At 37.1% G+C, this 72,089-nt stretch overlaps 1 long non-coding RNA gene across 1 annotated transcript; it reads right to left on the bottom strand.

The window, feature by feature from the left end:
* Positions 1-27,761: 27,761 nt before the first annotated feature.
* On the bottom strand, positions 27,762-59,973 carry LOC122794747. The gene is made up of 3 exons (XR_006363685.1): positions 59,840-59,973; positions 29,669-29,844; positions 27,762-27,994 (listed from the first exon to the last, which is right to left on the bottom strand). It is a non-coding gene; the product is annotated as an uncharacterized LOC122794747 (long non-coding RNA).
* Positions 59,974-72,089: the final 12,116 nt, after the last annotated feature.

Raw genomic sequence — 72,089 nt, 5'->3', positions numbered from 1 at the left:
CACACACTTTAAACAAATAGATTGGTTTGTGCACTGGTAACCGACATGCACATGTTACAAATCTGGGGGAAAAAAATGCAGTTCCACCTTGGGTTAAATTGTGTCACAATAATATAATTAGTGTATGCATGTTCTGGATTAGAACCCAGGGCCATCTGTACTCCAGTCTAACACCGTGCACATGTCCCCACATGTGGTGTAGAGGTGTGAATGAAGAAAACTGCATAATAATACATTTTTACATTGCTGAGCAATGGTGCACAATGCATAGCATTGTGCAAATGTGTGTAATTGGTAAATATGAGAATTTTATATATATATATATATATATATATATATATATATATATATATATATATATATATATATATATATATATATATATATTAGAATACAGCTGCTCATTAACTGACTCTGTGGCTTAATGGATTAATGCATCATTGCAGAGGTCCAATGATACTGGGTTCGAAATAGAGTAGCGGCATAACTTTTACAAATGTGTACTATGTTTTATATATATTCCCTTATCCTACTGCTGCTTAGTATTGCTCAGCAATGATGATCATCGAGCACCATCACACAATGATTCTTTAAGGAAAAGAAAGGGGAATGATAGGACAGTGGTGAAATGGGGAGCAAGCAGGGAGGAAACAAAGTGACAAGAAGGTAAGAATGTGCAGGAAGGGTATAGGGAAGAACCATAGCTATCCATGTCTTCAACAATAAACACTGGGCATATTTTAAGATATATTTGGACTATCACCTCCAGAAAAAGGGGTGACAACAACATAATTGCATTGTGAAGCCAATTGGACCAAATTAAGTGTGTCAAGTAGACACACCTGTGACATGGAGACCAATGTATGGGGTGATATTTTTTCTTTAGCGACAACTGTCTTTTTTTTTTTTAAAGGCGAGAGTGGAATGTTGGTGGAGGAACATAGGCAAGCCTGGGGCAGGTAAGCTGGGAAGGTGAGGAAGCATTTGAATGGTTGCTCAGGTTGATGCCTTGGCCTACAGCCTGTCTGCCATACAAGTATGGACAGCATGTTCTCCATCCAGCATAGGTGTGTGCACACAGTCTGGTGCACAATCCTGTGCACCACATCTGGCAACTCTGCATGGGTGATGCAAGCACCCTCCCCACCTCTGCTCCTAGGAGGAACACACGCCTGGATCTACCTGAATGTCCAGGTAGGGCATGGGCAGTGGGGGGGTGTCACCAGATGGCAGCCCAGAAGTGCTGGGCCTTGATGCTGCAGCCAGTGGAATGAGTGTAGGTGGATCACCAGGAACCAGCCTACCCTGCTGTGCTCTAGTGTTAACATAAAGAAAAAAACATGACCAAAATGAAAACAGCATTAAAAAAAAGAAATAATAATATTATAATAATAAGACATAAATCATAATAAAAATAATTAATACAGAAATAACAAAAAGAAGATATGGGTGTGATGAGAGAGAAAAAAGGAGAACACTAGCAACTTCACACATTGTACTACAAGATTTCAAAAATAACTTTATTGTCTTCTGATACAGTCTACTATAAACAATTACAACTGCTAATAAATCCTTGTATTACTTAGACTAAATGTACAGTGCTTACACATGGCAGCAGGCCAGGTGTAGACGTCTGCACTTGAAATGCTATAATGATCATTACTTAACAGTACTATATTTCTATTGATGTAAAGTTGACACAGTAGTGTAATCTGTTGATTGTTATATTTGAGGAGTGTGGTATTACAAGCCACAAGCAGGGTCTACTGTAATACTGTACTTTTGCTTTTGAATACAACATAATGCAAACTTGCTTTCATTTTATACTTTATAGACTCATGGGCACTAACTGGGAATGTGCAACTGTTGCTTTGTGTTTCCTTGTGTTGCAGCTGTAGAAAAAAGGAAAAGAAAAAGCAATTATGAATACCAGTATTAATTTTAGCATTTTCAGGTAATACATGTAAATCATAAATACACATCACTGGGGTATTCCCCACCTGGCAATCCCTGATCCACTGATCAAGGGTATCCCTCTTTCTCCTATAGAGGCCATCATAGTAGTGATGACACTGTTCACCAGTGTGGGGAATACCAGTTGCAGTGGTAAGTGCTCTTGCCAAACTATCCTAGCTTCTGCTTTGTATTAGGTGCCAGTATAGTCCTCCTGCAACAGGCGTGGGCCATGATCCCTAACCAGAAGCCCAATAACAACCTTGGACACCTGGACACCCCAGCACTGTGCTATAAAACGCACTCTTTCACCTGCTCCAGCCATTGCTGCACAAGTCAAACCTCAATGTATAAAGTGCAATTCCCAGTATTTCCCCTGTAAATACTATGGTTTCCCACCGTTTGTGCTTACTGAGAGTGCATGCTGCGTACAGTTTGATACATTTGAAAATGGTGCACAACACTTACCATCACACAAACAACAAAGTACATATAGTACATATCAATAAAAACAACCTGATATTTGTGCAATGCTAAGTGCTGTGCCCCTTTTTCAATAACTGGCAAAAAACATCACCAAGACACTTCCACAGTCATTCCCTTGCATTACCAGGTTATTTGGATATGCTGCAATTTCAAACCATCATATTGAAAAAGTATACAGTCTCTAGATTAGAACCCAGGACCATCTGTACTTTAATCCAAAACTTAACTCATGTCACCATGAGGATAGTGAGATCACCTGCATTGTTTTACTAGGTGTTATGCCTTCCAATATATCAGAGTAGTGCAGCTTTACTTAGTAGGTTTGTGCATCACACAGCACTGTACAGCCATATTTAGTGAAAGCATCCTCTTTTTATTTTTAGATGTCTGGGTCATGTCTGCTACCTAGGTGGTCCCACTGCACAAACCTGATAAGAATCTGCAAGGCCAAGGCACAATGTGCAAACATGCGGGATGCATAAAAAAATAAACATAAAAGGACACAAGATGGGATAAGATTTGTGGAGTTCAGATAGTCATTCATGATGGCTGGAATGACTGCATATTCTTCTGGTGGTGTATGATGTGAGCAGACCATTGAGGCTTACACGAGGCTTACACAGATTCATTATTCATGCTGTTCTACAAAGTTTCATGGCCAGTGCTACCGGTATGTGCCTCACAACCTTACTTAGGCATGATGAACATCATGAATATGCAGTACAATCTACTGATGACACTTCATGGACATCTATACAGATACACTCTGTGTAGGCTCTGCATATAGTTTATTGAATCCAGGGGTTAATCTTTTCAGATTTAGACATTCTAAGTGGCCAGTCCCCTGATCCTATCAAAGTAAGTCACACATTAAGCATTTCTGCTGTTTTTTGACAGCCCGGTTTACAGATCTGTGTGACTGCCTGCATCTCAAGCATCACCTCATATTCCTGCTCACCTATCTTTTCCATCTGCCCTGTGACTAGTATTTCTTATTTACCCTATGCATTCATGCACACACACATGCACTGTATGTGTATATATATATATATATGGTTCTACCTGACTTCGTCGACAGCGCAGAAGACCGACAGCGGAATTCGGAGCTCCAGAAGATCGAAAACGAAGAAGACCGACGCGAATCGCGAGTGGCAGAACATCGACAATGCAGAAGACCGACACGACGGATGACAACACCAACGCCGAGGATGCCGACATGGGGAAAGGCTGTGTGAGTATGCGGTAGTGACGGACGTTAGGTCTTGAGCAGGTAAGTGTGGAGATTGACGGTCTGTGGGGATAGGGGTGGGTTAAGTGAGTTAGGGTTAGGGAGCGATAGGGGTGGGTTAAGTGAGTTAGGGTTAGGGGGCGATAGGGGTGGGTTAAGTGAGTTAGGGTTAGGGAGCGATAGGGGTGGGTTAAGTGAGTTAGGGTTAGGGAGCGATAGGGGCGGGTTAAGTGAGTTAGGGTTAGGGAGCGGGTAGGTAAGTGTGCGATAGTGACGGACCTTAGGGTTAGGGTAAGGTTTAGTGTGGGCTTGTAAGGATTTTGGTGTGCTTGTGTTGTGTGTGTGGTTTGTGGAATGGGGATGTGTTTTGTTTTTAATAATTGTTATTGTGGTGTGTGCAGTGTATGGGGTTTCGTGTTTGTGTACCGTCGGTTATTTCGTTGTCGGTTATGTGTGGTTTCGTGTTTATGGACTGTCGAATATGTGGTGTCGGTGATGTGGTTGTCGGTGTTGTGTGGTTTCGGCTATGTCAGGTAGAACCATATATATATATATATATATATATATATATGTAGATGTAGCTATAGATATAAATATATAAAAACTCATATAAAGATCGACAACAAATATCTAAACTTAGAAATATCTAAAAACAAAATGTTGACAAAATTGAAGTTATATAAAGGAAGGATTTATGCACTTTCCCCACAGTTGTGCAACCTTGAAAAGGTACATATAATCAGCAGGGGGGTGGGGAGTATGCAGGGAGACTTGTCTCACTGCATAATCATTGATTTTGAATGTGGATAGATTTTGTCAGTATTTTGTGTTTAGATATTTTTATGTTTAGATATTTTTGTCGATAATTTGAGTTTATATACATCTGAGTTTACATAATTTTCAGTAGACCCTTGTATAAATATATACAGACACACACACACATACACACACACATGCACAAATTCTATATGCACACATGCACTCACTAGTTCATAGATGGATAGATACATACATTTATTAGCATATGTTTACTGGGAGCAAATCTTACAAGATGTCATTTAATACAATATAATATAATACAATACAAAACAAAACTCCAGACATTAACTATCACATAAAAATACAATTAGTATATAAAGAAAGAAAAAAAAAAATAAAAGATAGATCCTGAAAATCGTTATATTCCACAGAGTTACACTTAAGCTTACTAATGACAATGATAATGTTAAGAACTTCCATAAAGGTAATAGGAAGGTAAAGCAGAATGTGAAGGGCATTGCTACTAGATAGCAGACTGTTTGGTAAGATTGTATAGGTGTGTGTGTGTGTGTGTGTGTGTGTGTGTGTGTGTGTGTGTGTGTGTGTGTGTGTGTGTGTGTGTGTGTGCGTGTGTGCGTGTGTGCGTGTGTGCGTGTGTGTGCGTGTGTGTATGTGTGTGCGTGTGTGTGCGTGCGTGTGCGTGCGTGTGTGTGTTTATGTGTGTGCGTGTGTGTGTGTGTGTGTGTGTGTGTGTGTGTGTGTGTGTGTGTGTGTGTGTGTGTGTGTGTGCTTGAACCTATTAAAATATATGCTGCCCCATTTGCAATGCACTAATAGCCTTAAGGAGTAACAGTAAGATTTAAAAAGTTATCTGTTGCACGGCCCAGTAACTGATTCCCATGACACATCTGGTAGCTACTGCAAACCCCAGATCTTTCAGCTAAGGAGTGAAACAATTTGTTGGAAATCACAAGCATAAGTAGAACATAAGCACATGAACTATTTTCATAAATCAAAGTAGAAAACTGAATACACTTCAAAATTACATATGTTGTGAAGTTGGTAGATTGTCTCACAATTGCATTTTTTTTAGTTTACAATTTACTGAAAAGAGCAACATATGAACTACCCTTTATTGGCTAATATCATGGTAGATTATCTGAAATGTGCTTTTATGAGAGTTTTGCATCAAAATTGGCAGAACATGCAGATAAACCATAGCAGCAGGTAATTAGAAAAAGAGAGGTTTGTATTGGCAGCCAGACTGACAAACACCTACAGACTGCATGCTGTAGATAGTACAGATGGTGTCTTAGCCATGGTACTTGCAGATATGTAATAACAAAATCAAATCACATGTCTGTCAATATGCACAAAGTGCGTGAGAAATTAAAATGAACGGTGCACATGGCATGTATTCAGTACACCTTTGCATACTGAGAAGGAAGTTAATCCACTTTTCATTTCAAAACCTTTATGAATCCTGCATGGTATATCCAGTGCTTGTGATGACAGAATAAACTGTGGTAGGGTACCTAGCATGGAGACATTGTGCACCTCAGAAATGTCGAGTATGATGGTGTTGTTTTAGAAATGTCTAGGAGAAACAAATGAAGAGGGTACTCAGGTAAGGAGAGTGGGCATCCTGCAGGGATAGCAGCTTGCAGTAGAGAGGCACAGCATACTGAATATCCTGAAGTGATACAGGTCAGCTGTTGTTGGGGACATGGGGTATCTGTGGGCATGGGCATACATTCAGTCAAGTAGGGAACACAATGAAGCACATGCTGTGTGCCATTCATGTTTAGAATACACTTGACAAATGGAAGAACTGTCTGTGAAATGAAGAGGAAGGAAACAGCATTGTAACCAAGCCAATGGTCCCACCAATTTAGCAAGACCGGAATTAATACCAGTCATCCTGATTATGCTAAAAGCAAAGGTCATGGAGGTATTCTGATTTACTGCTAAGTGGACTGTCTTTCATAAAAAAGGTATTCTTTGTGAAAGTTATCTATCCTGCCAAGTCCTATTCATATTTCAGTGAACGTTTTAGTCTCTTGAGTGGGTGTTTAGGGTGCTATTAGTTTTGTAGAGATGTAAGTGTTACATAGGATTGAATCTTTTGAGATTTTGTAGACAAGACATCAATCTCCTCTCAGTAGTCAGTAGAAATGAAAAAGAGTGAGAGCATTTTAAGGCAGTCAGGGTAACTCAGGGAAAGCATGCCCTTGATTTAGTTGGTGAAAAAATGCTGCAGTCTCTTGAGCTAGGTCATACATAACATAGGTTCATAGGTGTGTACTAGGTTAATGGCCCTGGGGCCTTTACAAGCCTAGCCATAGGATTACCCTGGCATGGTGCCACTCGACCTTAGTTCCTAGGGCCTCTGTCACGTAGAGCCACTGGAGTTATCTCAGGGGTGAATTTTCTGTTTCCCATCCACTCATCAATATTTCTCTCAAAGAGGGTCAGTGAGGTGCTCTGTTTGACATGTATGGGAACTCTGTTCCATAGCATGGGCAGTCACTGGGTTATGAACCTGTCCCTCCAGCATGTTCTGTTAATTGTGGTAATGAGGTTGAGGTCTCTGGAGTGTGTGGTGTGAAGAGATTAGGATTTCTTTAGATTAGCATTTCTAACTGAGCTGGGTCAGGCATGGCTTTGTAATTCAAGCAGAAATCACCTCTAAGTAGGCGATATGAGACAGAGAATAGTTGGAGTTTTCTGAGTCTGTCCATATAGGACAAGTGTTTAAGGCCTAGGATCCTCTTTGTGAGGTACTTTTGCAGCCTCTCCAGTTGTTGCAGGTGTCTAGTGAGGTATATGCCAAATGGAGCATTGTACTCAATGATTGGCCTAATGAGGGACGAGTAGAGGGAGACAATGACCTCTTTCTTCCTGGATGAAAAACCTTTAGTAATGAGATGTGCCACACAGAAGGACTTTTTGACCACAGTGACAATGTGGTGATCAAAAGAAAGGTTGCTGTCAACCTGTGTTCCCAGATCTCTTATAACGTCTTCTGTGTTCAGTGGACTACCATCAATGTGGTAATTCATGGGAACTGGGTTATTCCCAAAGGGGATAATGACACATTTTTTGGCATTGAGCTTAAGGTGATGGTTCTGACACCAGTCGTTGGTCTCAGTGAGGCCTTTCTGTAGGATGTCAACATCACTTGGGGAGTTAATAATAGCTCCCAACTTGCAATCATCTGCAAACTTTGTCAGCCAGAGTGCCTTCATGTGAGCCTGGACAGAGAAGTAGATACCAAACAGGAGAAGACCCAAGACCAAACCCTGTGGGACTCCACTAGTAACTAGTCGGCAGTCTGACTTGGAGTCAGCTACTTTCACACTGTGGGTTCTATCTGTGAGCTAGTTTGCACACACCTAGTGATATAGGGGTTGATGCCAAGCTTAGTGAGTTTTTCTATGATACCTGAGTGGGGAATGGTATTGAAAGCCTTAGCCAGATCAAGGTAGGCTGTATGAACCACCTTGCCTTCATCCACAGCTCTGTTGACTGACTCAAAGAAGTCAACCAAGTTGAGCAGGCATGATCTTCCCTTCACAAAACCAAACTGTGTGGGATCCAGAGTTTGAAGATTCCCTATATCCTTATTTATTAAGTCCATGATGATGCATTCCATAGCTTTGCATATCAGACTCGTCAGGCTAATGGGGCGATAGTTCCCAGGGTCTGTAGTGCTCCTCCTTTGTGGAGAGATGACTGTAGCAGTGCGCCATTTGGTAGGGACAAAGCCTGAGGTGAGGCTGTGATTGAGCAGGGCACACAGGTGAGGTGCCAGTTCACACTGCAGTTCATGTAGAACACAACCAGGAATATTGTCAGGTCCTATAGAAGCTGTATTATAGGCCTTGGACAGTGCTGTTTAACCTGTGCAGCAGTAATACTGGGTGCCTGGCAATCTACTGGTATTGTGATTGGTCCTTTGGTGGGGTAAAGTTGGCACTGAATCTTTCGGCCAGTATACTGGCAATATCTGTTGGCTCGGTATAGGAGGTACCATTGTGCAGTAGCTCAGAGCAAATCTGGGTAGTGCCACACAGATCTTTACATAACTATAGATGGCCTTGTGGTTGTCTTTACTATCTGCAGCAATTCTGTTTTCATAACTGGCTTTAGAGGATTTGATGAGGGATCTCAACTTTTTGTTGAGGCTGATAATGGGAGTTTTTCCAGTCTTGGGATTTCACCTTATTCCACATCATTTTCCCCCTTCTGTTGTAGAGTTTGTTTATGACAGAGGACCAACAGATTGGCTTCCTTTTTTTGGAGAAGACCATCTTGGTTCTATTGGGTATGGCAAGATCCATGCATTTGTGTATGTGTTCGTACAGTGCACTGGAGTATGATTCTGAGGTCATGCAAATATTCTCCATTTGCATGGGTGCCGTGAAGTTTGCTACCTCTGGTTTTAGGAGCTCAAAGTTAGCTTTGAAGAAGTTTTTCATGGTGGTTACCTTTGGCGGGGGGGGGGGATTTCCAAGGCGATTAGTTTGTGGTGGGATCTAACCATGGAAGAGCTGACTATTGGTGTAGAGCAACAGTCTCCCATGTTAGTAAAGACCAGGTCAAGGATGTTGCTACCTCTAGTGGGGTAAGAATGAGCTGGTCCAAAGCACTGGAATTAATGAACTACAGTAAACATTGGGCAAGTGTACTGGTACATGAGTAGTTTACCCAGTTAATGGAGGGATAGTTGAAGTCACCTAGTAGAGTGTGTTAGGTTGGACCCTAATATTCTCCAGGGTGCTTAGGAATGTGGAGTGCATGTCTTGGGACATGGTGGGGACCTATAGTAGGCTACGACCTGAATTGCTGTCTTACCCAGTGTTAGCTGCACCTGAAGTATGTCTAATGCATTATGTTGGGCTACAAGTCTGGAGGTGTGCGGATCCTTTATGAATATGAAAAAAACACTGCCTTTGGAGCTTCAGTCCAAGTTCTGGGGCCGAAAGGTGTGTAATGAGTTATAGTCTGGTAGTGCAGGGGTGCTTTCATCTGCCTTGAACCAGGTCTCTGTTACAGTACAAATGTCGATGTTCTCCATTTTAAGGAGTGCTTCGAGCAAGTGCATTTTGAGATTTAGATTTCTAGCATTGAGCAGCATGACCCTGAAATTGCATTTGTTTGTAGCTGTTACGATGGTAATTTGGTCTTTGGAACATTGCCTAAAAAAGCACTATAGAGGTGGCAAGAGCCTTGACTAGTATCCGGAATCCCAAGGGTGATAGATGCAGGCCATCTCTGGCAAAGCATCGAGGTCTGTCAATCATGTCATCCTTGGCAGACAGATACTGGATTCTCTTAGAATGACACCAGAAACTCAGTCAATTGTTGAAATCAATCATTTTCTGCTTGTACTGTGGCATCATTCTGGGTGATGGTAGGATGCTGCTTGGGCTAGGGTAATACCCACCTGGCTACATAATCCAAGAGCTTTTTCATGTCTCTTTTCATGTTGTCCAGGGAGGTACATCTCAGGTCACTCACACCCATATGTACAATGACAGAGTCATATTTGTACCTGTTGTTGAGGGACCTGAGTGCATGCATTATGTGGTGGATCCTGGCACCTGACAGGCAGATGACTGTTACTTTCTCCTTATTCAACCTAGTGAGTGGGACATCAGTGTGCCTCACTATCAAGTCACCTATGACTAGTGTGTTGGACATGCTGGGCTTTGGCTGAGTAGAACACTGTTTAGGAGAGTTATGTGTCTCATGATTAGTGTTGTGTTGTGGTGGTCGAGTACGTTTCTGCCTTGGAGGTCTCTGCTGCTTGGGTAGATTTTTATTTAGAGCCTCCACAAAGGTGGGTGTGTGGTTTGTGTTTTTATGTGAAGGGAGTGCTGGTGTGTGTTCTGGAGGGCTATGTGTTCCATGTGGTGTGGTGCAAGTGTTGACCTTATCCTCTTGACCAGCTATTCCGGTCTTGGCTGGAGAGTGCGTGGCTTCCGATTTGGATATATAAGTGCATCTCTTGCAAGTCTGAGCATTGGAAGGTAAGAGGAAAGGGTTGTCACTGTACATGAGGCAGTTGCTACATTACCTCAGGATGCCCAAGTTCACCAGATTAATAGGAGAAAGCACAGGGAACTGACATTTAGGACATGCTTGGAGGGGTGGGCATTGATAATAAGTACTGGATCTGTTTCCTTGTAGAACGTTTAGTGCTGGTAGCACTTTTGTGTGCTACAATAATAGCTAGTATAAGTGCAGGAGAGGAGAGAACTAGTAGATCTAAGGGAAAAATTGAAGAGCAGACTCTGGCACGGCTCAGAAGCTTACAAACAGTTCTGGATACAGCAAGTCTGTATCTGGACTAGACTTGTTACAAGAAAGGCAGGAAATAAACACAAATGTGGCCTTTTAAACCAGAAAGTTGAGAGAGATGGAAAAACTGTCCAAACGGCCAATAATCTACAATTTCTGGGCCAGAAACCACTCCTGTTGTGGTAGATAGGCTATCTAGTGCTTACCACTCCCACTGATAAGCTAGAAGGCTTCCCTCCAACAGAGAAAGATTTGGGGGGGGGGGAGCTCAGAAGCTTAGAAACAGTCTTGAATACAGCAAATCTGTATCTGGACTAGACTAGTTATGGGAAAGGGGGGAAACAAGTGCAAATGTAGGCTTTTAATCTCACTAAAGGTGCATTATATTCTATTATTGGTCTGATAAGGAAGGTGTGGGGGGGTGCAATGATTTCCATAGGTCTGGATGATGTGCCCTTGCTGATTAGTCTGTCTATATAAAAGGATTTCCTAACAACACTGATCACATGGGGGTCAAGGATAATCTGATGTCAATGAAAGTGCCTACATCTTTAATGACTGAGGCAATTTTTAGGGGGTGCCACCTATATGATAGGAATAAGAGCAATGTGGTTTACAAAAGTATTCAAGGCTGCATTTTTGGCATTTATCTTGAGGTTGTGGCCCAAACACTAGCTGTTATCATGAGTTAGGCCCTCCTGGCAAATTAATTAGTCATCTAGGATATGTATAACAGCTCCAAGTTTGCAATCATCTGAAAACTTCATCAACCACAAGCCTTTGGCGTCTGCTTTAATTTCAGAAAAAAAAATATCAAACAAGAGTGGTTCCAGGAACAATCCCTGGGGGATACTGCTAGTGACCACTCTTTTAGTTGACAGTATGTTTGCAACATAAACAGACTGAGTTCTGTAAGTGAAGCAGTTGGTTGTACAGTGGATATCATAGGTATCTGAACTTAATTCGATTAACTTAGAATGATGCCTGAGTGTGGTATGCTATCAAAGGCTTTGCCCAGTTCACTGCAGCCCTCCTTACTCATGTTTTCTAACCCTAACTACCCCCTTACCCCTAACCCTAAGCCTACAGATTACATTACTGAAAACCCTTTGCCTAACAGTACCATCATTCAGACAATGCTTGATCTGGGTTTTATAGCTGTGGTTTACTGACAGTAGAAGACAAGTTGTCAGTGTTTTGTGATTCTCTCATTTTGTGTGTCTGACATTTGTGTTGTGTTTTTTTTTCACATTTGTATTTTTTTACCAGTGATGTTTTACACATATACATATATAGAGAAACACACACACACACACACACACACACACACACACACACACACACACACACACACACACACACACACACACACACACACACAGGCATGCCTGTGTGTGTGAGTGTGTGCGTATGTGTGTGTGTGTTTATGTTACTTAACACTTCATGACTACACCTGTGAACACTTTCCCGATTATGCTACATTTGCTAATATAAATCAGTGATTAATGTGCTTGCATTCATAGTAATTTATTTCATAGGTAAGGCATTACTGCGACAAATGCTATGCTTTAAAATTCAGTGCATATCCTTCTGCGGTTAGTTGAGGAGAAGCAACTACCAAATGATTGATCGATTGATTCATGTTAAAAATGTCAATAAAGAGCCTGTGCGAAGTAAACACTCCCAAAGAACAAGCCAAAAACAATGATAATAAACCAATAAGTACCAATGGGAGCGAACCACAGTAGATATATAACAAGTTCATCAAATGGCCTCAAAACTTCAGTAGTCAAAGTAATACGATGTAATCCAAAAACAAAAGACTCATTCAGTTCGAGGACCAACTTTAATAGCAGAAATACAGGTTAGCGCTTTCACCATACCAGGGATATGGATAAACTCTGTTTTACATGGGTGGGACATCTATTCCAGAGTGGTACTATCCTCTGGGATATGTTCCTGTCCCTCCACAATTCTGTTGATGTAGAAGAGGTTGAGTTCCCTGGGCTCGTGTTCCTAGTACTTTTTGACTTGTGCATGTGAAGTAGATCCATTAGGATTGGGTCAGGGGATGCCTTGTAAACTAGACATAGGTCACTTCTTAGTTGTCTGTATGAGATCAACTATAGTAACAGGTCCTTGATGCAGTTCATGTAGGTCATGTGTCCTAGGCCCAGAAATCTCTTTAGAAAGAACCTCTGAGCTCACTCCAGCTGCTGTAAATGCCAGGACAGATACATGCGAAAGGGGCATTGTACTCAATTATATTCCTAATAAAGGGCCAGGTAAAATAGGACAATGTCCTCTCTAGACCTAGATGCTATCCACTTACATATAAGCTAAGCAATATAGAGGGACTTCCTTACAACTGTAGACATCTGTTGGTCAATTGCTAGATCACTGCCTATGTACATTCCCAAGACCCTAACTACTGGATCTACTCTTAGGGGTGTACCGTCAATGTGATAGGACATAGTAATGCAGTTCTTGGCATTTAGCTTTAGTCCATGACTCTGGCACCCATTATTGGTTTGGGATAAGCCCTCCTAGAGGATTTCTAAGCCTTTGGGGGATTCATTGACTGTTCCCAGCTTGCAGTATTGCATAGACCTGGTCAATCAAAGACTTTTGACATTTGTTTGAACTTATGAGAAAAAGATGCCAAATAGGAGTGGCCCTAGCACAGTCTTGTGGAACCCCATTAGTGACATAATTGTTTGCAGAGGGATGAAGTTTCAGCTGAAGTTGTCAGACAGTAAGTCTGCTATGTCTGCAGCTTCAATATATGTGGTGCTGCTCACAATCAACTCAGCACACTGCTGTGTATTGTCCTTCAGATTGTGGACATAGTTGAAGAAGGCCTTGTGGCTGCCCTTGGCCTGAGTGGTTATTTTTTTCTCTTGTTTGGCCTTTGTTGTTTCATGATTTATAAATTGCTTATTTAATTTAATGATCAAATTCCTATCCTGCTGTGTGTTCCTATTTTTGGCAATATTTTTCTCCTTTTGTTATAAATCTTATTGATGCTGTGGTTCCACCATGGCAGTTTGTTTTTTTGGGTTTTCCCTGTGCTTACTTCTACTGGGAAAAACTACTTTAATACAGTTGTGTACATGTCAATATAGGTTAGCAGTGTACATTTCAAAATAAAGAGCAGAACATTCTGCCTTCGGTAGACAGGGTTAAAAATGACCAGATTATCACTTAGAAGAAGAACGTTTGCCCTGGAGATGTTTCTAAAAGTACAAGGGGTGGAGGAGGTCTTAGGTTTTAATATTATTTTGAAGAGGATGGCTTTATGGTTGGACCTGACAAGTAAGCAATGTTACATTGGGGTTGGAGCATACTTCAGCCATATTAGTGACTACAAGGTTATGGATGTTATTTCCTCTAGCGGGTACTCTAACTAGTTGTTCCAGGGTGATTATGTTGAAGTGTAGGAATCTCTAAGCTTGTACATTAGAGGTAGTACATGCTTCCCAGCCTACAGATGGATAGTTGAAGTCTCCCTGGAAAATGTTGATGGGTTTAATGCAAGGTTGCTTAAGTAGGTGACTCGGCATTCCTGAGTCATAGGGGATTTTGTTTTGATGATGGTGAGTTGGACATGAAGAAGCCCAAATGCATTGTGCTGCTTAACCAGCCTTGATGTGAGTCTTTCTTGGATGAAGACTGAGACACCTCTGTCTTTCTGCCTTCCTGGGTAATAGCTGGTCTAAATGTCTAGAAGGCATTGTATCTTTGCACTGCCAGAGTGCCCTCTACTGATTTAACCTGTATCTCAGTCACTACAGATATCAATGCTCTCCGGTATAAGAAGGGTTTACAGCAAGCACTGTTTTTTGTTTAATCTCCTAGCATTGATGAGTAGTACGTTTATATTTTCCTTAGTTTGTCTTGTTGCATTGATGGACTGATCTGGTTGACATTGCCCAAAAAGGGCAGTAGGGCAAAACAGTGTTTTAGCTAATATGCAAATGCCTAAAGGGGATAGGAGCAGACCATACCTGTCAAAGCAGTGCAGTCTGTTGATGATACCCAATTGGCTAATAGTTATTGTAACCCCTGTGAAAGACACCAGAAGCTAAGCCAGTTATTAAAGCCCATGATTTTCCTTATATTGAAGTATCATATTTAGAGAAGGTAAAATGCTGCTCAATGCTAGGCTCACACCTACCTGGGATGCATAATCTGAGAGCTCTATCATGTCTCTCTTCATATAATCTAGGGAGATATGTCTCAAGTCATTTATACCCACATGTACTATGACAGCGTCATAATGGTATTTGCTGTTTAAAGACCCGAATGCATGTCTGATATGGTGAATCCTGGCACCTGACAAACAACTGACCATCACATTTCCTTATTCATCCTAGTGAGTGGAACATCAGTATGTCTTACTATGGAGTCACCGATCACTAGAATATTTGCTTGTGTGGATGACTGCCTTAAAGGCTTAACATCTGAGACCATGTGGCCCTGGTTACAATATGAAGTGGCAAACCTGTTGCAGGTATGGAATGTTAACGGGAGTCCTTACCACCCCTGTGAAGTTGAGGAGGCCTTTGTGATTAGGGCAGGTTAAGCATAAGAACAGTAAAAAATGATAGACTATGTGTTTTCTGTGAGTTGTAATAAGGTGTGCTGTTGGGTGAGCTGCTGATGACCTTGTCAGTGGTGACTATGTAAGAACTTTTAGCCTCCAGTGAGATTAAATGCATATATCTCTCACATATTGTATTATGCTGGTTAAGCAGCAGGTGATCATCAGACAGCGTGAGACAATTCTTTCATTGTCTAAAGATAACCAACTCAGTTAGGTAGACCACAGAAATTTCTGAAGAGTGCTTGTCCATGGTCCATTCAGAGTGGTGAAGTTTGTTTGGTTTAGCAAGGCTTCTAGAAGAAATGTTCTTCACACTAATCACTGTCAGGTGGTGTGTTCAGTGCAGCTCTGCTCATTTTGTTGGAAAGGAGCTGAGAGAGAGTAAGCCAATCAAAAAAGCTGAAATACTTGAGCCATTGGGGCTGTGTATAACACAGGTCTTGCAGCAAATCACAGTGCTTACAGTACTGTGAGTCTAAACTCCAGGTCTATGGTCCACAGTTATGCTAGAATTTGAAGCAACTGCAACAATTTCTAGGGGATGGGGGTTGGGGTTAAGGAAATCAATAACACTGTATCAACCAGAATGAAATCACCAATACTTTTATCAACTAGAAGTAAGGGAAAGCAGTAATAAATGTAACAAATAGAACATACAGTTCATGCAATTTATGCAGACAATAAACAGAAATAAAAGTTTCCATTTATACATTAGATGTGAAGGGTTATAATTATCAAAAAAACTGCAGTATATCACAATACTGCCACTATTGTGAGTCTCACTGCAAGTATATGGCAACAGACCAGGCAGAAATTACAAATAAGGACACAAGGACATACTAAGGAAGTGATCACGGGAACCATAAGATGCCTAGCCATATACACCTTTAAGCAGACAAAAGTAAAAATTCTTGCAGCCCTTTTCAAGCACTTAATTGTGCTTCCCATCACAAATCAAACAGGCCAATAGATAACACTGGAATACATTTGCATTGCCCATCCAGTCATCAAGACTAGTCTCAAAGGTAATCAAAGTAGCACCTTGGTTGACCTGTAGTGTTAATTTATTCCATAGGACAGGAATTCTTAGAGCTGAGTATAATACACTTTTACCTGGAAGGAGACAAATTTAGCAGGAATGCAGAATAAATGGTTGTATGGGGTACAGATCCTACACTAAATCACAATATTCTCACTATTGCGAGCTGCACCACAAGTCTATGGCATCAGACAAAAACAAAAATATGAAATTAAAAGTGAAAAAAATTCTATTTTTATTCCCTTTTTGATAAAAATTGCTTTTTGGAAGTCATGGGTGATGCCAAAAATCAACACACCTCTTCTGTCAAAGCTCAGGATTTACCACTCTGTTCAGAGTCTAGATTTAAAGACCAATAGCAACTGTGATGATTTGCCTGCCACAGCTTCACTGACCCTTTAAAATACTTACAGTTTTGTTTTGTTACAGCTTAGTAATGGCAGTGACCTTCTGCTAGCACAACCAAATAAAAATATGCCCAGGATTATACATGGGCTGCTTTCAGATCTCAGAACTCAGTATAATGCAGTCTTATTTTGTGATTAAAGAATTCATATTTTTATATATCATAATGTTTTAGAATGGCAGTTAATTCACTTTTATCCATTCTGTGAAATTCCCTGTTATTGTTCCTAGTATCAGAAACCTGTATGTACAGTGCCAGCATCATTCCCCAATACAGCACTGCAATTCATGTAAAATCAAAAACATGACATACTGCAACATGTGCTATACAGTCAATATCCACCCTGGACCTGACTATATAGAGATAGATGCTTATGCAATAACTACTTTATAAAGTGTTCCTGATGGTATTCCAGAAACTTCAGTCAGAAAGTTCAAACAAAGTCAGGAAAGTTTATTAAATAAATAATAAAAGGCATAAGCGTTCACATATTCACCATAATGTTAAAAGTGTTTAAAACACTTACATGACCACCCATGTTTAAATTAGTCACATGACCTAAAGATAAAATACACTTAAAGCAACAAATGAAATTCAAAGCAACATCTTGGATTTACTGCTTTAAAAACAGACGTCAGACAATATGACTCATTTAGGTTACTTGACACACTGATGTGTACCACAATATCAATTGAAACTGTGCATATTCAGACTTGTATAACAATGTCTTCTCTTTGTGCAAATACATATATTAACTCTTAATACGGAAAATACAAAAGTGTGGTAAACTGCTAATTCCATAACAATGCTGAGATACTGTTTTTCAATATTTTTTGTGTAATATCTGAAACATGTTCAGAGATCCATTCCTTCAATGTATGATTATTTTTGCAACATAGAAGCTAGAACAAGCTGTGCTTCTCACAAGGTAAACAATGTTAGGGCTGTCACAGTTTGCATAGAATGATGCTTAAAAGTCCTACCAATAAATGGAGGGACATCACTATCAGCTCTGCTAATAAATCTACATTTGGCACTTTTGTGGGAAGGCTAAGTACCTTTCTTTGCACCAGGGAACCCTTTTAGAGTGAGTATGTGAGGGTAGCAGAATTCCCATTTCAAATTTTTCATAATCGCAACAGTGACACTATTCTCACTATTCATGCAGCTTCAGGAGAGATTATCAGGATAACATCACAGGTGACACTAATATTCCTAGTGTAAGTCAAAAGGAAATGTAGGCCTCAGTCATGCAGCTCCACCAAAACTGACATGGAAAAAACATTTTGATAGTGTCTCTGTCATCAACAATACTCTCACTAGCAACAGTAGCTGTACTATGGGTACAGCCATAAGCTAAACATTTTCAGAATATTACATCCAATTCTCTAACACAAGAGGCACCATTCATTTTTAACCTAAACTCTTCACACATCTATACGCTTAAAATGCTAAAAAAATGACTGAAATAGATAATATTTGCCATGGGATCTTTTACATCCACCAGGAGCTGATTCAAACTTCCTTGCTATGAAGTTTTATATTAGAACTAGAAGGTAGTGAAATACACTGTGACTTTTTCTCAAAGTAGATTATCTACAGTGTACAGTAGTTGTTTGTGAAGCTAATATGTACACAAAACACTCCAGTGTATGTCCTTAAACTACCACATGCCATTCAGTTATTTCATACCCCTCAATCAACCAGCCACTTTGATGACCCCCCCAAAAAATATTGATTACAGAGGAGCACACGTTGTGCAATATGGCTTTCCTGTAAGTATACCCACTACTGTCCTCATCTACACCATCACAACAGCTGAAGCTGTAACTGCATACTGTGTGCCAACAGGCAACCTGATCGGACAAGCAGTGTGAGTTAAAACATGTAGGTACAGCTGACAGCATTTGCTTTCATCTATAAATGTGAACCCACAATAGAGCTGTGCAGCATACAAGCAAGGTTCCTATATTCATCAGGTGTGTTGGCACCTGATGGTTGAAATATATAAGCATTTACAGCATCTCTGTGTAACAGTGGTCATTACAGTGAATAAAATGTTAATGCAAAATCTGACGCATCCTTGATATATTGCCAGGTTACTGCTATGAACAGGTCTGCGAGTCCCTTTTAAATGGTGCATTACAGAAGTGCTTTGGATTGTTTCTCCCACTTTCCATCACACTACTTGTATGCAAATTTTGTGCTTCCCATAAGTGCTTTAACCTTGTTAAAAACATTTAGCATTTATTGAAGCTATTCATACATGCACTAATACCACAAGGAATACAACAAGGAATACGTCAATTAACCTCCGCAGCTTACAATTAAAATGTTGCACTTACCTTAAACAGTTAGTATTGCTTTTTTTCTCACCTTCAATCAGCTTCCACAACAGTACATGCCTCTTTATTCAGTGCTGTATCCCATTCTGTAGCCTGATAAGCCTCTATCCAGCCATTGGTGTTCATATCATGCAGATCTAGCCCCATGAACTTGAATATTATGCAAATGAAGGGTCAACTCATGAAAGTCTTTGAATCACTCATTCTATGCATTGTACTTTCAAGAAGAATATTGTGTATGTTTACTTGGCATAGTGCACACAACTGAGCACCTCTGAGACATACTGACCATGAGTTGGCATCTTAATATTAAACTTAGTTTTCCTGAAGTTTTCTGTTTAAGCGTGCTAGGAATGGAGTTACTAAAGAACATTGCCTGGTTACTAGTTGAACTACATGCTGCAAATCAGATTTACTTCAAATTATCAAATACTTACTTTATTGAAACCAATTTCATCGAAGCTCAGTTCATCGACTGTCATTATATCGAACTCCCAGAAGTACAAATAGGGACCCTGGGAAAGGAACCACTCAACCACCAGGACAAAACAACAAACAGAAAAACAAAAAAACCCTCCAAGTGGGAGACTTGCACCCTCACACCACCAATGTGGGGGGTTCTGTCCCCCCACACACCCCTAACTAAATTCACCAACTCCAAGATCCCACTACCCTGGAGGAAGGACAAAGTTCACCATGGTGGCCAAGTATTTCCGTTCCCAGGGTTCCTTTTCATACCTCTGGGAGTTCGATATAATGAGAGTCGATGGAGTGAGGCTCGATGAAATGGGATTCGATAATGTAAGTATTCGATATTTTGAAGTAGACCCATAAATCATACCAGTGATTTTCCTGTTTCACACCTTCCATTCCCTTTTGCACATATTCAGAAGGGCATGGTCCATTTAAACCTTGTCATTGGTCACACTGGAATGGGAAATCAGCATGACCACGAGATGCCAGTCATGATTATCTGGTATAAGACTTGGAGTATGGCTATGGCTTCTACTGGCACTGATTCAGGCAGGGGCCCCTGGTGATATTCACAGGACAGCAACATTTTACTGTACTTTCTTCACAGAGACCAACAGGATGTATAAAGTGGATGCATAGGACTGTCTTGCCAGGGCAGTTACTAATTCTGCTGGTATTTGCTGAACTCATGAGCAGTATGAGCACAACTACAGTGACCTGTGGAAGTACCATCCATATAATCTTAAATGATGGAAAGCGGAAGTCAGAGGAAGGGTGCCTAAGTACTGTATGTATGCTTCCATTTTTGTGGTCTATCCTACAAGTATGGACTGCATGCAATTATGTATCTCTGTTCCAAGATAATAGAGAATTTCCTGCAGTACTGGATAATGTTGTCCTGATTTTCAAGGTGCAAGATTGAGTACACTTTTTTTTTATAATATACATAGAGATATAGGTATCCTTTCCTCAGTACAGTATTACTCTTGAAATAAGTCAGCCTAAAGCAATACCGATGTATTAGGCAGTTTAATTGTGGATGAAATATCTTCAACTTTTTTGTCATTGTTAATAGCCTGTCAGCAGTTAAAGTCAAATATGCCTCTGTAGTACTGTTAGTATATATACTTGTTTACTGCTGGGTGCTTTACTTTAGTAGTAGTGTTACTGGTTTAACAGGTGGCACACTTGCCTTTACCACTGAAAGATCAGAAGTCTGTGGGTTATTTTCCCACCACAGTAGCTTTGTTTTATTTTCCATGTCTGACACTGCAATTCAATATAAGGGGATTTACACTGTCCTTTGGATGCAATGTTTATCCAAGGCCGCATCTGTCTGAGATGATCATAGCTCAAGTGGAAGTACATGATCCCATGGCACTTATCTAAATGAGAAGGATAAGTTCCCATTTCTCGGACAAATTTCCCATAGTCAATAGGAACTCCAAGTATGGTCTCCAACGAAAAGAGTATACTGGCCTAATGAGACTGACCTGGTCAGCAAAAGGGGAAGGCATACATAAATATATAAAAAGTCCAAGATACCTTATGTAGTTCCTGGGGAAATACATGATTAGATATTTCCCACTTGGCAACATTACTGGGGCAATACATGACTAGATATTTCCCTCTCAGTTACATTACTGTAGTTAGTCCTACATACAACACATGGGTTCACAGGGCAATCACAAGCAGTATAGTTGGGATACAGCTGGTCATGTAATAAGGTTCAGTGTACATAGTTGTAGATATCAAGTTACATCTCTGTTCCACTGTTAATCTTAGTTGTGGTTTCTCATAATAATATTGCAGTTCTAGGTGAACTGCCATATTATCATAATTAAGTAGTGATGATTTCATTTTATTTCTGCATTTCTCTTTTACCATCCCTGCCCCCCCCACATTTGTTAGCATCCTTTCTTCAAAATAAATTAATTTGGTTGTTAGGTTGTTTCTGTTCATTTATAGCAGAACCTGCAGCAGTGCCTGTGGCTACAGTACAGACCACTGTCCCGCACAAGATAATGCAACCATAGACACCTGCAACTCAGCTTGTCAAGGCCACCTTCCAAATATCATTCTCAGGATGCTCATAGGCCCCTAGCCCTGCCCCTGATGGTGCTTCACGAAGCAGGAGTGCTCTTGTCCCCACCCCACTTATCTGCCAGGGGCAGCAATATGTCACTCAGAGGTAGTTTGCAGAGGTAGTGATAAGCTGGTGGACTGTTAACTTGATGCCGTGGTATGTAACACAATGAGGAAGGCCATTGGCCTGAAAGCATTGTGTGTTCTAATAAACAAGTTTTCTACTTATTATTACCTGCCTAGCATTTCTGACCCATGGACTTTACTTTGTTACTTGATGCCTCCCTCAGCCACCTGGACACACTCCCTTTGCTTGTTTTCATCTTTTTCATACTATCCTGTACTTCCATTTCTACCCTTTAAGTTGTTCAAAACATAGATTTAAAAAGTGCAGTGATACCTTTAAGGCTGATTTCCTGTCTTGCTGCCCATGTGCAGATGTGAATGCACTGAGTTGCATAAATATGTCATTTTCCCAAGATTCCCTTGGTGCATTGCTCAGTTACTGGCAAAGCCTGAGTAACAAAACAAAGCTAACCACAGGGAAAACAAACATTACCCACTCCCATCCATGGGTTTTTGCTATTATATAGTTGTACTACTTTTGTGTAATATTATGTAGTTGTTGATTTTTCAGCTATTTTGTGTGATTAGTCATGTCTTCTTCCAATCTGCTACAAAAATAGTTCCATACACTTGAATTTCTACTATATACTGGTTTATTTTATGAAAGTATTAAGCTAAAATGTGTCAATTACAAATAATTAGGAAAATGACAACTACACAATATTTCACAAAGATAATTAAATGTAACAAAACCTTATACAATCTATTTGAATTACTTCTGAGTTTCAGCTTTGTAATTGTTCAGTGGTAGTCAGTATTCTATGAAGTTTTGCTGTGCCCTTGTATTACATTCTGATTTCTTTCCTTCTGATAGTTCTCTGTGAGTGTCTGAGTGTGTCACTTACTGTGGAATAACTCTAGTTGCTGATTTTTACCTCATATTATTGGTTTGCCCCTCATAAGATTTGTGATTTTCTGGCAAATTTTGAGTATTTCAGTTGATAAATAACAGACTTTTGAGTTTAAGACTTCATATTTTTCATAACATGCATGTTAATGCAAAACTTGTTATTCTAACAATCTTTTGTGTGCAGTATTTTAAAATCTGACCCTGACTGCATACCTTCATCTCCTATTACTTTTGGCTTTATATACATCTGTGTATTGTGGCTGTAATTAGAAAGGGTTCCCCTTAAAGAACGTTAGGAAAAGACAGCAACATTTATTAACATTAAGCACTTTCATCCAACAGTGGTCAGGAGTTTATTTACATCATGATCACTTTTGAAGCACTTATTATTAGTAAGCTTTGCCACTGAGTTTTTCTTGACTTTTTTGCTTATTTACTTTGGATTTAAAAGTTTGCCACCAATCCTACTTTTTTTTTTTTTTTAATGTGATTTTGTTTTGGTTAATGCAATATGAAGTTGGAATAGCTGCTAAGAAATATGGGTCTACATTACTTCATCAAAGTTTTATTTCCACAAATACTTAATCATTGACCCCTTTACATCAAACATCCATTCATCGAATGTTCACATCAGTGAATGTTTTTTATAGGGATGGAAGTTTATTGGCCATCATTAGAAAGTTGCCCTTTCCCCCCACTGTAGTGCAATCTAAGAGTTGGTGTATATAAGTAACGGGGTGTGGGGGGCACAGCCACCCACACTGGTGGGTGTGGGTGGCTTAGCCCTCACCTTAGTGGGTTTGAAATAATGTAGTGTGTATCGATCGTTGGACTGGATAAGTAATCCCCTTCCCTATGAAAACTGTCTGCTGATGCAAACATTCAATGAATGGATGTTCGATGTAAAAGGTTTGAAGATTAGTCATTCGAAAAATAAAACTTCAGTGAAGCAATATAGACAGAGAAATATAGCAGTTGTGATGAAAATGTATAAAAAAAGTAAAAGTGGCAAAGCTAATGCCTTCAACAAGTCATTGTGTTGCTGTATTTTCATAGTTAGTGGCACACAGGAAACATTTTTTTTTCCATCTCAATCTCCTCCTGTTGGTAATGGTGGATTTGCAATGGGGACACTGATTACTTTTGCAATCAGTGTGCATGTTTTTGAATTTTACTGAAATTGTATGTATAATATTTTATATATGTATTTTCAAATTGTAGTTCATTGTTGATAGGACTCATCATTAAAAAGGAAGACATTGTTTTTAATACTAATTCTAGCAATGACAATAACTGATAATATATGTATTAAAATGGTTACTGTATTTCAGTAAACAAGCCTGAACTGCTTGTGAAATATTACCCATTAGGAATTATGTGCTGAAAAGTTAGCAGGACCACTGAGATAAAAAAATATTAAGATTAATATCAAATATGGTGTTTGGATTGCCCACTGCATGCATAAAATAATAATAAAAAATAAAATAAAATAAATATGAGTCCATTGATGACTCAAGGGCACAGAATGCCTAGATATAGGTGCTCGCATGCACACACACACACACACACACACACACACACACACACACACACTCACACACACGTACGTGCACACACACGTACGTGCACATTCATGCATTTATTTTTATTCCAGCTTCATCTTAGTTAAAGTCACAAGGGAAATAGTCTGTCACAGAAATTACAAGAATAAGGCAAGGAAAAGTCCTGGATGGCATGCTAATCTATGGAAGGATGCACATGTACATGCAATGCCATGCAACATGCATGCATATTATGCCTTCAGAAAGTGTAACAAACAGGATCTCCAGTGAAAGTCCCACTGAAAGAGAGAGGACTTGAATACTTCTTATGGAAGGTAGCTCAGCTGGGTACTGAACCAAATAACTAGGAGGAGGGAGGACATGAATACTCCCTATGGAAGGTAGTTCAGCTGGGTCCTGGACCAAACAACTAGGCACAAATAACTGTACCACTGTGCAGCCCACACAGATGTTCAAAGGCAGGTGTTCAAAGACATTATAGCTTTAGTACTAGTTGGTCTTCATGAGGGACTGTTAATAGAGTTAAGGCAATAAAAGTGATTTAGATACATGAAAGTGCTACATAAAGCAAATATTCATTAGTGGCATACTAGCATTTCTCTGAATAGAATACAACAGATGTGGTAGTAACTCCACTATTATTTCCCCTACCAGAACAGCTCCTTGATTTGGAAATGCCTATGCAAACTATTAAAGTATTAAAAATTGTGGCTGCAGTGATTTATATATATATATATATATATATATATATATATATATATATATATATATTTAATTTTAATAAGAGCACTATGTATTAACAATAAATCTTGCATTATATTATACCTCGGCTCACAGATACAGAAAAAAGGGTTGCCCATTGTCATATCTTTAATTTTCTCTAGCCATTGAGCAATCAGCAAATTCAGTAAGACAAAATATCAGTATTAAATATTTTTGCATAAATTATAAATCTCAATCAAACATCTAACTATTTTCATATGGTATTTGATTAACGCTAACAAATATTATTAAATTGGTAGAGTATTTAGACATAAATATATTAGATTTAATAATAAATCAAAAGCAGCTATATTAAAACATAAAGATGGCTATGTTTTGAAAAGTGCTCAGAATTACTGGTATTTTGCAATATTATCATTTTATGTTACAGCTGTATTCTTAGAGGAAACAAATAGAAAGAAGATGAACATTTGAAAATAAAGAACAGTTGGTTTAACTATTTAAACAACATAAAACCAAAAATAATCAAAATATACTGAAAAGCTATGCACAGAATGATGAAGAATTATTAAATGCATAGAGTATGAGAAAATGAATCAGTGCAAAAACAGATGGGTTTACTAGCAGTGATCTAATTAAATATCCCAAAATTTTGAAGTACTTAGCTTTTATAATGTACACTAATAAAACAAATAAGTATGCGTAACTTATACAGAATATTAATTGAATATAAGAAACATATTTGAGATGGATCTAGGACATTTCACCGAATGCACATTATACTGAAACTCATATCACTGAACATAAATCTCCAATAGCACAATTCACCAAAACACATTTCACTGAAAATGGTATATGGCCTTCTCCCCACTGTAGTGCAACCCTGGAGTTGGTATATATAGTAGGGGGGTGTGGGGGGCTCCGCCCTCCACATCGGGGGGTGGGGGGTGGAGACCCCATGTATTTCAAGTATATATCATGTTTAGATAAGAGTAATAGATTACAATTGCAAGTATGCATGTATATAGAGTAACACATTTAAAATATGTGGGGGCCTCCGCCCTCCACACACTCCCTAATATATATATACCAACTCCAGAGTTGCACTACAGTGGGGACAAAGCCATATACCATTTTCGGTAAAATGTGTTTCGGTGATTTGTACTTTCAGTGAAAAATGCAAAATCATTTAACTTTTGGTGAAATGTGCTTTCGGTGAAATGTCCTAGATCCATTTGAGATACATTTAGAAATGATTGAACTTACAGATAGTGGTAAATCTCTAATTTTGAAATGAGCTAAAAAAATATTTTAATTCCTTCTGGAAAATCTTTATTTGGTAACTCATACATAAGCATTTCATACAGCAGATATTTTGATAAAATTGCAAAAAAGTAATAATACATTCTAGAAATTCAATCTGGAAACCAAGACTGAATACATTTTTTTATCAATGTGTATCATTATTAATGAATAATTTAAATTATAGAATATATTGGACCAGCTTGTACATTTGGCTAAATTTAATAATATAGAATTTAATGCCAAAAAGCACTAAGTAATACTCATTGGCAAATCAAATAATTGTTACCCATGTACAACTGGTGATTATATTCTAGAGGAGGGAAAATTGTTGATGGTCTTTATTATTTGTTTTTATTTTATAGTAACACATGTTTTTTTTATTTATTGTGGTTAAATCTATGTCTGCAGACTTCATTTTTTAATATTTATATTTAAATAAAATTATTTGTAATATTATATCTAAATATTCTAAATATTTAATAATATTTGCTAGTGTCAATAAAATATATGAAAATAGTAAGATGCTTGATTTATATGTATAGTGTTTGCTAAGTAATTTAGTATTGATATTTTGTCTTCTTGAATTTTCTGGTTGCTCAGTGTCTAGTGCAAGTGAAAGATACAACAATGGGAACATTTGTTCTGTTGAGTATACAGGTAAAATAAATCTAAAAATATGTTCTCAAATTTAACACATTGATGTTGGTTAGTTAACCATTCCATAAGCCATCTAACAATATAACATAAACAAGATGTTAAATAAAAATAAAAAAATTCACCTTTAATCTGTTTAGACATTTGTGGATTACTGAAAAATGCAAGCAGTCTAAAGCCTGATCTAGGTCTAAATTACTCTAGGTAACAGGCTAAGATCTAAAGTTCCTGTAACAGGCCATAACAACTGATCAGATTGCTCTGGGTAGATCTCTCTTTAGTAAAACTGTGCTGCTCTGTGAATAATTGAGAGGTTGTTACTGGTTTTATACTTTAATTCAATTAAACATCTTTCAAAACATTAAGCCACAACTGATGGAAGAGTTACAGCTCCAATGTTTTTTGTATCATCCTTTCTGCCCTTTTTTGTACATTTGAGTTATATGCAAAAGCTTCTAATGTTTAGGAACAATTCCATTTACTACGTTTGTTAAATATGTTATTTAAAGTTGGTGCAATTACCTCTTAAATGTTTATTAGTAATATAACTAGAATCATGTCAGAACCCATAGACGATATCTTTTTTATTTTGTTTATTCAGAGCATTAACAACCATGCAGATAGTAAAATTAGTATGATAGCCTTGTACTAAGTATGAGTTATTTGACCTGACAAATTAATACTGTCATTGCAATCAGTAGCAAATAATTTATTGAATTAATTTGCTATAGTCTACCGATCTTGAATTTCTTTATCATTAATGTTAGTACTAGTTTGTGATATAACATTATTAAATGAATCACTATCTATACTTATAAAAAAAGATTTATTTGATGAGTCATTAACAACACAAAGTTCATAATTATTTTGACATACCGAATTTTGTATTTCAATTTCTTAATCACACTGTTAAGGATTTTGTTGTTCTTGTTTGTCGGATAATTCTTAAAAAGTTTATATTTCCTTTCTTCTCTTTCTAAATGTCTTTTCTAGATCCCTGTTCCATCACAATGGGTTCTTCTTCTCTTTTAGATATTCTGTTGATGTCACTCTGTTAGCTTATCTTCTTAGATCCTATAACCAGAATCTAAAGTATTAGAAGAAAGAAAGGTTGATCAGTTAATATCAGTGATCCCTGTTGTCAAAAATAATAATAATCTGTACAGCCAAAATTGTACTTTTTAATGGCTTATTCTTTTTTCTTTGCAAATGTTATACAATTATAGTCTGAATATCCTAATGGTGATCCGACTTTTATGTTATTAAGTATTTCAGGAGTATTAGTTACAACAAAATCAAATGTGTTGTTTCCTCTTGTTTTTTTCTGTCACCAACTGAGTCATACAATAAAATATAATTACGCTGATACATTTTTTTTGAAAAATATATTTGTAGATGCATTCTCCAATGAAATTCATAGATTATTAAACCCCCTTAACAATATAGTATTTTTGTTGTCCAAGTGCATTTCTAAGTTATGTAGATATTCCCAGTGTATTAAGCTATCCATTATATTGGTACAATAAGATAATACATTTGAATATTAGTATCACTCCTACTGTATTTAATCTATGCAATGATAGACTCTAAATCAGTCACCTGTTTTATCAATGATGATGGAATCATATTGTGTTTACAAAGTGTTACCTGACCACCTGTTATATTATTCCATAAGTATTCATATTTTGTAAAATCTTTGATATGGTAATCAGAAGTATTCCAAGATTCAACAACTACAAAGATTTTGTAATTTTCTTGAGATACTAATCCTGCAGGTTCATCAGATTTATTTTTTAGATTTAGAACATTACATAATTAACATTTCAAAGCACTATCAGGTCTACTGTGTCTAAAAAAATTACTTGAGTTTTTGCTAAAACATTTTGTGTACTCAGATATTTTCCCTGTGGTGTAAGAGTGGTCCATAAGAGTTAAGATGTAATTTGTTAGATAATAATATGTAGTCATAAATATAGTGTTCCCTCTAGTTTATTAATCTTAACTTGTAAACCAAAGAAAGTTACCTTAGACAATTGTTGAATACAAGAGCTTTAGGATGCATGCACTATCCATAACATTGAAGGAATAATTTCATATAATACCATGTCAGCTTTATAGTTCTCAGAATACTCAATGACTTCCAAAATGGAGCTCTGCATATGGTTCAGTGCTGTGCTTCTTAAATATTTTACACCTGTGTGAATTATGAACATGTCATACTTTGGTTTAACTGATGTTAGTCTATAAATCAATTTAGATGCATTCAGTAATTTCAGTCTGGGTAATATTGATAAGTAATAGCATTTTTGTGCAGTCTGTATAGATGAATAGCTGCAGGTCTCAACATAGAATTACCTAGTATTAAAATGTCTAGATTTGAGTGTCTATGTGTATATCAAGCATATCCTGTGTTTGGTCATTTGGTTAGTCATGTTTTCATCTTTTAATGTTATTAATATCGGCCAAAAATTGAGCTGATACTTAACGTTTCTAGTCCTTTTCATCAATGTAATATTTTTTATTAGTACTAAAATTCTGTTCCACTGAGTCTATACTGTTGACACTTAAAACATCATTTGAGTGTCTATTATCACTCAACACATTTACAATGTTCAGATCTGATATCTCATAATGTTTATGAGCATTATTTCCACGTGCTGTCTTTGTCTCAGGATTTTGTGTATCAGTATTAATAACTACAATTACTTTAGGATAAAGACCACTTTTTATGATTTTATCTGTAACAGCAACATCTTCTCACCTGTGGGCAGAATTAAATCACTTTCTGTCCGGTCTTCTAAATTTGTATAAATGTCAGGAAAAAGCATCTGCTGTACTTTCTTCTTCACAGAAAATAAAACTTCTCAGAAAAATATCCATTTAGACTTCAGTCCTCTCAAAGCCTAATTTCAAGAAGCAATGCAGTAAGGAGTTAAGCTGCATATCAAGAGAAATGACAATGAATACTGTTAATCCTCATTTTAAGACACTGAACAAATATCATTAGTGCCTTTCGCTCTTTGATAATCTCTAATATTTCAATCTGCCTGGTCAGCAAATGACAAAAGCTATGTTCACTAATGGTACATGTGATGCACCACTTTGTCAAATAAACACATTGTTTTATTGTGTTTACCAGGTGCAAAGTATTTGAGTAATTAGGTCACATGGCTATTCAGAGTTAGTGCCAAGATGGTAAAATATGCACAAATCACTTTAATTAAACTGCTATATGCTTGTATTTTGTAAGCTAATTTACAAATGGCTGGTCTACCTTCTTGTTCATCCGAAAGCCAACATGCATAGGAAATACAAATCTGCCACCCCCCCAAACCATTTGCCTCTCAACATAGATAGCCAATGCAAGATATATTAAGTAAGGAATATACAATGGGCAAAGCCTAGCATGTTCTAATGAACAGTAAATGACAACCCCTTTCAATATGCATTTTCCCTCGTGCTTAGTTGAATGATTGGTATAGCAGCCTCCTTCTAACTTAAGCATGCACATCTAAAGTATTATATTCTCAACACTGATAGTTATTTAAAATTCTTTTGGGATTTGACTTCACTGGGACAGATTGCCTTCCAACATCAATAAATTAATAAGAGTTAAACAGTACCTGTTTAAGTGAATTGGACAAAGGGAATCGAGAAAAGAATGAGACATTAAGATGCTACCTGGTGAATGAATGATTCTGAGTCAGCTTGTAGCAGTTTTTTGGAGAACACCAGAACAGGATTATAATACTAGCTTCCTGTTATTTGTCATTTCACAATACATCCATTATTACAGAAGTAATGGTCTGCAAGAAAGATACTCATGTTGCTTTAATAATTATTCTACAAGAATGCAATTCCTTGCTTGGTTTTTATGACATGTAACTAACATTTGTCAATGTTAAGTCCTTGCAGTGCCTAGAACCACTTCATAATTATAATATTTATTCATTTATTTATTTGACATTTGTTGACCAGGATAGTCTGACTGGGCTATAGCCCTTTTTCAGTGGAGGCCAAGGGAGAAAAGCTCCACAGTAAAGCAAAGCAAGAAAATAACATGAAAGCAGAAAATACAATAATATATATACAACAGTAGTTAAGTAAATAACCATTTCAGTAACAAGCATGAAAACTTAGTAAAAAAGACAAACTAAGTAGTATGTATGTAATATTTTTGTCACAGTTGACAAACAATATTTTTTACTTTGAGAAGGGTGAGTACATATGTATGATTGTTATTAATTTATTCTTCTGCCCGTCATGGTTTGTTACTATATCTCATATGAATGTATATACTGCAAATAAATAAACATTGCTGTTGGTATTACTATAATATTGCCAACGCTATAGACTGACCAATGTTTTATCACCTGTAGAGCAACTAATCTAATGACTGTTTGCAGATGCCTAATCCTGTCCTACGAATTCACAACAATCACTTATCTAAACCCTGCATTTAGACTTATTATGGCTAACTTACATAAGTGAGGCAACTTCATCTCTGAAAGCCATTTTAAATTTTGATTAAAGATGCTAAACATTGATTCAACAAGTCCAATGACTAACATTTGAGCTTGTCATGCAGGGGTAGCTACAAGGTATGAAAACATCAGTTAGACATTACCTCATTAAAATGATGTCTCCTTTTATAAACACCATATGTAATGATCAGGTAAGATGCAAGTATTATATATGCATGTTCCCTAATACCACTACATGGCATGTGTCTATGTGTATGTATTTGTGTGTGTGTGTGTGTGTGTGTGTGTGTGTGTGTGTGTGTGTGTGTGTGTGTGTGTGTGAGTGTGTGTGTGTGTATGTCTGTGTGTTGTCTATTTTTTTAAACTGCTAAAGATTAGTAAAATGTTAATACTGTAAAGTGGATTTTATCACCTAAAATTCCAAATTTGCTGCAGGTTAAGAGAAAAATATACATAGAAGATCAAGAATATTTGTCACACTAAAACAAGATTTTTACATGAAATAGGTGAGCAAAGTCTCTCTGTATATACTATATAGTTAAACATTAAAAGAAGTTACAAAGAAACGAAACAGACAGGAAGCTGGTTGAACAATGCTAAGCAGCATAACATCAGCTCTGCCAGAGGCAGCATGAATAAAGAAACTGAGACATAAGGGCTAGTAATTCTTACAGTTTAAGAAAATTCAGTTACTGGCTAGAAAATACACTATCTGGATACAACCAAAGAAGAAACTTTGACAGCCTGAAAGAAAATCAACTAGAAAAGGTAAAGAAAAATCATTAACTGGAAAAAAATTCTCTAGCTGTTCAGTAAAATGCAATTCGAGGTTCATCTTTGAAACAAGAGATGGCTTCTGGTAATTTACAGAAAAAATAAATCAGATGTACTTAGAGTTGATTAAAGTAAATGAAATGTTGAAGGAGTATATCAACTCAAATAGTAAAAACTTGAAAAACTGGAAAAAGCTTTAAACAGCTCTTTAGATGAACTGATAAAACTAAATATCAGAGGTCAAAATAAAGAAAAGGCTGGCTGAATATGGGACTGCTCAAAAACAGCTGTTTAAAAAAATGGTACAGTTAGAGGAAGGAACATGCAGAGAAAACCTAAAATTTTCTGCTGTACCAGAGAAACTGGAATGACCAGGCTGTATCAGTTTTCCAAAAACACAAATAAGCAACTGGGCTAGTATTCCACAGCAAGATTTGTTAATTGAAAGGTCACATTGTTTCTATATTCCAAACCTGGCTATGAGAAAATAGCAAAGACCTGTATTAGTAAAGATGTAATCATACCAGCAGAAAGAGCTCAAACTTAAAAAAAGTGTGGCAAGATGGCAAAGTATTAAAAACTGAAATGATTATTCACTGTACACCAGACAGAACAGAAACAAAATGTAACTCATCAGTCAGAGAATGTTGATAGCCAGGCATGAGATTCTAGCTGCTGTATCCAGCTGCCTTCAGAATATTTTTTCCGGAAGGATCAAAGTAATTTTTTGATGCAGAACAGGCTAAGGAAGAAATACAAAGGTCTGTCCATCAAAAAGTGAGCCATCAAACAGACGGGGACTTTGCTTCTCATCCGTCTGTTAATAAAGCCAAAAAAAAGAGAAGCCAAAAGAGAGAGACTTTGCCAGTGAAACATTTTCCAATGTTCCAAAGTAAAAGAATTGACTATAAAAATCGGGAGTACCTTGGATCTGAACTAGAGTCTTGGTTTTGGAGATGGAGATGAACAGTAAGAAGACCAGCAATACTGAAATTAGTGAATAAATGTGAGACTGTATAAAGCATCGATCATTTTTCTGAAGTATGGCTTTAGAAGAAAAAGTGGCTGAGAAAGATTGGACTTTTCTTGACTTTGTTACACTTGTGGGAAGAATGAAAGACATACACCCCATTTCATGTTATTAATGTTTAGAAAGACACTGAAAGGAGGTGTCCTGTGTGTGTGTGTGTGTGTGTGTGTGTGTGTGTGTGTGTGTGTGTGTGTGTGTGTGTGTGTGTGTGTGTGTGTGTGTGTGTGGCTTTTTTTTGAGAATTTTCATTAAAACAAAAAGTCTTGTAAAACGTAACATAGGTTCACATGGAGATGATAAGAAACAACTGTATAAGATCATCCTGCCAAACATTAGTGGGTGTATAAAACACAAAATCTCAAAATAGCCATTTAAAAAGACGACATATACAATAGTTGGGTATAAAAACTTAATATAATGGCTACACTATTATAGTATTTTGGAACACAAACAGTCTCACAGGTATTGCTAAAAAGGTAAGAGTATTGAATGATATTAAGAAATGCAGAGTGCAAATAGCAATGCTGCTGAAGACACATTTGGAAAGAAGTGAGCATGTAAATTTGATAAAGAAAGGATTTCAGTATGGAAATTTAGCAGAATATCTGGGAGAAAGGAAATGAGGACACATATACTAATTCCTAGAGGAGTTCCAATAGTGATATGAGAGGGAAAGAAAGATAATAATGGTAGATTTGTTGTAGTAAGGCCCTGCTGGCAAGGGAAGAAGATTATGCTAGTACAGGTTCATAGGGTCATAGGAGATTACTAGGCTAACAGTCTAAGAGCTCTTACAGGCCTAGCCAATATATCCTGATGTTATCCAGTATATGGCTCCTTGGATAGCATGGCTTTGTACCTATGCATAGAGTATCTTACAGATTGTCCTTATCCATAAGAGACATAGGTACTATCCCAGGTATGAATTTGAGATTCCCCATCAAATGATTTAAATTTCTTTTAAAGAGGGCCAGAGAAGGTCTCTACTTAACATGAATAGGAAGCCTGTTCCAAAGAAGAGGCAGTCTCTGGGATACATGTATGTCTGTCCAGCATGCTTTGCTTTTGTCATTGCCTAAGATTAGATCCCTAGGTTGAGTGACCCTCATGCTGTTTGGCTTGTGGATGTGTAGCAGCTCCTTCAGGGATGGATTTGTGAGTGCCTTGTAGGTGTCAGGCATAGGTCACCTCATAATAGTCAGTAGAAGACAGAGTAAAGATATAAGGCTTTTAGTCTATCCACATAGCACATGTTGCTTACACCCTGTATTTTCTTTGTGAGGAACCCCTGAGGTCACTCCAGTGGCTGTAAAATCCCAGTGAAGTACATGCCAAATAGTGCTCTGTACTCAATTATTAGTCTAATGAGCGCTGAGCACAGCGGGACTATAATTTCCTTGGATCTGGATGATATACCTTTTTACTTATAACTTGTGTTACATAGAAGGACTTCCAAACCACTGTGGACATGTGTCAGTCAAAGTTCAGGCTACTATTTATCTGTGTACCTAGATCTCTCACCTCTGAGTTTTACACTAAGAAATGTTCTATTGATGTTGCAATTTGCAGGGGTATTTGACTTCCCAAATGGTTTGATAAAGCATTTTTTCTCATTTAGTTTTAGACCATGGTTCTGGCACAAATCATTTGTCTGATCTAGACACTCCTGAAGGATATCTACATTATTAGGGGATTCAGTGCCCCCAGCTTGCAGTCATTGTCAAACTCTGTAATACAGAGGCTTTCTACATTAGCCTTGTCTTCAGATAAGTATATTCTGAAGAGGAGTGGTGGTCCCACCACTGTGCCTTGTGGTACATCACTAGTAACTGACATTTTGCTGTATCTGGATTTACCCATTTTAACCACGTGTCCTGTCCATGAGAAAATTGGTTATCCATCCAGTGATGTAGGCATTTATGCCTAGTTTTGTGAGTTTATTTAAAATACCCGAGTGGGGAATTGTGTCAAATGCATTGATCAGGTCAAGGTAGGCAGTATGTAATGTTTTACCCATGTCCGTGGCCATAGCCACTTTCTCAAAGAAATCCACCACATTCAGTAGGCATGACAAAGCCTAGTTGGGTTGGGTCCAGTGTTTGGAGGTTTCCTATGTCATTATTTATCAGGGCTATGATTATTCTTTTTATGGCCTTACATATACGAGTCTGTAATTCCCAGATCAGTAGATAGCCCCCTTTTTGCAGAGGGATGGCTGTTGCTGTCCAGCACTCTATCAAGACAAAGCCAGTCTGGAGGCTGTGGTTAAATAGAGATCGTAATGGAGCTGATAAGTCCTGATTTAAGCTGTTTAAGAGGCAACCTAGTATATCATCAGGCTCTATTGAAGCTGTGTTTTTAGCGTTAGAGAGTGCACTGGCAGCCTCTTCTTTGGTGATAATTGGTGGTAGAGTGGCGAAGGGTATTTCCTGGGGGAGAACTTGGGGTGATGAGGAGGTGAAATTTGAGCTATATTTGTTGGCCCACAGATTTACTGAGTCTTCTGGCTGAGCACTGTTGGGTGTTGCCCTTAAGATTGTGGACATAACTGAAAAATTCCCTATGATTATCCTTAGGTTTGGAAGGTATTTTTCCCAAAAAGTTTGCTTTCAGAAACTTGGCTAGTTCCCTGATTTGCTTGTACATATTTATTCTCCATCTGGAGCCTACAAAAATTGGGGAGAAATAATTAGCTTTCAGCAGGGAATATTATTTATAGGTGGGGACTGGAACTTGATTTACAACAAGAATGTAGCTGGGGGACCTAGAAGGGAGACTATAAAAAAAGAAGGTAGATTTCTGAAGAAATGTATGAAAATATTTGGAATGGAAGATGTCAGTTTAGTAGTAGGAACTCAGAGTAAATTGATGTATTATTCTACAAGGTACAATAACTGAGCTGCACTAGACAGAAATTTTATTTCCCAGGAACATGTGCATTTAATTGAAGGCTTTGGCACACATACTATAACTATTTCAGATCATATACCTATAACAAACGTTATTGTGGCTGTAATTCCTAAAGACAATAAAGACCCTCAGAGCCAGTTTCTTACAGACCCATTTCAAATTTTAAAGCATGATTATAAAGTCTTTATGTCCATAATTGCTAAAAGAATGGCAAAAGTGTTTCCAAAATTGATAGATATGGATCAATGTGTTTTGGAGAGGGGAGGCAAACATTTCACAACAGTAATAGAACAACGATCTGCAGAGAACGCTTTCAACAGATTAAGCTGGGATTTTATGTGCAGAGCAATGGAGGCATTTTCTTTCCCTGATACAATAATAAGGGAGGATATATGAAGGTCAGAGGCAAAAATTAAAGTGGGATGTTTCCTCTTTGAACAGAAGAATATGGTATTAGTGTCCTCTTTTCCCCTTGTTATTTGTATGATATTTACAGACTTTGCAAAGAAAATAAAGAGACTCAAAAATTCAGGGATATTATCGGGACGGTAATCAGGAAAATTTGGCTTTATTTGCAGACAGTGTTATGTTGTACCTGATAAAACCAGAAAAGAAAATCTCAGTGTTGTGGAACATTTGTTTTTTGCTGATATAAAAATAATTAAGACAAAACAAAGGCCATCACTGTAAACTATGTGTCCACACATGAGTTATTTCAGCAACACCCATATTTATAGGAACATAATAAAATAAAGTATTTAGGAGTATAGATTAAAAAGCATACTGTTATGGCAGCTAAGGATGAGTGAGAATAGACTAAATAAAATATAATATAAAAACTGAGAAACTGGAAGCTCTTGGTTTTAGATATGGATAGCAACATGCAAGCAGTGAAAATGTTTTTTGTCCCTTTAGTTTTATATATAAGTCAGGCATAATTTTATCAACCAGCGGACAAGTTGTAGACTGCAATTAATAAAGAGTTGAAGGATTTTATGTGGGAGGGCATAAAGGCAGGGATCCAGTGGGATAAGTTGATATTTCCTAAAGAACAAGGTGGTTTAGGATTATCTGATTTGAAGGGATATTTAGATCTACACAGTTAAGGCTCTTATACATAACACAAGCAGAAAGCTATAATTCAAAGTGGAAAGGGATGATGATGAAATGTGGGAAATTCACAATATAAGGAGAGGTAGGATTTTGGATGCAGATCCTTAAAGGAACTAGCAACAGCAATACAGAATATTATATTCATAAAGTAATAGAAAGTATCTTAAGAACTAAGCCAATACAAGAGTGAAGAAAAGAGATTCTACTGAAAGAGGTGACTGCAATTAGTGGTATAGAAAATAGGCAAGTGCTGGCTGGAATGTACTGGGGGGGGGGACTGGTAAAGGAACCAAGGTATTGGGAGCAAATACCTAGACAGGGAAAGGTAATAGAACCAGAAGCAGCCAAGAAGACATTTAGACTACAGGCTAGGGACTGTCTTCCCTGTCAGGGATTGATATCAAAGTGTAGTCAAAGAAAAAGTGATAGGGGAATTCTAAGTAAAAGACTTGCTCTGGTAGAGATTTTAGGTGAATCTAGAACAGAAGATGCTTTTAAAAAGGGATTATTAGTAAGGCATATAAAATATTGCACAATAACTATAGGAATCAATCAGAGGAGGTTAGAAAATATTGGGCAGAAAGATTAGATAAACAATGTAGGAAACAATGGTAGGGCATATGTATGGCTCCAAAATATGCAACAAAGTCTAGAAGATTAAAGATTGTTTGCATAGGTATTTTTAAACCCCAAGCAGACTCCAAAGATTTTTTCCTCAGGTAGATGCCACATGCTGGAGGTGAGATGGAGAAGAAAGAGATAAGTGGGAACATATGTTTTTGGGAGTAGAATAAATTGGTAGACTTTGAAAATTAATTACAGAGTACTCTGTCAGAAATGTTGGGGGAGCAAATGGCTATAACTAAGGACAGTATTTTTTCAGCTGGGATACAGAATCTGAATTTCCTAGACATAGGAAGGTCTTGTTAAGTTTAATTATGGAGGCTGCTAAAAAATCAGTTACTAGAAAATGGAAATTAGAGTCTAAACCAATTGTATTTGAAGTATTGATTGTCATAACAAAGATAAAAGAACTGGAAGTGGGATCTGTAGAAAAGGGAAGGAGCAAATTATATAGAAAAAAATGGAAAATGCGGGAAGAATATATACAGAATAATGTTTTGGAGGAGGAGTGAGGTTTAAGAGAAGGCAGAAGTTGATAAATTTATGTAATGTTAGATTGATAATTATACAAAAAAAAACTATGTAATGTATAAGGTTTTTAATTGTTTGCTTTCTTTTATATAAACGCATGCTTGCCTATGTCTTAAATGATAATTCAGTAAAGGTGTTAAAAAAACAATGGAAATAAAGAGAACCCCCCTCAGTACTGGAACTGCATGCACAGAATTGACTTTAGTGACTATTATCCACTCTTTTAAAGCCAACCACAATCCACTGATGCATTTCATTGTATTTATAGTACCATTAACTTAAATGGCCAACTGCAATCAATGGCCAGAATGGCGATATGACATGTCCCATATTTTCATTAGGTCATCTCTGGGCCTTCAAACCATGATCTGCGTTACCATGTTATTGCATATTTCCCTTCCAGAGTAATGTCAGATTTACACAGTTAAATCACAGCAGAGTCTGAAAATTACAACCTCTGGCAGACATGTGAGAACTGTATTTAAACTGGGACAAAATGTAAAAAAAAAATCAGTCTGTGAAACAGTTGCAGAATGCAGCCATGAAAATGTGTTAATTACATGCAAAAGTTATAACATATTTCTACTTTCATAGTCAACACATGGGGTCTATATTATAACATCGAAATCTATAAAGATTGAATCTTATAATATAGAACCCTAAACATTGAAATCCGCAAACATCGAACAGTCAGAATAGAAATTTTTTTCCCCAGGGAAAAAAAAATTGCTATTCCGAGAAACATACACACAACACAAACACATACAAAAAACAGCAATCCACACACATACACTTAAAATCCTACACCTAAACCTAAACTAAACTTTACATACACTACTAGCTATCTACTTACCTTAACCCGACCCTGACCCTAAGGTCCGTCACTATCGCACACTCACCTCACCCGCGCCCTAACCCTAACTCACCTAACCCGCCCCCAAACCCTAACCTACACACAACCGCACACTTACCTGACCCACTCCCTAACTCTAACTCACCTAACCCACCGTTAACCCTAACCTACACACAATCACACACTTACATGAACCTGACCCGTAATGCTCAAACATATTGAATGCTGAAAACAGCGAAGCCACAGCAACGGCCCACCGAATTCTTTCCCTGGGAAAGAATTCGGTGTCCTGCACCTTTACTGTTTTCAGCGTTCGACAAAACTGGTTCGATATTATGACATTCGAACTTTATAAAGTTCGATGTTATAATAGAGACCCCAACACATGATGCAGTAGCAACAGATTTTCACGTCAAGGTCAGTTTTCTTTAGCAGTGTAAAAGAACACAATGCACTGCTTATACAGACGCTCCCTTTGATTAATATTTGGCAGTTTGCAGTACTTCTTTCCTTTAATTCTAAATAAACTATGCTAACTTTCTTGGCATAAACTATTCAAACTGCTTTAGTATGGATGATATAGTACTGTAACATCAATTACCTGTATTCTGAACAACAGTTCACAGTGAATCATCTTCTTTCCTCATCTTGACAGATTGATGTGTTTCATTACATGATCCACATACTCTTTTTTTACTCAAAAATGACTTTGCCACATTAATACATTATTCCCTTATGATAGAAGCAGCCCACATGAATCTCTTGTGTTTATTTTTCTGACTAACAGGATTCACAAAGATGAATGTGTGATTGATTGCGTTTGTCAGATCATGAGAAAGGCTTTACATCTGGTAATCACATTTGATGAACAACCATGAGTTGGATTCAAGCACAATTCACACTCAGGGTAACATGCTGAAGTGAGACTGCAATACAAAAGTGGACAAAAGTGATTCAGAAAGAAGGATTGTGCATGCTGTAGATTCTTTCCTCTTTATTTTGTTAAAGTGAGCCATAGCCTCAGACAGAAGATACACTTGGCCATGTTATGCATCTATTTACATTTTTTGCTTAAAAGATTCTAAAATATAAATTAAATAAAATGAATGAATAAAGAAATAAATAAACAAACAAGACAATACAATAAATACATGCAATTATACAATTAAATTATTAATTGCAAATTTGACTGCTGCCATACCAGTGTTGTGGTTATACTTAAAATCTCACCGGTAAAGTTTTTTTTTTAAAGTAATGTGTTGCCAGCCTGCAGTCTTAACACTTTTGTGAAAGCAGGTAATGTTGATAAATATAATCTACCACATATCTTTGATTAGCTGTCTCATTACCTGTGTTGCTTGTTATTAATTTCTATGTAATAGTGCCTTTTAATTTATAAGAAGAATGGATATCAGCTGTAGCTGCTCATGTAACAAAGATTACCTGATGTATGTATTTATTTTTATTTACTTCCTGTTTGTTAGCCTGGTAAGTGAGCTGCTCAAAATAACCCTTTCAGCCAAGACCCCGGACCACAAAGCAGTAGTGCAGACATTTCAATTCAGTATCAGTTATACACTTGATAAGCTTTATGTTTGATCGAATACAGTTATACAATTTTAGAATAAAAAGCAAAGTGGGGTAGAATTGAAACCAACAAAAGCTTGGTGAGGTAAAAATTGAAGACAAAAAAAACATCTATTAATGAAATTGCACCTTAGTATAGTTGAGGACCTTACACTGACATAAGAATAAGGAGCAAACAGGTTTCACATGTACATGCTGTAAAAAAATATAAGTTAATTTCACCGTCTAGCAAAGAGATGAATGCAATGCTTGACTTCTAGTAGATTAATGACTGGACAGTTACATCTACTTTGCATGAATAGTATTCTACAGACATCTGTATGTATTTTGAATATTAATAATATCAGTAGTGTGTTTAATAATATTCCTTTGAAAAAGAGGTATGAGATAACCACATTGATAAAGCCAGGAAATACACACTTTTTAAACAGTCCAAGAGGTTCAGAAAGCTTTCCTTCTCTCAGCATAATACTGGACTAAATCTAAATCATGTATAAAAACACTCTTAAAACCATTGTAGAGGCATTAAAAACACTAAATAACTGAAGTGCTGAAAATTCAAAATGCAACACTCCAGCCTGTGAAATTCTTAGCACTTTAATTCATTTATTAGAACTTCATCAGAACTAAACTGAACAACATTTACATTTATACTCTCAGTAATACCACCAAACAACCAATAAAATTAATAGCAAAATAAACTAATTACTTATTTAAATAGTTAAATAATTAAACATTTAAAAGTCCAGCTCCATAAAACTTGTGTAAATAGCAGTTTAAAACAGTTTATTCTTCAGTAAACATTTGATATTAATAATATCATTTAAACCTGGCTTTTTATCAGCTCTTGCCATTTTAATTCTTTAATCTCTAATGCATTATTAAAATTGTCAATAAATAATATTTGATTCGCACTATCCAACACAAAAAATCTAAACTTTTTAAAGTTGTCACATTCAAACCCATGCCTGGCTAATGCATTGGTGAAGTCACCTTTTTTTTAACAGCAGCACAACGCTTATTAATTCTTTTTGAAAGTATTCCAACAGTTTTGCTAACATAATAATTCCACAGTTAGTAAAACTGGTTAAATAACCCACTCCAATACTCTTACAGCTATATCTTTGTTTGACAATAACATATATATTAAGATGTTTAAAGTAAATGTATTTATTTAACATTTGTTTACTGGGAAAGTCTGACTGGGACAGAGCCCATTTTCAGTGGAGGCCCAGGGAGAAATGTTCCAGGTGCATGTCTTTGGAATGTGGGAGGAAACCTGACCACCTGGAGGAAACCCACGCAAATGCAGGGAGGACATGCAGACTCCTCACCGAAGGCACCCCAGCCAAGAGTCAAACCAGAGGTCTCTTGCTGGGAGGTGAAAATGCTAACCACTGCACCACTGTTCCCCCACAAATACTTTGGAATTAATAAACCTGCACTGTTTACAATCTAAACACGGATAGGTTACCAATGGTGCAGGACCAACTGGACTGGTGTTATATTCACCAAACTCTATTAGGGATTTTATGTCTGACACTTTTTTTTATAAATGAATTGTGGATGATCTCCCACCACTCAAACCAGTTCACCATTCCCTAAAATAATTTTCCAATTATCATGTACTATTCTCCTTGTATCATTAGAATCAGCATAAATAGGGATGGGAAATGACAAACTTTTATCCAAACTGTTAGAATTAACTGTTTGTTCTTGGAAAACAAATTCACTAATTAGAATAGGTGAAAATTTAGTCTGACTACAGTTGATAACTTCTTTTTTAATTTCTTCCAACTTAGACCTATGATAACCTCTGTTCAAAAACATCTTTATTAAACAGGGAACCTCACTAATAAAATGTTCATCTAGACTGATCAATCTGCTTAATTTTCATGAAATGTGGATGTAGACTTTTAAAATGTAAATAATTATTAGAAAAAGTTTTCTTTCTATAAGTAGTACTAGAAAAACACTTAGATTCACCACCCATAGTAATACTCAAATCTAAAAAAATTATCATTGTTTCATCATCTATGTTAAAAGTAATAGCTTCAATACTTTGATTATTTTTTTTCAAAAATATCTAAAATTCATTCTTACTACCTATCCAAATAAAAAACAAATCATCAATATATCTCCTATACAAAGAGAAATATTTGAAAAACTCCAGTTTTGATAAAATGGTTGCTTCCCACTAAAAGAGCACTAAAATATCAAAAGCCGGGGCCATTTTGGCTCCCACGGTGACTCCAAATTTCTGTTGGTAAATACTGCTTTTGAACAGAAAAAAATTAATAGCTGGTACTGTTTTCAACAAAAGACAAATGATATTCATTTCAATAGTGCCAGAATCAGAAAATTGACTTAAAAAATTCCTAACATATTCAATACCTAAAGTCTGATCAATCGAGGTGCAAAGAGAAATAATGTCAACAACAATAAGAAGAAATTGTTCGGTACCTAAAAAGGTATAATTCCTCAATAAATCCTAGAAAACCCAAGAATCCCTCAGGAAATATTCAGTTTTACAGGTCAGTAAATTCAATAAGCCATCAAGATAAAAAGCTACTGTAAATTAACAGTTTTACTTTCCTTAGCTGAAACAATCAGCCTAAAAGGTGGATTGGTGGGATCCTTGTATATTTTTGGAATCCTAAACAAGGACTGTAATTGGGGCTGCTCAATAAACAAAAACTCAGAGGATGCTAAATATATATAACTCTGGTTTAACAAATTTAACAATAAATCATTCACCTTTTTAAAACTTCTTCTAACAAAATCTTTGCTAATCAAGTTATAATTCTGACTGTCACTAAGCAAATGAAGCATGGCCATTTTATAGGAAATGTTATCTGCGAACACCAAACCTTTGCTTTTATCAGCCTTCATAAATCTAACTTCCTTACATTTTCTTAATGAAAGAAGTGCTTCATTTTCCTTTTTACTCAAATTAAAAACTAATTTTGAGGTTTGCTGCTTACTAGTGTTCATAGGTCTTGTTCATAAATCAAATCATGCCAGATTCTTAAAATGTTCAAAGAAATGTGAACATACCTTTTGCTGTAAGGGGTTAGCCTTGCCATGGAAAAATGAGCATTCATATGTGTAGTTGGTATATATAAGATTGGAGAGTGGGCATGTTAAGCCTCATATGAGGGTGCAACTGGTCTTGACCTCTGCAACAAATACTTGAAGTTAGCTTTTCCATCATTCTGTGCTTTGAGTTTTATTTTTCAGCCAATTGGTATTCCATAGTAGAACCATGTAATGATTGATTCAGAAAGCTGAACGATATAAGCAACCTCTTGAAGAACATTTAAACTATTAATGTTTTATTAATGCACCTGTAATTGTTATAATATGTTATAATATCTAGATTATCATTGTAACATATGTGAAGTATTGCAGAATTCTTCCATGGATATTTGCAAGGATGTTTTTAATTGTGACAACCTTGGCTGAAACAATAAAATTCTTTTTCTTGTGTTTGAACATTCGTCTGTTTAATTTTTTTTTTTGTCAGTCACCCCTTTTGTTAAAGGGAGTGACAGTTTTCTTAGGTTCAGAGGGATCATGATTTGTGAGAAATTGCTGTGCACTTTTATCATAGATCATAGGATCATAGAAGGTTACTAGGCTACTGGCCATGGGGCCCTTACAAGCCTAGTTTATCCCCAACAAAACCTCAGTCAGTACCTATCACCCCTGTCAGTGAGGGCAACAGGTGGAACCCCTGGGACAAATTTGTAGTTTCCCATCCACTCATAAAGGTTGCTCTTGAAGAGGATCAGCAAGGTACTCTGTTTGATGTGTATGGGAAGTCTGTTCAAGAGATGGGGTAGCCTCATGGAGATAAACCTGTCTATCCAGCAGGTTTTGTTGATGTTGCATATTAGATTTAGGCCTTTCAAGCAGGTAATGCATGAGGAATTAGACTTATGGACATGGTCCTAGATTATCTTGTAGGCAAGACACAGATCACCTCTGAGCAATTATGTATGATACAGAGTAAAGTGATAGTGATTTGAGCTTGTCCACATAGGACAGGTGTTGGGAGGCCATGGATTCTCTTTGTAAGGTATTTCTGTGGCCTTTTCAGTTGGTGCATGTGTTTGGAGAGGTACATACCAAATGGAGAGTTACACTCTATTGGCCTAATGAGGGATGAGTAGAGAGAGAGAGATAATAATCAGTTTTATCCCTTATCCTCACTGTTGTACATGTGGAGTTTGTGTTTTTATGTGAGGGAGGATATCTGGTGTGTGGGTCACTTTTTTGTGTTTTTTAGTGAACATTTTATTTGATTGATAAAAATTATAATAAGTTACTTATCAATGTTTTACTCACTTATACACGGTGGAAGTGTTTAGAACATTCCAGCCTGCAATTTCTTTAAAATGTAAATACTGAGTAAAGTGTGAAATTTGACATGATCTTTCAATTTCACTTTAATCTTTTCTTGTCAGTAGACCAAATATTGTCCATTTCAGTTTATAAACCATTTTTTTCTGCCCAGCTCTGAGGCCTTGACTATGACCCAGATGACCTGTGTTTCAGTACAGGTTCAGATACTGGAATAGCTGGGTGTGGGAGGTGGGGGGTGAGCATAATGCTAGTTGACTCACTCAGAAGAGAAGGAGAAGGTGTTTCCAGTTTGGTCATCTGCCACCTTGCAGGTGGAGACCTGTGTGGCAACAATACCAGTCAATGCCAGGAATGTGAGCTTGGTATGCCAAGTTGATGATGATGGCTTTAACAGCTCATGCATACTCACAGGGAAAGGTGTAGCACACTCCAGGAGTGACATATGTAAATACCACCATTTTCTATGCCATGAATTAAATACACTGTTCTGGGAGTGGTGGTGTTATGTAGTTCTTTAAACAGACAGAGTCCAGGTTAGAAGAAAGACTTCACCAGTTAGGAGGGTAAAGACAGGGTTTCAGGTCGCTGGAATAAAAACGGTGCCTCTGGGCTGTATGTGGATGGGAGTACATAGGGAGGGGAACAATCTCCTCCAGTCAGCTCCTGCTTGATATGGGTTAGTCTCCACACAGTGAGACAGCAGAGGCTTAGGATCCATGAGAGGAGGCCATGTTGTTATGTCAAATGGAAAAAGAAAGGATATAGGAAAATAATATTTCTTACGGTCATAGCCTATCATAATATTATTAAACTGTACCTTACTTTCCTGCATTCTGAAGTTCCCAGTTGTTACACTTTTTATTGATTCACAGTTTTTTTTCTGTTTTATAATATATAAAACTGAGCATGATGACATAAAATTCTTGTAAGTTAAACATTTTAAATCTTATAGTTTGTAGTGAACAGTGAAAAAACATATTTTGTGTATCCAACAATCTACTAAAATCACAAAACATGATATATTTTATTGCAGCACACATGCAAAGCTAAATATCATTGTATACTGAGTAAATGATGTTTACAAGTTTTAAGACTCCTGTACAGCAAAAGCAGAGGTTTCAGATAATTTATCTTAGGTTTTACCACCACAATCCAGTAAATGTAAAACATGAACTATAAAAACTCCAAAGTAAACATTTCTGGCATACATGATGCTTCTTTTCTTAATGTGATTGTAGCTTATCCACTGAAGATGTATAGTTATGTTTGGCCTTTTGACAAATTAAGGTAAGCAGCCTGTGTGTTTAAGATGGCTAGCAATGTTTCAGCCTTTTTTGGACTACTATCTATATTTTAAATAAATCTTCTAAGTGCTCCAATTATGGTGATAAAACAAGTTTTCCATATATATTCTTCTGTTAGAGCAGACTGTCAGTGTCATACATAGACAGAAGAATGAACCATTTAGTGCAAGGTGATAACATGGTTCTTTCTGGTAATAACAACACAGTAGAATAAAATCAAGCACCACTGTAGCCCAAAAATCTAAACATTTAAAAAGTGTCAGATGCTTTAATCTGCATATCAGCAGTGAAAAAATAAAGCAGACTGTCACAATTCTTTTACCTTGCTATGCTCTTGACCAATGTAAAAATATGATTTACACATCAAGGAGAAATACATACCTAACTTTATTTTAGAAAGCCCTTATTTTAGTTAGCAAGTTTGCCTTGGTGAAAAATTGCATTTCACTTGTTTTCTTCTATACTTGTGTTTTGGAAAATTATTCTAGCAGTAATAAAATGCAACAGTCGCCTGACAGTGGCTGGGATTTAGCTACAGTTGTTACACAGCTCAGCATTAACCAGTTAGCATGCAAAGTGACATCATGTAATGCATGTCTTTTAAACTGTCAGCTGCCTTATAAAGCTGAATGTTAGTGCTGAACTACGGCTTATCTCATCTGATGTTCATGCAAAAAAATGCGCCTATTAAAGCAAAGCTATAAAAGTGGCACAAAATCCAAGTAATTAAATATTAGGAATGAATAAACAAATCTCAGGAAACAGCTTTCAACTAAAAGCTGACATGATAATCAGTGGAAGTGGATATCCTCTCTCGGAAGTAAAGGAGATACATTTTCACAGAAAGAACGGTGAGCAATTAAAACATTTTGCAACAGAGACTTAATGGGCTGTGAAACTGTTATCTTCAAGGCTGCTGTGGTGGTGTAATGTTGAAGGTGTACATTCCCAAGAAAGCATGGAGAGGGGCTATGCAAAAACCAAGACAGACAGACCATTGTCCAGGTCCCCTTCAATAAACACATCACACACTGAATGATGTTTGGTGACCTTTATTAAACTTCCATAAACATAAGTTCATTAACCAACATTATTTATTAATCACAACATGAACACAGTAGAGTTGATATTAATCACAGCATAACCATCCATGTAACTGTTAACTAGGGCAGCGTGCCTCGCTCACCCTGACCCAATAGGCAGAGTCCTTAACCCTGCTCGCTTATTTACTTATGAAGCAATGTCCCGCCACTCACTTCATTTACCACTTATTGAATTAAACATCAAACCAAATAAGCAGAGTCCTTACCTCTGCTCACTTATTTTACTTATCAAGCAGCATCCAACTGCTTGCATTCCTTTCCCAGCTCATTGAAATAAACATCCAACACCAGAGAGGAAACAGAGAGGGCAAACCTGCCCCTCTTCTCCACCCACCAGCCTGAGCAGACTGTTTCTCCTCCTGCATACTAAACTTCCAACAAAACCTTCCAGAACAAACTTAACCGTACATTAACGATTGAGGAAACATGATTCGGTGTATTCCTTCATCTCTGAACCAGGTTGGATCCTGGTCATCAACCTATAAAGCCCCATGATATAAATACCCAAAACACATAGTTGCCTAAATAGTTGAAACTGAACTGATGATCCTTCTCTAATGTAAAAGTACTACCCATACCCTTGTATAACCCCTGTAAAACAAAAATATCTTCAGTTATCCTGCTACCCCTGGTCACTTTGTAATTATTCCCAGGTCATTACCTAGCAAATGTGCCAACCAAACACTAAGTATCCAAACACCATCTGAAGCAAAGCAAGCCCAATTGCACATTATCCTACTTAGCTGCAGTGACATTTGCTACCCAACTGCTATAATAATGACCAAAGTGAGGTTTCCTATTCTAAAGATTAATATACTAATAATGCAACTACTATACCCACTATCTATAACGCAAAATGCCTAATGACCAAAATAGCATTTGCTGGCCACCGAACCACCACTTTAATGACTCCAATACCTCCATAAAGCCAATATCCCCCAGAGTGTAACACAATGAATCTCCATATCCCCAAAAACAACCCTTACAACAAACTTATCTTGTCAATAGACACAATCTGACAATTTTCCCACTATCGACTTACCCCAACCCTTCAAACATGCAAACCACCATCCAAGATTTAGTAAAGTCACATAACATTGTCACCTGTGCAAGTATACTAATCAGAGCTAACTCCACCCTTGTCCCGAAGTAGTATTTTTCTTACATCTGATAAATCACAACAAACCATGGCATACATCCACTAGTAACCCCTGAACACAATACCTTGCTTAAACCTTCAAACTCTTGCATAAATGGAAACCTGTTCTTCAAGTGTCGCCAATACACACACATACCTTGCAATGCTCTGTCAAACACTTCTCCTAGCCTTAAAAGGGGTCTGGATCACATACCTCCTTCTTAATTGCCCACCCCCTGCTGCCAAATCCAATGAAGAAAAGTATAAAACTCTCAAATCAACACTGACCACTGAGCAACCCATCTGCCTAGCCTCTCCACAGGAAAACTCAAACCCAACTACAATGCCGACAAAATCAGGCTCATCATCACATTGTCACAACTCCACATCACATGAAGACTACTGCATACTCCCCATAAACAATCCTTCAACCTGCTCTACCCTGCCCCTGACATACATCAGCTTCACTTTCCTCCACAGTACTCCCAAGCTTCACCAACTCTGACATGCCTTAATGAGCACCTAATAAAGTAGGATTACTTATGACCTCATTGCACACCACTCCAGCAGCTGGCACCATCAGCCAGTAAATTTATCACCTTTTAAATCCATGTCCTTCCAGCCATTGTCCGATGCCCACTCTGTGCTCACCCATCTGTGACCTCAACGTGTTCCACTTCAGCAGCTGGAACATCCACCCCAGCAGAATCGATTACCTTCTGAGTCTCTTCCTTCCAGCCACTGACAGATGCCCACACTGCGCTACTGTATCTTCAAAAGAAAAATTGTAAATCATCTGACCACACACAAGCAAAAACTTAATGCAAATCTTCCCCATCTTATAAAAGTTTATGTTCCTCAGAGCTTTACTAGTCCATCACACGTTCTGCATTAGAAATTTAACTGAAATCACTGCTAACTAGAAATGAATCATTATTTCGTGAAAGGTGTATCCCATAACTAAAAATATCACACTTCAACCATCCTATGAACATCCTAGCTAAAATTGTTAGTGATTCATTGGAAAGGGCTCCATCTTTCATCCATTTGTACCACATTATACGTGGCAGCATTCCTTATCATGGAGATGGAAGGAAAGACAATAATCAGGGTAAAAGAAATTAAACCATTCCATACATCTGCCAACACCACAAATTACAGAGCCTGTGACGCCATCCATGTTAAAAGTAAAGACGTTACTTAATCTAACCCCCCATAACATTAGCAAAACTTAACACAAGTTTCAGATTTAAAACGCGCACACAATAGTGGCACTTGCCACCACAGAAAAGCCACCATCTTCACTCAACCCCTCATTATAAAAACAAAAAAAACCTCCACACTTCAGAGTGACATTCCCAGTCTCCATCCAGGATTGCCACAGGGAATGCCCATGCAACCATCCCACTGGTTGAATATGCCCACCCCTCCTTGTCACCCCAAGTACTAATGGAACCTGGGTTGGCTGGGCTATAGTCAAGGCTTTAATCCTCTACACCACCAGAGTGGCAGCCTAAACCCATTGATGGTAAGTCAGTCTTAATCTGCCTATAAGAATTCATCTAAGTCCCTTACCAACTTTCACATATTTCTGGCCATAAATAGAAATCTATGGCTATTCCACATGCTATGAATTGATTTTGACCTACTTCTATGGCATAGCATGATATGGAACTTTCCTTGTCTTCGCTGCTCTCTTCAACTGTACCACAGTTCCCAGCCCCCCCCCCCAACTCTACATTTATGCTAACTCCACCCTTCACCTTTTCATCTTTATCATTGAACCCACATCTTACACAAGAAACCAACACCATATATAGCCAATCCTGTACAGCTCAAAACTGTTCTTAAACTTCTCCCATCAGCATATATAGCCAGTCCTGAACCAGCTTGTACGTTTCTTAAACCTTTCCCTCCCTCCCTCATACTCACTCCTGCTTTCTTAACACTCCTTCCTTTCAGGATGATTTTACTAACATCCTCATAGCTCTCTTCACTCCTATCTTTCCATATCCATAGCAGTACCCCAATCAAATGCAATCCACTGCCAAGACTTTGTATTCTGTATATTCAGAGCTCATGTGAATCTGCTACTCTATTGTTCACATCATTATTTTATATCACATGCTGTCCAATCTCCTAAGTCTGTCTCGCTGTAATCTATAAATCTCACTTAACATTTGCTTCTATCATCTATAGATTATTATAATGATAATCTACCTAAGCATGCTCTCTGGCTTACTTCTCCCATCTTCTTGTCTTACAGCCTATCATACTTGCTTACAACAAAGATAAACCCCACCCACAGACACACAATTTACCTACCACACAGTCAAACATTCAGTTCCCAAAATTGCACTAAACGTATATAATGTATCCCTCATTCACCTATACAAGTCTGAAATTTCCACATGTCCACCAAGCGTCTGCCATTATTTTCTGACTTCAAGTGCCAACTGTTTGGTAGAACTATGATTTATGAGAAACTAACTGCAAATATGAGTCAAAATTCTGGACATTCTGCGAAAATCTGGATATAGCCCTCCCCTATGGCCATTAATGCCGCACCATGCATGCTTGACTGACAGAACGTCTTCCCTGATGACTCACAACCTGTGAAAATACATACACTGTCTCAACCCTCCCCCAACAAAACCATAGACGTGGCAAAACTCCACTCCCACTGTAAGACCACCACCGCTGGGGGAAAAAATACCACAATTACAGCCACAAAAAAAAAAGAGGCAATGAAACTAGGGGCAATTGAAACACTGCCTTTAGCTGCATATTTTTCATTTAAATATAATTAACTTGTAGAAAACAGTAAGACATCATAAAAATATATAGCACTGTGGAAAATAAAGATAATGTGTAAAACTGTTCCAATATGTGGTGTACACAAGACACTGAAAGCTGCATGATTTTGAAATCAAACATTTTTGCAGGCTTTACTCTAGTATACCATATAAAAAAAACATGTCCGAGCCATTTATTCGTATCTTTACAAAGAGATCCGTGGAAAGCAACTTCAGTAATTGCACTTTGTGACAGCATTTGTACTCATAAGATGCTGAAATTTGTTCACTGTAATAGCATTCATTTCTAGAGTCATAACATGCAGTCTGTGAAATTTTCCCTAGCATTCTATTTGCACCATGAACCCTTAAATTTTACTGACTTGCTCTTCATTTCTTAACAAGCAGCATTTTCAAATTTGTCAGTGCCCTTGCTGTTTTTGAACTAATGCAAAAATATAATCTCTGACTAAACCTGCTCTCGTTTCTTGTAACATTGCTTCCATCCCCATGAACTCATACAGTGCCCACTCAGCTTCTTTTTTTTTAATACTGCATTCTACAAGCTCCCACATATGCTTGGTTCATCAGAATCAAGTCTTTATCACCCAGACAATTGGATGATATCAAATATCTGAAGTAATATCTAAACTTGTCACCCAGGCAATTGGATGATATCAAATATCTGAAGTAATATCTAAACTCCCCAAACCAGAGAACCACCGGCTGCATTAGCACAAATCTTTCAACAGCCCTGACTGAAAAGTAAATGCCTGTAACCACTGTCTTCTCGATCTTGCACAATTTGCAGCCAACCCACCAAACACTTGCATGGCTGACCACACACCAACCAGAACCCCATGAAAACAGACCAAGGCATGAGGCTCTCATAACCCAAATTTCTGTCAGCTATGTAAGCTAAATGTTGGCCAGTCCCCTTTAACTCTGACTATATTGTTATGATATTCCTCATATTCACCAAACCAAACATAACAAAGTGTTTTAAAGGACACATATGCCATAAAAACATTTCCTTCCCCAGAATGCATTTCTCTATTAACGTAATAATCCCCATATTACAAAATATTTTAAAAATAAGACAAACAATTTCTTCCTGACTGTGCCATTTATGTCCTAGCCATCTTCTACACTGCACACCATGCTGTAGTCCAATGAAATCTCATGAATCGTTCTTTAGGAATTTGTCCGCCCTTCCCCCATGCTTACATCATTTTGCTTATCAGATTTGAAAGCTTCTGAATAGGAAAAATGCAGATAGCGAGAACATTCTCCTTTCTATTATTCCAAACCTACTGGGGTTATAAAACGATTCAAGTTAAGGATTCACACCTTATTTACTGTATACTATAATTTACATCTGCATTTTACCATTCCCTTGGCAGAAAACATAATACAATGGGTGGCTGAAGAGTTCCTTGAACAGGACCTGAAACTCACAAAACTGTAATTTAAAAAAAAGATTTGTTATGCTGGTCATTTCTTTACAGTCCACTAAACCTTTTTTACACAATCTGCATCACATACATAGGAAATAAATATGTAAGACTTACTACAAAATCATTTACTGACTCATTTATCGTGGGTTCTCAGAGTTAACAATATTTCCCACCACTTCTATACTAAATGCATGGAAATATTGTCTAACAGAGATACTAAGGCAAAGTAATATCATCAGTTTTAGCCACACGGTACATTATGAGATAGAAGTAGATTTCTAAGAAAACAAAATCACTTTGGGATGTATTCATGATTAGATAAAAAAAATAAAATTAACAGTAAGTAGTTAATTTGTTGCTGAAAAGTTTAGATTGTGCAGAATTTCAGCAAGATAAAAAAAATTTTTTTCAGTTTCTGTCAGTAGTGACCCCTTAAGGATTTTTAAACAACAACTATGTGTATCAGATATCTTGGGTTGGGTTGGCAAAGGATAATCTGGTGAATCATTCATAGCCATTTAAAGCACATTAAATAACACCATTGATAAATTCATCTCATTAGGTATATATCAAATGAAAAAATCTGAAAAAGCAAATGTTTGACAAACAAAATCAAGATATTAATAAACTAAAAGAAAAGAACATGAAAAGCCTAAGGTCAGCTATACCATAAAAACTCATTAAAGTAATCAGAAAAAGCAAAGCTTCATTTAAGTGTTACCATCACTATGGTTGACAGTTATAAGGTTTTCTACAGCTATATCTGAAAAATGATGAGAAGAAACAAGAATGCCATGCATAAAAAGAAAATTATATCATCATAACAGAGCCAGTAGATATAGAAGGCCCACTAGTATACACACACGCACACACACACACACACACACACACACACACACACACACGCACACACACGCACAGACATGCACACACACGTACACACACACACATCATAACAAAGCCAATAGATATAGAAGGCCCACTAGTATATACATACACACACACACACACACACACACACACACACACACACACACACACACACACACACACACACACACACACACATACACACACACATGCACACACACTCACACACACACACACACACACACACACACACACACACACACACACACACACACACACGCACACACACACACACACACACATGCATACCCATACATATACAGAGTGAGAGTGCACATTTCAGGCCGCAGTGGGAACCCCATCCACTCTTCTGGCTTGCAATGTGATCTCATCTAAAATTACATCAACAATTTTCACATCTGTTCAGGAATGCAGTTTCCATGGATCCAGATAAGATATCAGGAAACATAATTAGTGCAATCAGATGTATTACACTGCAAACTGATATGCAAATTCTTAACAGAAAATTAGAACCTGGCTTCATCCCTAATATCAGGGTACAGATTATTGTGATCCCCATCCATGAGGGGGTTTCTTCCTCAAAGCTAGTCATTGCAAACAAATCAGTCTCACAAGCATATTGTGCAAGACAAACATACTAAACTTACTTCTTCATGAACTAATCCATTATAGCTTTCAAAAAGTTAGATCCTCTATACCTAAGGTCATGTGTAGTTTTTAACAGTGTGATCATCACTCTGGATGAATGTTGATCATTCCATGCAGTTTACCTCAAGCTGGGTAAAGTTTTCAGCACTATACTCCATGAGGAAATCTTACATGAACTCGGGGATCTGAAGGTAAGTGAAGACATAATTGGCTGCATGGTAATAGAAAACATATGAGAACAAGATGTCATCAGAGCAGTTATTAAGGACTTTGTCCAGGATCTGCTTCTTTTAGGCATCTTTTTCTCAGTTGTTAAAACTGACTTCAGTGTCTAGCTCAACAAGTATGGAAATGCTTACAAATTTAGGAGCATTGTCTTTAACCCTGCTGATATCACCCCCTTTTAAGCAATGCATAACTTTATGCATTAATGGTGTGGTAGAAAAACCTTGCCTTCAATGTCAAAAATGCAACATTCTGCCATTTGACAAAGAATGCCACCAGGTTAATATGATACTGATAGACGATAACCTAAAGCTGGCAAAATAGTAAAGGACCTTGAAGTCTGTTTAGATGATGGCCTTGTGTCCAATACCTATCCTTCTTAGGATATATTAAACCCAGGTTTTATCTGCTTGAGCTTTTGGTAGCTCAGGATGAAAAAGATCCCAGAGCATTTATCAAAAACAGTAGGAATACTTTATTCTTACATACAAATTCACATAAATAAATAAATACAGTTTTATGCTTACCGATATACAAAAAAAGAATAGCTTGTCTCAAATTTTAAGACTCATTTAATGTAGCATTTTTATCTTTCGTCATCTCTTTATTTTATCCAAAAAAATCACATAATTCCAATCGTTAAAAAAAAATAAATAAATCACCACATCTGCCTTTCCATATAAACCACATGTTTGTAAAGAATATTTTATCATTGTTACAAAATGTTATATTTTGCAAGCCATTTATCCCACAAAATGAAATTAATGGTTATGGAGTAAATAAAGCAAATACATTTTTAGTATAACTGGCCAAACTGGTTCAACCTCACACATTTTAGAAACCACACTACAAAAATTATATACTCTCACCTCCCTTCATTTGAATAACATGGACCCCTTCACTGGTAATTCATTTAACAATAAACATCAAAGAAAATATTGACATAAATCCTGTAAAATTTTTTCGGACTTAGTGTTAACTAAGTGAACTTCCTGTTCCAGTACTTTCCATGCAGAAATATCATAGCATTCATTCCTAGTCCTTTCATACCACTTTTTTCTTTCTGCTGGTATTTTATGTTTAATTTCCATGTCAAAACTATACCCTAATAGCCTATAAGTACTTTTAATGAAAAATGTTTTTCCAGTTTTCTAATATTTCAGGTTTGTTAAAGAACGGAGGTCCAGCCAAACTGTCTGTACAGTTTTAAAAAGTAGTGTAAATATAGAAAAGTTGAATACTCTGTGTGGTTTATCAAGCCTAAGGGACCATTTTCCTTTAAATTGTTAAATATTCCACTATTTACTGCATTTAATTTGGAGCCCCAAAGTACATCAAACAAAGATTTTTAAAAGGTCTGTCTATATCCATGGAGAATATCTATACACAAACTTTCCCTAACAACAATGAATTAGTGAAATATGTTTTTCCTTAATACTATACTACATGGTTTCCATAAATGTATTTGTTACTTTCAAACTATCTGGGAATTTCCATTTTTATCTTCTGATGAAGTCTGACACTTAATAAGAAAAAAGTACTCAACTATTTTACCTTTTTGTTGAATTTTTATTAAAATGTGTTTGGATATCTTTACTGGACAACAAGACTGTACATTTCTATTGTTCTGCTTTTCAAATTACCTAAGATGTTTGTTTACGACCTATGTTTAACAATTTTTTCCCATAAGGTTAATATCTTTGTCTGTGAATAATATATACTACCTGACATCCCTGTCTCTCCTAGTATATTGTTCTTTTCCTAATTAATGTTTAGTATAACAGATCTCAAATTCATTTTTCAGTTATTTAATAGTGTTTACCACCCTACTTTTCTCATTTCAGCTATTACTGACAACTCACCTCCATAAGATAAAATTAAGTGCACATAGAGACGTAGCATATACTCCAACTGAGCGTGCTCCAATGCAATTATATTTGCACTAACTACCACAATCATACTTATAGCAAGCAGTATGGCATTCATAGAGTATCTTGTGTTATCCCTTTATGCTGCATTACTTTCTCACCTATTTATTAACACTTTTACAACAGATGTTTGCTATCCAGACTTCAGAAAAGCTATACTCTTGCTGCTAATTCTGTATGCGTGTAAATCCCCAACATTGAGGCAGATATTATTCATGACTTTTTCAACATCAGTGGCCACTACTCTACCTTATGTGTGATTTTAATAAAATACATTTTTACTTCCTTTATAATGATTTACCTTTCATTTGATAGTCTCCATTTTAAGCCATATATTCCTTCCATCATTCCTCTTCCCATCACATTTCAATGATTTTTCTAGAACTTTCATAAGTATTATATATTCAGCACTGATGGATGTGATAGGTATCAAATTACATTACAGCCTTTTACCCGGTTCTACCATATAAAACTTACTGAACATTCAAACACATGCATTCACTGTTTTGTTAACCAACCAGTCATTTAAGACTTGTACAAAATATCTTTTCTCACCTTTACTCTAATTTCTTTATTTAAAAATATAACTGAGTCCACCTACATCTGGGACACTATCATGTTTAACTTCCTTCAAAGTATTATTAGTTTCTACAACTGGTATTTTTTCTTATTTCCTTATGCAAGTTTACTGTGCCTCCCCTAATTATTTTTAACTCCCCAGTTGCTCTCTGAATTCCTAGCAAATATTCTATTACTATTATTATAATTTCTTCTTAAACTTCCACTATGACTTGTTGTGTTCAGTTACAGTTTGTTGAGGAAACGACTCACAGAATGCAACTGCTTAGAAATAATCCTAAATAATAACTGTATTTTTGCAAAGGGCAAAACTCTGCATTATGCATATGCCTACACACACACACACACACACACACACACACACACACACACACACACACACACACACACACACACACATATCAAGACTGTGGTCAAACAAACACAAAAAAATGGAGAAATCTCCCAAAAGAAAGGAATATCTGCTGATGCGCACCATTTCAGTAGCTGGTCCCTTTTCTAGATTGTAGTGAGCAGCAGAGAAGTCCCTTCTTGATTCCTTACATTTTTATCTTCTATATTCAATAAAGAACTGATTTTCTTTTTCTTGCTTAATCCTTTTGCCTAATAGGAAAGTGACCTCCTTAATTGCGCAGGCTATACAACATTGCTTTCACTCGTCTTTTTTATTCTGTTCATACTTTTTATTCCAACAAAGGACTGGTCCTCTTAGGGATAACTAGACAGATAGGATATAATATTTTGGTGTATATGGGTAATGCGGGCTTGCAGATAAATTGTGGCTCACCTAAGTGTTCGATCGATGCCTGTAAGAGATGGCAGGCAGGTTTCTTTTAGATAACCATGTCCAAGAATACAGTGTTGTTCAAATGATAGTGAAGCATAAAGTTAAAGAATCATGCAGTGTTGCTGATATAGCTGATTAACATTTCTAGCTATTTATGACAATTCAAAAAAGAAAAATATAATCAATAAAGCGGTAATGTCCCAGAATCCACTCACTAATATGAATGTTGTAAATGTGGATATTTTACCCAAAGTCCAGTACAGTGTTAACAGATTTAAGTGCCATTGCTATCCAATATCCATTAATTTATTTGGACTGTAAGCTAGAAATTGCCTTCCCTATCAAGGACTGATATCAGAGTATAGGCAAAGATAAAGAAATAGGGGGATCCTAAGCAAAAGTCAAACACTGGTAGAGGTTTTAGTAAAATCTAGAACATAAACTGCTGTTAAAAAGGGAATAATAAGTAGAGCATATCAAATATCGCATGATCACTATAAGAATAAATCAGAGCAGGTTAGGAAGGATTGGGAAGAGAGATTGGATAAGCAATTCACAAAGGAACAATGGTGAGGATATAAGTATGACTCCCAAATATTCAACAAAATCTCGAAGATTTAGGATCTCTGCTTGGAAGTGTTTACATACAAATTTTTATACCTCAAGTAGACTCCAATGAATTTTTCCTCGGATAGATTGCAAATCTTGGAGGTATGTTGGGGACAAAAGAGATAATTGGGAACATATTTTTTGGGAGGGTGAGTTGACAGACTTTAAAAATTCCCTCTAGTCTAGTCTATCAGAAATACTGGGTAAACAAATTGGTATAACTATGGAAATGATTTTTGAGTTATGATACAGAATTGGAATTGCTTAAACATAGTAAGGTCTTGCTGAATCTAATTATGGTGGTTGCCAAAATGCAATTACTAGAAAATGGAAATCAAAGTCTAAACCAGCTGTAGTAGAAGTATAAACATAGATAAAACAACTGGAATTAGGATCTTTAGAAAAGGTTAGGAGAAAATTACATAGAAAAAAATGGAAATTGGGGAAACAATACATGGAGAATAATGTTTTGCAGGTGGAATGAGGTTTTAAAAGAAGACATGAAAGAAGAAAAGCTATGCAATATTTGACAAACAATGACTGGATAGATTATAAGTGATGTATAATGTATGCAACTAAAATATGTCAATATAGCTTGTTTTCATTGATATAAATGAATGCTTGTCTATGTCATATGTTACAATTTAATAAGTATGTTTCTTGTTTAAAAAAAAAGAAAAAAGAACAATATGGTTATAAGGAGATAATTTTCCACATTATGGTTTCAGTGCCATTCTCTTAATAAGAAGATCTGGGTAGATTAAAAGTCCTTTAATGAGATTATTGCTCATTCCAAGGGCTTCATTGTCAATATAGTAACATAGACATGCTTTCATACATAGAACATTTCCTAAGTTGTCTGGGAACATGTAATTCAGGAAAATCAAACAGGATCTATGTTCTTTCACAAGAGCAGAACGTATATTCATCTGCCACTTCTGCATGTATCTCAAATGTCAGTAGAAACAAATAAGTAGTAAACTCTAAGCTGTTCACTAAATTTTTCATCTCATTTTCTGATTTAGGTTTATATGATAGTTTCTCTAAATCTATTACATAGCTAATTTGTTTGTCATATCATAGACAAAAAATACCTATGATCACTGTATATGACAAAAGCCCTGAATAACTCTACAAGTTACTCCTAGGACCACAACAATTGTAAACGTAAAACCTGTCAAGCTCTAAAATTACCCATTTTTTAATCACATGAAGTGTGATTTTGGATTTTGTAGTTAAATAAGAACATCAATATGTGATTTTTGACAGTTTGCATTGAATTTCCTTCTTCCATTCCCTTAAATTCTGTTCAGATTTCTCTGTCAGGGCATTAGCTGGAACAAAGAAAAACAAATAGTAGTAGTTACTAAACAACTTTTATAATTTTTCCATAAAGTTTGCAAATTTCACTCCAGCAAAACAATATCCATCATAAGAAACAGCATTTTGGAACCTCATTTATAGTAACAACTTGTCACAGTTTTCAGCGGTTATTTAAAAAGTATTAAAGATGTAGGAGACTTCCTACCATATACATCCATGCTCTGTAGATGAGCAAATCCCTGTTGTAAAATAAAAATACCCATAGGATGGCCTGTTATACCTCACTTGTACTCTACACCATTGCATTTCAGGCCATTCACATGCATTACAACTGAATTTAGTGATAATTTACTACTTGCTCACTGCACATTACACATACTTCCTTTTACCCATTCTGGTCCATTATATGCTCATACGTGTAAGACCTGGCTCAGCCTTTCATTCTGAACATTCCAGGATAAGCTTTTACAACATTTTCTGTACTACTATATGACCTTCTGGAAAAACTTTGACTACAGATGCACCAGAACACATGCCCACTTCTGAACTGTAAGGTTACACTTCTGGAATATAATGTCATAAATCGTGGCATGGATATTGTAGGCTAGAATGATAAGATTACATCTTTGAATGTAGAGTTTAATTTGTTGGGTTCAGTATTATTGAAAAAATGTAATATCAATTATTTAAAATTTATTAATAGTGGCTTGTGGAACTGAATCTTATGATTCAAACATTTTAAAATGGCATATATTAACTAAGAGGTTGCATGCCCTCTGGGAAAAAAGAATGCTCAAGTTAGGAAAAAGAAAGCTCATTCTCACCATTTCTAGTTTGCTGTTATAACCTGCTCAGTACAGCAATGATTTATTTGACACTTCCCTATCTGTAGACAGTTTAATATTTGTATAATCTCAGTATTGCTACATGGTTGTCATGCTCTTGGTCAATTAATTCATGGAAAAGGCTGCCCTTTACTAAACAGAACAGTCAATTGTTTATATTCTGTTTATATGGCAACTAAAGAATATACAAACATTTGTGCAATCTTTGTATTTCAAAGGTTATTTCAAATCCTTCCTTTCCAAATTGTGAATGCCATTTCTCAGCAGGTATCAGAATATAATACATAAAATTGTGTTATTCCTTGCTATCATGAGATATTTTGTGAGAGATGTCTATAGTACAAATCAGTGTATGCATGAGCACCTATATGAACATCTATATGCCATCAAGAAAGAAAAAATGGCTAATGCACTTGCTAAACATATTAGCGAGTGCCCGGGGCATGGGTTTAGCTTCACAGTGATTGATCAGATTGTGCATGATAACAGGGGGGGCCCTGTTTCCTATTTGTTGGAACTCAGAGAATTCCTTTGGCAATTGAGGTTGGAAGCATACCATTTTCCAGGCTTGAACAACATGTTGTCAATTTCCTGTGTTTTGAAATTGAAAAGTTTGATAAGGTAGTTTTGCTATTTCATACGTTAATGTGCAAAATTATGATACATGTTTTTCAGTAGCGTTTGTTTTTTAAAAAAAAAATTTGTACATGCATTGCTCCATCATGGGTCTAATTTATTAACCATGAAGTGAGTTATTTATTTTATTTTATTTTAATACATATTTCTGGTTTCTTTTTTCCAAGTCAAGCCTGTTGGCAATTGACTTATTGTTTTTTTAATCTTATATTGTTAAGGGAGTGTTTTATATTTATATATGTTTTTAAATAGTCTTATGCCTTTTTGTATGTTCTTTTCAAAATATTGAAATTTTGTATTCCGACCACAGGTGGCAGTGTGGCAAAATTAGGAAGTTATATTGTAGTATTTAAACAGGATGTGTTGAATATGTTTATTTCCTGTTCTGAGGAAGTTGGTGAGGAGTCACCGATGAAAAGCTAAACAGAGACTCTGTGGCTTAAATAAACGTTGATTACAAGTTTACTTACTTGGTTTGGACATTTTTTAAGGATTTTTGAATTTGGTGTGCAGATCCCTGGCTCCTTCTTGTGTAACAAATCAGTGTAATAGCAGTACAACAGGTTTAATACAGTTGCCACATTTTGTAAGATTCTTTTATAATAATTAAGGCCAAATAAGCTTACAAGTTGTATCAGCTTGCGTCTCTAACATGCTCACCTTTGGTGCTGAAAAATCAGAAAACTGTGGGTTCTATTTCCTCACCACCCCCAGCTGCTCAGCATGGGGGGGCATTGCACTCATGAGTGTGTCATGCTTCGGATAAGATGTTAAACCAAGACCCAATCCACCTGAGTTGGTAATAACTCTGGTGGATGTAAAAGATCCCATGACACTAACAGAAAAAAGAGTAAGAGAGGTTCCGCAGTGGCCTGCCCAAATTTCCCCATTCAGGATGAATACCACTTCAGGTCTCCCCTGCAAAGAGGCCACTGATTTAGTGGGACTAACCTGGTCAACAAAAGTATGAATAAAAACAAAGTGTTAGTAGCACAACAGGTAGCATTCTTACCTTTTGGCCAGAAAGCTATGGGTTCCACTCCCACACCATATAGATGGACACCTATGAACCTATAAATGTAATTCAGTAACGTTTGTAGGAAATGAAGCTTCCATGGTAGCATTTATTTTAGTCTCACCAGGATATAAACTATATGCATCTGCTATGCATTTCAAGTATTCTGTTTCAATTTCAAAAACCACATTTCTATCACTTAATGTACAAACTTGCATTTTGCAGTATTGTGAACACTTCCTGCAATGTACTCACATTTCTCATTGTGCAGTATTAGCATATATAATATCATTCCAAGAAATGGAAATATGGCAGGTCTTTCATCTAATTTGAAGTAGATGCTGGAAATATAAATGTGAAGAGCGCAGCTTCATTAGCTAAGAAGTGGGATTGACTAAGCTGTAATATTTAACTACATCACCAGTGGAATTTTAGCTTGAACACATACTGTACCATCTAGAGGAAGAACATAAGAAAACACAATCACCTCAAATTAATTTGGCTACTGATTACTGAAGATGTATTTGCAGTCTCAGAAGAGGAGAACCTTGCAACTTCAAACTGTATGCACTATTGGGGTATGTAAGGAGGCTATTAAACATGTGGAGGATCAAGTGGTAATAAATGAAAGGGTTAGGGTGTTTTTCTATATTTAAAGAAGAAAACAATGATTCATTGACTTATGATGTTTGTTATACTGCTGTTCATGAGACAACAACATAGGGACACACATGGAAACACATACACATGCACACATGCACATACATGCAGGAATGCACACACAGTCAATACCTGTCAACTGTCCAGACTTTTGTGTAATGGCCAGATTTTTACCCATATTTTGATCTGTTCCACGTCAAATTTGTGGTATTCTGTCAAATCATTGAGGATTGAATTCACTAAATACTTAAAGACATTTGAGTTTCCGAAGTCATATTCTTCAGAAATACATGCTAATAATGCAAAATATGTTATTCTATCAACTTTCTACTTTAGTAAGATCAATGTTTAAAAATCTGTCCCTGATTTTGGGTCCCTCCCAATTATTTTTGGCTTTGTCCAAAGTTACTGTGCTAAAAGGTTGAGAAGTATCACACACACACACAAATACACATAATCCCACATGATATATGAATTGTAGTTATCATGAGTTGTATGCTATGTGAGTATATATAAAGTTGCTTTTGTAAGTAAAAGTACCTGTACAACAGCCAACCAAAGGCAGAGAGGACTTTTTGATGTATTAATCAAAGAAGTGCTGCCATAATGAAATGAGAATGCTGCTTTAAGAGTAGAGAGAAAGTTTGCTGTGTTAGCTACAGCAGATTTACTTAATGAAGCAGACACACACACACACACACACACACACACACACACACGCACACACGTGCACACGCGCGCACACACACACACACACACACACACACACACACACACACACACACGACTGCTGCCTGAGTTATTACACTGAAAGGGCTGCGTGTCTTTGCAGATTGTACTCTATTAGTGGCCAGTGGAGTGGTAGGAAATTTTTAGACAGTATATAAACACTAGCATGTTAGAGCTTCCACTTTTTACTTTTATTCTCTGTAAGATGTTGTATGGTTGCTTCCTGAGATATTAGAGTAGACAAGAGAAATGCTATTACAGTTTCTACTCTATTAGTGGACAGATTGAAAGTGTTTAAACAATATGTAAACATTTGCAACAGTGAGCAGTGAAAGTGCATCTGTGCATGTTAGTGTGGGAGTGTGCAAAAGTGTAAACTAAACACAACAAATACTCCACAAGAAACAAAGATAAAAGAATTTTAAATTGATGACAAATTAATTACAACTATTAACAGTAAAGGTTAATACATAGCTTTGAGGTTATAGTTAAATACCCTTTATACTATTATTGGTTATATTATAGCTACAATCCTAAATTTAAGCCCTAGCCTGAGATTTCTAATTTTTTTATTTTATTTTATGTTTTTAGTAGAAAAGGGCTATTGATTTATATGCTTGCATTTAATAGTATAAGTGTTTGAAGAATATAGATTATAATTTTTAATTAGTCATTAATGATTGTATTTATTGCTTTTTTATGTATAGGTTTTGTGTACTTCCAATTTGAGGTTTGCATAATAAATACCTCCTATTTTATAGTTCTTGGTAAATTTCTCTACTTTTATTATATTGTATTTTGATCTTTTCTGTAAATGCTTATTTTAAAGATTCTCCATCAATAAAATATAAGGAACATATCAATCTTTCAAAATTATACATGTATAAAATGCATTTAAGCAATAATCCATGACTGAATGTGGGTAATGCATGATTTATCCACAGCTGGTATGTCAAAGTCAGAGTGATTAAACAAAGCCTACCATGGGTGAATCTTGTATTACCCACACCTATGAGTGGATTATTGCTATTAATTAAGAAAAAAATTATCACCTTTTCCAAATAATGTCATTCTATAAATGGACTTTAATCTCCTTCCACCAGGAGCTGTTTAGGTACTTAAGATATGAACTGTGCATGCAGAAATCCCTTTACATGTGAATTTCTGCAGAGTTGTTTTACTAGTCCACATAATGAGCTCACTCTAGTGCCTTCTTTTCAGGGAGTGCATGTCTGTGTAGCTGGCTGTAGGGACACTGTCACTACTGAGAGCTGTGAGGTATTTTTTTTTGTTTGCTACTGCAGTTAAATGCCTGATAGGGTCTATGTGGATGTGCTTGTAGGGCAGACCCACTATTGTGAGATGTTGAGGTTTTATATTAAAAATTCAAGCTATAAAACAGCAATGTTTGTGATAACTGTACATTAAAAAGTGACCTTTTCATTTTTTTAAGTATTATTTCAGTTTGCAGAGAGTGGAAGATGTTCTCGACTAAATGTATTTTTTTTCAACATCCACAGCTAACCGGACTTTTTCCTATTAGTAACCTGCATTTGCAATATGTACACTGATTGCTGTATCCAATCAGTGAGCATATTTTTGCATAGTACTCACATTTTATTGTATAATTTCACATAATTTGCATTCTTATTAATCTAGAAAGCTTATTGTCAAGATTCTAGATTTATATAAAACTGAATCCTAATTATCCATTTGAAGAAGTAGACGGATACTATGTCATGAGTAGAAGGGTACTATGTTATGAGTAGAAGGGTTTTATGTCATGACATTGAAATCACATGGTTATTACTCTCAGCAGGATAGCTGAATAGTATCAGTAAATAAAACAACATCAGGAACAGTTTACCCAGAAAGAGGAATGGGATAAAGGCATATGGTGGTGGGATTTCAATGTTCATGTAGGAAAAAGGGCAAAAAGCTATCCTGGGGCAGTGGAGGAGTTAAAGACAGCTAAAAAAGCTAAAGCTACCTTGATGGGATAAAGATGCCTATACATGGGGACCACCTACTCATATGTTTTGTCTTTCCTTGTGGCTATTTGTCAATCAGCAAGATAAATACTTTGGAGAATCTTCCAGCATTCATTGATGCCTGGAAGGGAGAGGGTCTTCCAGTGCTGTGTAATAGCTTTTACTGTGGCTAAATCCATTATAAATATAATATTTGAGCACTGGAAATCAAACAGTTGGCCATGAAGAACTAGGTTCATTTTATCTATATTCACCAGGGGTTGTTCTTTACTTACTTGTGCCCAAAAATGAAGCCAGAATTTCTGTATTAGATTACACTCCCAAACTACATATACTCATATAGCCACTTGGTCTGGCTGGTGACAGCAACAGCGTAGGGAGTTTGTTTTTCATACCATTTAGCAAGAAGGTCAGGGGGGTAGGAAAAGGCAATGAATGCATTTCCTGGCAAATTCTATTTGAGGAATGTGTTGAGGGTGGAAGGGTCACGCAGTGTGTGATATTTGCTCTAAAGTGATTTCAATAACATTCTCATCATCAGTTAGCTGCTTACAGCCTAGAGTGAGGTTGAAATAAATGTCCAACTCTAATGACTGCAAAAAGGATATAGTGAAACTAAGTATTTCAGTCTGAGAGCATGTTAGGGGCCAGGTGGAAGAGTGGCGATTGAAATGTGGGACTAAATTGAAATGAATTTAGAAGAGACTGATGTCTTGCACTAGATAGAAATAGTATAAAGTATGAGAACAGACGATATCATATTCTGTAAAAAGATCAATGGAAGTCTTGATTCCTGCTAAGATAATTGACTAGAGCATGACAAAAGTCCTTTATTCTACAAAGATAAGACTAGAAAAACTGGGAAAAATATTTCATGTGATCCCAAAGGGGGTAAGCTGTAATGCTAACACTGAATTTATCTCGCTATTGTTTTAGGAGCTTATCAGGCAGTCTTTTTACACTGCTTTGGGGAACTTTACCATTTTAATTCGACTCCACCTTAGTTGGAGATGATAGTAAAAAATATTGTTCCCTCCTCTCCATTGTGTTTAGCAAATAGAAGACAACCAAATCACTGTAAGCAGGTGTCATTATTGTGAGCCTTTTTCATGGGGTTGCTTCACTAATCGCCCCATGCTTGGTCCCTCAAAATACTTAAACACTATCACTGAATGTGTTTATTCAATTTTATGGAAATGGATCCATGAAGGATGACCATCATATATGGCATACCATTAAATCTAGACATCAGATCCTTTATAGGATCAATGGATTCCTTACAGATACTGCAGGAAAAGCTCTAGCCACCAATTTCTTATTGCCAACTCTCTTATACACTGCTCCTATCATAACAAACTTAAAAGATACTCAAGAAGGAAACTTGCCTCCTGCAACAATAAAATAGCTACATTTGCCACTGATTTCCCTCATAGGATCCACCATTGTTATAGCATAAAGTAGTTAATCTGGCTTGAACTACACGACTACTTAACATATTCACAACTAACTACAGCAAACAAACTCATTCATCGTCCAGAAAAAATGCCCTGTACTACAAAACATATTACTGCCCTACTATTCAGCAAGGGACCTCTTCTTATTACTGACAAATAAGTCAAATAATGTTGCAAGAGACTCGCTCTACTCCCAATACATTGCTAATCTCTGGAATAGTATCCCCACACAAATAAAACTCACAGACAAACTTAATAGTTTTAAACTATTGCTTAATATCTTAACCAGTCCTGCTCCTAGACATACTCATCACAAGGTTGAAACTTTGTGTTCACCATATGATTCTCAACAAATACTCTCCTTAAACAGTATGCACTCAACCTCTCACTGAAATGACAAAACAATTTGTATACATAACTGCTGCTGATACAATCCACTAAGTTGCATGTGGGCTTTCTTTTAAGTAACTTCCACCTCTGTAAAATCTTAGAATATATAAATGTAACTACTGTTTGTGTATAAATGTAAATAGAAATGCAACTATTCTGTGTTTATCTGGAACTTAGTATAATACAATGTTAGCCAATGGAACTTTTCTTCCCAGGCCTCTGCGGAAAATGAATATTACCCAGTCGGACTTTCCCAGTAAAGAAAGACAAATACATAAATAAAAAAGAGTAGTGTTTAATATCACTTGGATTTGTTGCAGGGTAAGGCCCATGTTTCCTTTGGAAGTATAAGGCAATATACTCAGCAAGTCATCTGTGAATAGGTTAAGTCCACTGGAAATGGGCCTTTGTCTTCTGCAGTGGGAGACAGAATGGCCCTAAGAGACAAGGCCTATGGTACAAACACTAGGATGAAGAGTAAATGGGCATTTCTGTCTTACTCCTTTGTCTATAGGGTGAGGCTTGAGATGTATCATGTCAGACCCAATCAGTACATCTTTCGTAGAGCTGTAAATAGGTCACTTAGCATATCAACAAATAATGAGAGAAAACCAAAAGAGACCAAAGTTTGAAATAGATATGCTTAATTGATATTATCAAAGGCTTTTTTCAGCATTCACAGAAAACAGGAACTGTAGATGAAAGTATGGTAACTCTTTGAAATGTTAGTGAGTCCTGAAGCACGGAGACCGAATGGCCAAAAATGACATATACTAATTCTAAGATGGCCATTTCCTGGAATATCACCTTTTCTCTGAGGTATGGTAATCTCAGGAGTTAGTATACATGATGTTCAAGATTTAATCTTCTCCTGCAGTTTTAATTTTTTTTCGGCATGTTGGCACTCAGCATTTCAAGTGCATTAATTTCAGTAGGAAACCCAAAAAGGCAATTGGACATGCTTTAGATACTGGTCCCCTCTTAAGATGTTATGCCATTGCACTCTTCTTTTAATAGACCCCACTTCATCAGTAGGGATTAAATAAGGGAGACATAGGAGTGAGAAATTTTGCCCATGAGCACATAAAGATTTCACTGTTTACATTTAGTAAAGATATGGGTGTAAATCTAGAGCCGGTGAAAGGGTCTTTATTCAGCTTTAAAACAGGAAGTATCACTGATTGCTTCCAGGATGAGGGGCCATTAAATCAGTTGGCATTGCTGTGCAACACTTCCAAAGTAGGCTTAATGATTGGGTACTGATGATCTGTAAAGCTGAGATGGAAAGTCATCATCAGTCCCTGGCATCTTGCCAAATTTCAACCTTTGGATGGCCAAACGTAGGTTCTGTTTGGTAGGTGGCTGGGATAAATTATATACTTGATCGGGAATCAAGGTTGGAAGTGACAGGTGCCTTAGTGCTGGGGATAAGGCACCACATGGTTAATCATACTGCTCCCTTAACATTTCATAAAGGTGGTGATAATTGGCTCAAAATAATTGCAAAGTGCATGTGAAATAATTCCTGCTTTAAAACTTCAGCTTGGCCAGCTAAGAACTTGGTTATATTCAACTGGACGTATAAGAGAATTTAAGTACCTTTATCTGCTCTTTTTTTAAAAAAAAAATACAGTATTATACAGTATTTAATTTGATTTAAACTGTGTATGAAGGAGTGTTGAAGGAATTTTTAACTGAAGTTATTCTGCTCTTCAGTTATTCCCACCCACCTGCCCTGATTTTGTTTTGGTGTTAATCTTAGTGGCATTGAAACTGCCCGCCCCTCAGCCTGACTCTGGGCCCATCTCATTTGCTCACTCAACTGAGTGCAGTGAGATCATATTCTGATTTCAGGCACTCCTACTTTGTACAAAGAGAGCATCTGGGAAATAGAAAAAAAAAATTAAGCTTATTTCCTGCCTTTCTTGTTAAGTGGTACAGACTATTTGTAGGCTTCTGAGCCCCCAAGCCCTTCTGTGTTTGAGGGAAGCCTTCTAGCTTGTTTTTTTTCTTATAACTAGCCAGTTTTCTAGTTTCAGCACTCAAATCTGTTTCTTTGATCTCAGCACTTGTTCAGGAATAAAAAAAAAAAAAAAATGTCATCTGCTTTTACTGTACTTGTGTTTTTACCTACTTCTTTTTACTTTTGCATCATCTTAAAATACTCAATTGTATTTATTACTGCTTGGTGTAACTCATTCTAAGCCTTTTGGTTTAAACACTTGGGCTTCGGACCAGTTAGTTGTTTTGCACTGAGAGGGTTTGTGGTCTGCACTGTTGTGGCAGAACAGGTAGCTTACATCCTTCTAGGTTGAGAACTGCTGATTGAGGGCTCAGTGCCTGTTATTCTAAAAGTGTATTAATTCTGGTTTAAGCACTTGGGCTTTCAAGCCAGTTATTTTACATTAAGAGGGTTCGTGGTCTGCACTCTTGTGGGAGGAGAGGCTGGACTCTGCCCTTCTGAGCTGGGAATTTCTGGTTAAAGGCTTATAGTGCATGCATATCTGAACTGTTTCTTACTGAAGTTGGTGCCTTGTTTGCTGTGGCATAGACTGGATTCGGGCCTGCTGGATCTAGCTTTGTTTGTGTAACTTGAGCACTAATCCAGACATTCTCTAAAGTATTCAATGGTATTTATTACTGCTTGGTTGTAACTTGATTAAAGTGTAGCTATCATTCAAGTCTTTTGGATTAAGCACTTGGGCTTCAGACCAGTTGTTTTACATTAGGAAGGTTTGTGGCAAGCACTGTGGTGGCAGGACAGGTAGCTTTCATCCTTCTAAGTTGGGAACTGCTGATTGAGAGCCCAGTGTCCAAGTGTATTAGTTCTGGTTTAGGCACTTGTGCTTCAGGCCAGTTATTTTACATTAAGAAGGTTCATGGTCTGCACTCTTGTGGGAGAAGAGGCTGGACTCTGCCCTTCTGAGCTGGGAATTTCTGGTTAAAGGTTTATAGTGCCTGAATATTTGAACTGTATCTTACTGAAATTGGTTCACCTTGTTTGCTCTAGCATAGACTAGATCCAGGCCTGCTGAATCTAGCTTTGTTTATATGCTTGTTGTTTGTTTGCTTGTTATTTCCCTGGAAGCTAATTCCACCTAATACGCAACTTCTCAGCGCTTCTGTGGATCACTAGGGATATCTGCATTGCTTACTGTACTTATTTCCTTGTTTCACTTGAAAGAAAGTTACTGTTTGTCATTTTTGCATTTAGTTACTTGTAACACATTGCACTCAAGTTACCTGGCACTTGCTCACTAAAGCAATTATATAAGTCAGCACTAAAATTAAAAGCACTACACCCTCACTCCCCACTGGCCCTTGTTTTCAATTAAGGATTTCCCAATATTATTGTAGCATGTCCAAAGGTCAGTTGTCAATCTCCTCTCTGGTCCAGCTGGTGAATCTGGGAATCTTGAGGCAATGTTATAACTGCCTCATGTACACAGACAACCCTCTCCTCCTCCCACATAACACAAATACTTGCGAGAGATGCAGCTATTTAGCCAAACTGGAGGCTGAGCTCTCTCAACTCAGGACTGGCAAGAACAGACAGGAGGAGAAGGCAACTACACACACCACAAAACCAGCCTCACATAATGTTACCACTCCACTGAATCAAACACATAAACACACAAAGACATACTCGGAGGCTCTGAGTAAAAATTTACCTAAACAGCAGAGGCCTCCAAAGCAGACACCCAAACAACTGCTACCTCAAGACACCCCACAAGCAACACATAAACCACAAAAGCAGTGTGCAAAGCAGTCACAGCCCTTAAGGCCAAATACAACACCAAACATACTTGTCATAGGTGACTCCATATTCAGACACACTGACGTCCCACTCACCAGGCTGAACAAGGAGAGGGTCACAGTAAGCTGCCTATCGGGCGCTAGAATCCACCACATAACACAAGCACTCAGGTCACTCCACGGCAAGTACAAATATGACAAAGTCATTGTCCATGCTGGTGTGAACGACCTGAGACGTACCTCCCTGGACTACATGAAAAGAGACATAGAGGAGCTCTCTGATTATGTAGCCCAGACAGGTATGACCCTAACCCTGAGCAGTATCCTTCCTTCACCAAGAATGATGCCACAATATAGAGACAAGATGATCAGCTTTAACAATTGGCTTAATGTCTGGTGTCATTCAAAGGGGATCCAGTGTCTGTCTGCCTGGGATGACATGCTTGACAAGCCACGCTGCTTCATGAGGGACGGCTTGCACCTGTCACCCTGGGATTCCGGATATTGGCTAAGGCTCTTGCCACTCCCATAGTGCCTTTTTTAGGCAAGGCTCAAATTCTAAACCTACCACCCTAGCAAACAAAAATGGGAAGAATCTGAGGGTAATGCTGCTCAATGCCAGAAGTCTAAATCTCAAAATGCACG

This window comes from Protopterus annectens, chromosome 2.part1 (assembly GCF_019279795.1).
Source record: "Protopterus annectens isolate FY-2018-M chromosome 2.part1, PAN1.0, whole genome shotgun sequence".
Lineage (NCBI taxonomy): Eukaryota > Metazoa > Chordata > Ceratodontiformes > Protopteridae > Protopterus > Protopterus annectens.
The sequence above is the reverse complement of the archived record's forward strand: the minus strand, read 5'-3'. Positions and strand labels throughout refer to the sequence as shown.